Genomic DNA, 72,089 nt, shown 5'->3' on the forward strand with positions numbered 1-72,089 from the left:
GCTTGAAAATAGTGGAAATATTGTTTGCTCACAACTTGTTCCAGCAAAGTGATGACTTGGGCTTCATTTCTTACTGGTATGTGGTCATCCCAAAGATGCATTTGTTTTAAAAGTCAAGGGAAGATAATTGTTTTGTGTTCCCCCAACAGCCCACCATGCTTCAGTCTTATTATAAGCCAAGGTAAGTAGTGGTCATCGTGATGATAGAGTAGAAACAACTTCCAGTGTTTGCTGTTTCAGATTTGACTGAACCTCTGTGCTCGTGCACCCATCCTGATTTTTTTTTTTTACAGGGCAGGCAAACTCTTTGGAACTGTCATCTCTCTTATGGTGATTTGATCATGTCAGTTCCATTTTTTCTTAGCCATTGATCCTTGATTACTGCTACCAGGTCTAGTCTGAAAGGTTTCACTGACTTTGAATTTCAGAAATAGGTGATTGAAAACTTTCCTTCCCAGAAGATCTGAGATTCCTTATTCAAATAGATCTGCTCACCCCTCAGTGATCGTCCTCATGGCATGCCAAAATTCCTTAATAAAGACAAAGTATTTTTAAGTCATGGGTCACACCTCTTCAGACACTCTGCTTTATTTGTCGTGGTGATATTGATTTTTAAGAGTAAAAGTATTGGCATTTTTAAACTACGTGTTTTTGATGATACAATGAGGTTTTATTTATTTATTTATTTTTGTCAAGATTCTTTGATGCAACATTTGTGAAGGACAGATGGGAAATCTAACAAATTGCATATCACAATCAGTGGAGCAGTAGATAGCAGTAAAGACCTAAAATAGTGCCCATTTGTATTAGTTAAAATAGATTACAACCCACTTCTTTAATATTGATCAAACATATTTAATATACCATTAGCATTTCCAGAATGATGCACTAATGTATTAAAATACCATCGATTAAGAGTGTTAATTAGGTGTTGAAAAATTTAAGCAGATTGTTCTGTCAAAACCAAATAGTGATTTCACTGATGTTATAAGCTCTTAATTGTAGTGGTAACCTCCTTATGGATTCCTTTGTAGATAAATACACTGCTGGTAAGTTGAGTTCTTACTCACATTAGCCAACAATACCATTATTTTATGTGGATTTTTTACAAGGGTCAAGGAACCAGTTTACACCCAGATAAAGGATATTTTTGGCATCAAACTGTTGAGATCATGAGGTGAAGTGAGATGTACAACTCATCCCTTTTTGGTATCTGCTTTGAAAAGTCCGAAGTGAAAGCACAGAGCTTCCAGTTGTTTCCATTTACAGATCTTGCTGTAAAATACCTTTAAGTGTTGGTATTAGCTAATGGTAATAATAATAAATGCAAAAGTGTTTTGATTTTAGAATCTACTTTGTTGGGACGCCTGGGTGGCTCAGTGGTTGAGTGCCTGCCTTCGCCTCAGGGCGTGATCCCAGGATCTGGGATCGAGTCCCCCACAGGGCTCCTTGTGGGGAGCCTGCTTCTCCCTCTGCCTGGGTCTCTGCCTCTCTCTCTCTCTCTCTCTCTGTCTCTCATGAATAAATAAATAAAATCTTTTTTTTTTTCTTTTTTAAGAATCTGCCTTGCTGCTGTTACACAAAAGTAATTTGTTATATGCTCTCTGATCCTGATGAAAGGAGCATTCTTTAAAAAACAAATGACAAAAAATGCCTGGCTCAGAAGTCTATTGTCAAAAGTGAATATTTATTTTTGGTGTGTAGTGCAGTGGATAAATGAGTGAATGCTCTAAGATGAGTAATTTAATTGCTAGTGAAATTACTAACAAATTGAATCTCCAAATACGCTAAATGGTTTGAGTGGGATTGTGGTTTAGCTCCCTTTAATTTTCATGAGTACCTCTCCTCTTACTGGTCTATTTTAATTTTGATAATGTCAGTGCTGGATTGTAGTCTTGTACTTTTCCTGTTCAGCCACCGCACTACCTATTAATTAGGCACTTTATTCTTTATGAATAGTTTCCAGCATAGCCTTATTGAGAGACTGATTCCTAGTAGAATGGATTGTTAATATTATAAGTTATGAAATTATGTATGTATAATTAAAAATTCCTGATAGTTTTTGTCTTTCTTTTCTTTTCCAGATCTTTATAATTTCATAAATTCTGTGGGAAACTTCAGACAAGGTTTGTCAAATTTATTTTCAGGTCATAATAGGAATTTCAAACCATATATTTATGTATTTTAAGTATTACAGATGTAGATGGTAAAGTCAGACATTATTTTAATGATACAAAAAACAGACTTTGGGGAGAGGGAGATTTATCTAAATAAAGTTTTTCAAGAATAAGCCTTAAGCCTTTGGTTGTCAGTGGAGGTACTCATTTGGAGTCCTAAATCATCTGTTACTGTGAAATCATCTGTTATATGTCTTTACCTTTTTCAAGGAAAAGCTGGGAGAAAAATTTATTTGAATTAGTACAACTTGTAAAAAACAAAAAAACCCCAAACCAAAGTAACAACAAAAAAACTTTTTGGAGGCATGTTCTGTGTGGAGTGATTTGTCCTTAGGGAAGGAGTTAACTCTTGAATGTAGATGGCTGACTGGATGACCATCCCACACCAGTTTTAATAGATGACACACAGCAATTCCCTTAGGTCATGCAGTTTTATTGGATTTCTTCATCAATTACCCTTTATTGCGGTGACTTGCCATTTCCTATAGTAACTACATAGGAAAAAATAAGCAGTGGTCCAATCACATCTAAATTACTGTAGTCAGTTGCTGCTTCCTTCTGGATTTGAAAATGGACCTTATGACCAAAGCCATATGAATTAGACATAGAAAGCAATGTGTGACTCCCACTCTCCTAACAATGGGTGAATACAAAGAAATTTTTATGCTTTGAATTTGTATTATTCAGAATAATTTTATATATATTCTATCTAAAGGAAAAATCTGTTTCATTTTTAAGATACATTGAGTTTTTGCTATCATTGAGTTTTTGCTATTTATGTGATACCAGAATATCAAAGCAAAACTCTAAACATTAAGAAGAAATTCCAAACTTTTGCGTGTTTATGAATAATGATATTATCCTCTCATAAGTACAATATTTAAGTAGCTTGCTGATTATTTGTTATCTGGAGGCATTGATATTATATAGCAGTATAAAATTGTATGTACCCCAAAAATTATAGAAATAATCTTGTAATAAAGCATTCATGAGACTTATATCGTGGTAAATTACACTGACTTATAAACAAAGTTACAGAGATACATGAACTATTAGGTACATTATTCACCACACATCTCTTGAAGCTAAGTAGTTGTTAAAATTATTCCCTATATTTCACATACTTATTGGACATAAGGCTCTATAAATCAGTTAACTATGAGACTATTGTATTTAAAGAAAGGTAAACATGAATTATTTTAGAAAATAAACTTAGATATAGCCAGGTTTAATGGCACATTAAAAACCTTTGAAATTTATATCAGATTTCTTAAGTGAGAGAGAGCTTTTTTATTTAGAAATTGCTTACCTCAAATTAGGTTTATAAGTACAGTAAATCACAAAAATTGTGGTTTAGTAACTATATCCAATCACAATTCTTGGTCTACAGATAGTATTAAATATAGGATGATTTTGGATGGTAAGAAATTTTGCTGTGATATAATACAATAGTGTATAAATATTAGAAAATCTTAATAGCGGTAATGATTTAGTATTGCATAGCTTCTTTGTAGTGAGAAATTTTCAGCCAAACGTGTAGATGTATTAAAAATACATAAATATAATCAGTAGGGTCATATCCTATTCCAATGATACTTAAAAATATATTTTTTCAGATTATGGGACCTAAACTCCTTACATAGGATATTATACTTTTTACATAAACATTATTTTAAAAACACACACTTCTAAGACATGTGAACTTATCTTTATTTTTCCCTTGAGATGTAACTTTCAAAATTATACAGCTGCACCTAAAGTGTAAAGGTTATGCTTATCCTAGGGTTCTTCTGTTCATAAAACTCATAAAGTTTCAAGAGCACTAGATATTGGCAGGATCACATTACCATAGCAACCCATATCCATGGCCAACCTCTCTGAATATTTAACTTAAAAGACTTAATGATAAGGCCAGTGCAATGCAATGCAAAAATAAAGCATAAAAAATTTACACATAATTCTGCAAGCTAAGTCACATTTTTGGGTCCTCTTATTTAGAAATCAAATTGCTTTGATGTTCAATTAAACTCATTTTAACAAATGCAAAAAATTCATCTGCTTTGCATTCAGCTATGTATTAGGAATTGGGGGAGGAAACTAAGATTCTATATAAAAGTGTCCAATTCTGTTAAAGAACCAGCTACTGTAATCTGAGACAGAATGTGATGGCTGTCAGCTCTTAGTGATATAGAATCTGATGTGTTTTGAGGCAAGAGAAAGGCTCCACAGAGAAGGTGACAGGCAATTCTTAGGGAAAGGACAATACAAACACAGGCATATATTCGGAATGAAGAAGTACCAGGTTTATTGGGTGTGAGGGAGAGGAATGGGGAGGGTGGGAACAGGACGTTAGACTCAAACCATGGACTAATGCTCTGTGATACCATTTATTAAATACTGATGCAATAATTTGTCTAAATTTCAATTTTTGATTTTGCATAACCAGTGTTAGAAATTTAGAATAAGACAGTTTTGATAAATAGCTGGGTTGAATGATGGACTGATGAAGTATTTGGGGGTAGATAATGATAAGGGATCTAAGGTGTAGGCATCTTTTCCCTGGCTCCCTGAAGTCCTGTGCAGGAAAGCACAAGTTATAACAGATTCTAGGCTTGACAAGTAAGGCTTCTTCCAGGTATAAGAAGCTCCCTTTAGCGTTTTTGGTGTCTGTCCCTTTCCTTTGTCCCTACACTGTTCATATGAGTCTGACAATATGGCTGCCCACACACCAAATGCAAATAACTGAAATTAAGAAAAACCCGACGTGTTTCTCAGAGTCTGCTTGCAAGGTGAAGTGAGGGGAATTCAAATTCCAAGGAGTGTACATTAACAGGCCCAGGGTGCAAGGCCATCTGAGATGTCCTCCTGGGTCCATGAGCCTGCACATGTGAGCACACACTTTGCCCCAGAAGAAAACTGTCCACAGTGATTTTTAAATTTTTTCCTAAGATACACTTTCTTGATGATATAAGAAGGTATATTCATTGACAACCAAAGTGGTGAGGATGCTCACTCAGCTTAGGCATTAGAGGTGTCTGAGGCCTGCCGAGTTACAAATGTCTGCCACAAGGAAATTTTAGAGAGATAAGTGTTTTTTTATAGTATCCCTTGTCATAACCATAGCTATGTTAAATAGTATAGCAAATAGATATTTACATATATATAATAATATAACAAATCTAAGAATCCTACATTTTATTGCTTTTATAAATATTATTTCTCTGCACGTATATGGAAAATACTCCTAAAAATGTATTCACATTTTGTTTTTATTTCATTTTTTAAAAATGTTTATTTCAGAGAGAGAGAGAGAGAGAGAGCGAGAGCACAAGTGGGAGCCAGGAGAGTGGGTGGGGCAGAGGGAGAGAATTTGAAGCAGAACTCCCTGCTGAGCTGGGATCCTGAGAGCACCACATGAGCTTAAGCAAGTATGCGGCCCAGGCACCTCTATTTCCATTTTGTATCAGTAGAAAGTGGCAACATTTTTTAAGAAACTGTTTTTAAAGTAACCACAAGATGCAGGCTTAAGTGCAACTAAAACGGATGCCTGGGGACTCCTAACCTGTATAAAGATTGATTTCATGGGTGGTTCCATTCAGACCTTGTCCCTGGTCTTTCCCTAAAGTTTTTGTAGCATTACTAGTGCCTGTTACAAATATGACAAATGTGCAGAAGGCAGAAGGCACCTAAGCGTGGTTTATCCTGGATTTTTAACCAATTACATTTTTTACTGCATAGAGGGAGAAAGCTCTTTAGCATCTTACATGCAGGAATGCCAGTAATTCTTGCGAACTCCAGGTGACCTATTTTAGACTACTGCTTCCAAACTGAGTGATGAAGGGTAAATTCTGGGTAAGACTCTGGAGGTATTTTTTGAAGCTAGTCATCTCCTGCAATCTGTTCTTCATCAACTAAAGTTTAACAAATCCTGAGATGTATTTTCCACTCTAACCTGTGCCTACTAGTTGAAGGTTTGGAGTATATGATAATCAAAGTATGATTCAGGCACGAAACTACCCTCATAACTATTTTTATCCAAATAGAAAATGGCAAGATGTCATGGCTAATATCTTGTTGCCCTTTCTTTCTTTCTTTCTTTCTTTCTTTCTTTCTTTCTTTCTTTATTTTTGTTGCCCTTTCTTGATGTTGACTCAGGAGGGTAAAATATGTTGTCAATCAGGGGACTGACCCAGACTGCCAGTCCTTTCTTCTGCGTCATGTCCTGTTAGCCATCATTTGTAGCCATCACAAAGGGTCCTGATGCTAAAAACAGGTCACACTTTGAATTCTGCAAAGGAAAAACATAAATTTAGAATGCAGAGGCATAATTTAAAAATAGTCAACGTAAGCTGCCATGGAGAAGAAAGTTGCTTATCAAAATGGTTGAATACAGATATTATTGACAAGTCTGTGTCTGCATTTACAGGACAGAAAAAATGGCAAATAGCTATAGACAATAACTTACGTGAACAAAAGTAAAGTGCAGAAAAAGTGAAAATCTTTTACCTCTCTGTCCTTACCCTGTGTCTGATTAAAAAAAGAAAAATTCCTTTAGTGAATATTCAATGAATTCCATCAAAATGGCAAAAGTAACTTTGCTTATTTGGCATTTCTTTTGAAGCTCTTAGGTTGTCATTTGGCCAATCCACACTGTTTAGAAGCTGATGATTTTCCAAGTATGATGACCATTTGTTGCTATTTGTTTGTTCCTCTTCCTGCATTTTTTTTTTATTTTTAATTTTAAATTAAAAAAAAAATTAACCAGTTGCTCTCTGGGAAAGGTGTGAGGCAAGGGAAACAGATGCCATTATCTAGGAAACCTTCCCTCTACTAACACTTAGCAAATTTGCTGTTGCGTTAAGACAGCCTCTCATTGGCAGCTCAGTGGGGAAGAAGTTTTAAACTACTGGCAAAAATGAGATTCTTAAATATTTTTTTAAATGATCATTTTTCCTATCTTGTAGACCTGTGTTGTCCAATGCAGTAGCCAATAGCCACGAGCAGCTCTCTGTGTTAAAAGTTTTTGTTAAAGAAGAAATTCCTTCTTCAGCCTCATTACCCACATTTTGGGGGCTAAACAGTCGTATTACCACAGGACATTTTTGTCTTCATGGAAGGTTTTTTTTTTTTTTTTTTTTTTAGTACTCCACAATTAAAAAAATTATATACACATAGATATATAAATTTCTCTGAATTATGAACCTCTCTGGCATAAAATTTCATATACATGAAGCTTTATGTGTACAGATGATAAAAACCAACAAACTAGGGTGCCTGGGTGGCTCAGGTTAAGCATCTGCCTTTAGTTTGGGTCATGATCTCAGGGTCCTGGGTACAAGCCTGGAGTCAGGCTCCCTCTCCTTCTGTCCCTCTGCCCACCCCTGCTCATGCACTCTCTTTCCCTCTCTCCCAAATAAATAAATAAATCTTAAAAACAAAACTGACAAGCAAACACAAAACATGGCAAATTACGCAGTTTCACCGTTTGGTAAAAACTTCTGTTGTGTCATTTACCTTCTGTTGCACTTTGGGGCCAATCGAGACTGGCTGACCTTTGGGATTCCAGTAGTTAGGATAACAGGGGGTCACAACATGGTGACAAACCACTAAACATCAGTAAAGCTGCAGCAGGTAACTGCATGTCTGTGCTCGATTGTGGAGAGTTAGGTACACTTGGCATACTTGTTTGGAAAGGAACGGTGAGGAGCTCCCACAAAAATACCTTAGGCTGGGCAGTGACCCAAGCTACACTTCCTTCCTTCACCCCCGAAGGTGTAGGAAAGCCAGGATTCCGCAGCCTTGTGGCTGACAGATGCACGGAGTTGTTCTCAAGGAAGTTGAAGTGTATGCGCTGTTCACACCATGCTTCCTCACGGAACTGGAAATCTGTGTTGTTGTGATGGCATTTGTCACACAGTATGGTTGTGTGCCAGCTGTGCAGAGAGATGTCCCTGCTTTGTCCAAGTTGGTGGGAGGCACTGCCGGACCTTAAGTCAGAGTTGCAGAGAGTCCTGCAGCAGGGCTTCTCGAGAACTGGGGTGGCAGAGCCCAGAGTGAACTCAAGCTTTCTATCGTGCACATTCCTACCTTTTTGGCAGGTGCCTGGGGTAGGGCTGAGCCCCCCTTCAGTCGCAGTGTCTGGCCCAGGACCATCTTCCCCTGCCAGCCACTGGTGCTCTTGCTGGAGTTCTTGTGTATCAGACTCTCTCTTTCCTTAAATTCTTCCTCAAGATTCCCCAGGATCATCCTGAAATTCAAATTCTCTTTACCCTTCCACACCACGAAAGGCTGTTTAGATCTGTGTTCTGATCACAAACAGGCTTCATCCAAGTGTCTCTGCCTCTCACCCTCAAAGGTACAGGACCCTTGACAGAGTCAGATAACCACCCTGCCAGAAGGCACACGTGTCATCCAACACCTGTTCCAGCCAAGGTTTGTCATCACCGTTTGGTTTTGTTTTAAAATGCTATGGTATAACTTCTGCAAGGGCCTGAGAGAGGCAGGACCTCACTCAGTCCTTCTCACTGAATGTGCTCTCCTAGACCATGTGATTTTTTCCTGTATTTCCAGTTTTGGGAAAACTATTTATGTGAAAATCGCACCCTTTTATATCTCAATCTTTCATAATTAGCCATCTTTTGTTAACTGTTCCAATAGACAGCTAATCAATCTGAAAATAAGTGATTAAAATTGCATTTTGATTTCCTGCTTTTAAATAGGCACTGGAGATGTTTATTCAAATTAGAGAATTTCCTTTTACACTGGGAGCTAAATGTAAGTGAACCGACCCACTGGACTTAGGAAATGCACTAAACAAAGAGCTAAAGATGGATTATACAAATCAGAGGCATTAAAATTGGTCATCATTAGAATATCAGATAACAGGTCTCACAGAAAAATTCTGAGCAGTTTTTTTTTCTTTTTTAAGATTTTATTTATTTATTCATGAGAGAGACAGAGAGGCAGAGACACAGGCAGAGGGAGAAGCAGGCTTCCTGTGGGGACCCCGATGTGGGACTCGATCCCCCGACCCCGGGATCACACCCTGAGCCGAAGGCAGATGCTCAACCACACCCAGGCGTCCCTTCTGAGGAGTTCTAAGTTCTAAATGTTTTGAATGTTCAAACATCTCCATGTAAACCCGGAAACAGACATGTTTCTTCTTTTTATCTTTAACTTGAACATACAGCTGATGCTGGAAAAATTAAACATTTTAAATTTTTATTTTTATCTCACATCTAAATTAGTCATAAATTTATGACAGGCTAAAATGCTTCCAGGATTTTTCAGTTACCATAACCCCCAGAATTATGAACTTGCTTTTGAGAAGGACTCTCTTGCCCTCAGGGGCGGTCTTATTAGATCATTAGAAACAGACAAGTTCCATTTAAATGATCAAGTTTTTCTAAAAATAAATGCGAAGTTGGCAGAATTCTCACTTTTCCCTAATTTCTCAAGAAAAAGAAAAGTCTAAAGAAGTTATGAAAATGAGAATGAGATGATGAAAAAGATTTTTTAAAAATCATACAACTCTGTACTGAGCAATATATCTCGTTGGGAACAATGTCCTTCTGTTTGGTTAGCTAAAGTATAAAGACACAAACTATTAAAAAATATTCTCTATGGCTCCATTGCTCCACTGTAGCTGCCTTTTTTCACTATTTCATTTTAATCAATATGCCTACATATTTTATAATAGTTTAAGAGTGGTTTTACATTTTATAGAAAAATTGAAAAGATAGTACAGAGTGCCCCACACCACATTAAAAGATAGTCCCATGTGCCCCACACCACATTTCCCTGTTACTAACATCTTGCATTAGTATGGTACATTTATTATAATTAATGAATCATATTAATTAACCAAATTTCATACTTTAGGGGCACCTCGGTGGCTCAGTGGTTGAGCATCTGCCTTTGGCGCAGGGCATGATCCTGGGGTCCTGGGATCGAGTCCCACATCCTGTTCCCTGCGAGGAGCCTGCTTCTCCCTCTGCCTGTGTCTCTGCCTCTCTCTCTCTTTCTCTCTGTGTCTCTCATGAATAAATAAATAAAATCTTAAAAAAATAAATTTCATATTTTATTCTGATTGTCTTAGTTTTCACCTCCTTTTTTTTCTGTCACGGAATTCCATTTTGGACACATCATATTTAGTTGTCATGTCTTCTGTGGCCCCTCTGGGATGTTCCTTTTTTTTTTTTTTTTTTTTGACCCAACCTTGTTTCTGGTTGGTTGACAGTTTTGAGAAATTCTGCATAGGTGTTTTTGTGGGCTGCACCACTGTCAGAAATTATCTGCTGTCTTTTTTCATAAGACTGAGGTTATGGGTTTAGAGAAGAATACAGAAGTAGAGCACCATTTTTCATCACATTGTATCAGGGACACATACTATCTTTTTTTTTTTTTTTAAAGATTTTATTTATTTATTCATGAGAGATACACAGAAAAAGAGAGAGAGGCAGAGACACAGGCAGAGGGAGAAGCAGGCCCCATGCAGGGAGCCCGATGTGGGACTCAATCCCGGGACTCCAGGATCACGCTCTGGGTGGAAGGCAGGTGTTAAACCGCTGAGCCACCCAGGGATCCCCCTATGTTCAGGACACATACTATTAACACAAGTTATGGTTATTGATATTCATCTTGGTCATCTGGCCATGGAAGTGTTTGCCAGGTTTCTCCATCTTGTTTTCTTCATTTCTATACACTTTTTTTTTTTCCTCTAAAGACTTTAGTTTTAAGTAATCTCACCCAAAATGGGGCTTAAAGTCACAGCCCTAAGGTTAACAGTCCTTTGCTCCACTGACTGAGCCAGCCGGGTTCCCTCATACTGTGCTCTTTGGAGGGAAATCACTATGCACGGCCCACAAGTAAGGACTGGGAGTTATGCTCCCCCTCCTTGAAGGTATAGTATATCCATAACTTATTTGGACTTTTTTTGCATGGGATATTTGTCTTTTCCCTTATTAATGTATTTAAAAATCATCTCACTGTGGAGTCATGGATATTTTCTTTATACCTTAGGCTATAATCCAATACCACGCTTTTGTTACAGTGACTCTTGGGAAACCTTTCAGTTGGCTTCTGTGTTCCTTGGACACATACATCTCTATATGTATATGTGTGTAGGTATGTGTATATTAAGAACTTCCTTGTTTTCTGGCAGTACAAGTTGCCCCAGATTTGTCTTGTATATTCCCTGCCCCAGTCCTACAATCAAGCATTTCTCCAAGGAGAACTAGAAACCAAGATCTGGGCAATCAGTGTGATTGTCTCTCTTTGCTCCTACTGCTCCTTTTAGGCCCTCCCAACTGATAGGACTAGTAAATGTGTGTGTGGTAACCCATGTGTGTACACATACCTACAAATATGTCTATATGCAATCACTTGTATCTATATTAACCTAAGGTGAATTCATATTGTTCCCCACTCGAACTTGTTGTCACATGGTGGATTCTAGCTTCCTTTCTGCTTATTTGTGAATTTCCTACTCCAACAGCGAGAAACTTGGCTTTCATTATCTACCACTCATTTGTATTTGTTCAATTCTAGTACAGCTGTGCCATAATTGTTAACCTGTACCCCTAGTGCCTATTCATTTTTACATAATGACAGGCATAGAGTACAAATAGTTTTGCATCTTAGTTGTTCGATCATAGATTAGCCCTGAAGTTGAAATATGGTCCAGCAAATAAGTCTGAAAGATGTCTTTCTGGATAGTACTCACTCTGTTCCTTCAGTACTGAGTTTAGGAGGGTGTTTGGACAAAGCAGTGTCAATCTGGAGAAGCTGAGGACATTGAAAGAGAGGTTTCTTTGGTCTGAATGAATTTGGTCACAATGTGCCCTGTGTAAATCTGAGGGCCATGGGGTGCCTCTCACCCATGCAAGACAGTATCCAGAGATTACACAGATTTGGGCTGATGCTGGACTGCTCTGTCTGCACAGAAAGACTAGAGGTGAGAAGCAAAGCTGCAGAATTTTAGATTAATATTCTCTGTCTGGACACTGTCATCCATCTTTGTGAGCCCAACTGGTGACATTTGGGTGTCAGAAAGTTTGTGTTGCTCTAAAAGAATAGCTGATCTTTCTGCTGGATATCTTTAGAGGGCCTACACATTTCTTTATCATTTAGATAAATAAATTTAATTTACAAAATTTAAATTTAATTTTATTTAAAATTTAAATTTTAAATTTAATGTTGCCTGTCTGGTTTTCTGTTCCAGTTGACACCTGTCAATACTAGTATCTGTATATGTATTTTTATGTTGCTGCAGAATGGACATAGTGCCATTAAAAAAAATTAAAGCATGATATTCCATGGTATGAAAACATTACAATTCACTCAAAATTTTCTCTGCATTTGGCCACTTCATTTTTTTTCCAATATGGATGAAAAATCAGACCTTCCTATTGGCTCCTTATGAAATTCCATGTAGTAGTTTTCACATCAATAGCCTTACTGGGCCAAATATTAAAGAGAACATTCTCATAATTAAGATTTCTAGGAGGGAAACAATAGTTGTTCCTATTCCCAGGATTTTTGCCATGGATACAGTCAAATGGAGTGTTAAAGGTAATCAGAATGGTTTTGTTTTGTTTGTTATTTGAATAACCTCTAAAAGGCCCAGATCAGATTTTTCTCCTTTGAGAAGCTGTCCATGAATTCTCCAGGTCACATGGTGCTCTCTCTGTCCTACACTCACATTGTCAGCATTGTACACCTCAGGTACTGCCATGTTAGCTCACGGTTTGATGAGTGTTAGAAATTAGGCTTGCCAAGGGCATGGCCTCTGTCCTATTGTCTTTCCCCATTTGATATTCATAACACTCCAATATATGATTTTTTTTTGTATTGAAGTATAATTAACATATACAGGGTTGATTTTGTTTCATGCACACAATATAATGATTCAACAGTTCTATACATTAATCATTGCTTTTTTTTTTTTAAGTGGCAAGTTAATAGAACTTACAGGTTGATTATTAAGCTGGAATTCAGTTTTTTACTTAATCAAAATAAGCTTTTGTGTTGAACAAATAAAATATATCTAATGTGGGAGAAAAAAATCAAAGTATATTCAAGTTGGTTTTTGCTTATTATACTGGCTATTTTTAAGCCTTTGAGGAAAAAAATCTTTAATAGTTTCAACAAAATAAGTATTATTTTGTTTATTTTAAGAATAAACAAAGTAGAACTATTTTTTTTAATGAAGGAAAATACCATATGGTTTGACACAAAGTTTTTTGAATCCACAAAGTACTAGAAAAAATATATTGGATGCCTTCAGCTACAGCAGGCAACGATTTCTAAGTGCCATTTCTTTCATATATTTGACAGACTGTCTCAAGAGACAGTTCTTCAAATGGTACATAGGGTTGTTAATAGTATGGCCAGCATTCTGCTTGCTTTAAATTTATTTTTTACAGACTGAAATACATTATTGTATGTTTCACTAGTTAAGGAAATTATTTTTAATGAATGACTTTTTGGTCATCTCTGACTTAATCATTTGTAAAGAGGATTAAAATTAAATAATTGCAAAACTAGTTTTAGAGGCCTAGCCAAATGGCAGCATTTGTGCTCTAATTTTGCCAAGGGATACAAAGAGTTTTTGAGAGGACTAGAAAAGTATGTGTTATGTCTGAAGCCAAGTTGTTTATTAAGGTTCTTTCTTAAACGAGCATGAACTCAATCAAGCTAGTTCATTTAAAGGGGATTTAATGAAAGGTCAGAGGCAAAGCATAGCTAGGCATTCTAGGATCCAGAATTGGGAACAAAGTGGTATTAGGGATTTTTAGCTGCTTCCAGTAACATTTTGTCTTTCAGTTCAAACTTGTTTGGTTGCAAGAAACAGAAACCTCTTGAAGTCAGTGTAAAAAAGAAAGGCTTAAATTTTTTTTTTTAAAGCTATACATGCTCCTTGGGTTATCTTATTGAGTTTCTTGATTTTAAATACCTCTGCTAATGATTTCGTAATTCCACACTTTAATGATGAGTCTTTCTCTGATCATTCTTCATAAAAAACTGCAGTCAAGTCCAATTATTAGCTCTTTGTATTCTCCTAGCCACTTACCTTCATATGTATTAATATATGTTCTTGTTCATTTGCTTACTGTTGGCCATTCTCCCTTCTTTATGCAAAGATAAGCCTTGAGAGCACAGATTTTGTTTTATTCATTGCTATATTTCTAGTATATAGAATAGTGCAGAACATAAAGTAGAAGCTCATATTTATTTGTATTTGCTCATATTTATTTAAGATGAATAAATAAATTGAAATCACAAAATGATGTGTCCTAATATGTTAAAATAGTTAAACAAGGTGATCATTAGACTTATGTGGCCCTAATGCCCAGGACGTAGTCTATATAAGTCAACCAGGATCTAAGCCTGTAAATGCTTCAAGGTTCTGGAATTGAAACTTAAAGACAAACACAAACAGCCAAATGAGACTTAGGCTACAGCCAATCAAATAATTGACTTCCTCTGCTTCTACACTTTCTGTATATGTCTTTCCCTTGGTTCCTGTCTGCTTTGGCACTGCTCTATTTGAATTGAATTTTGCTCAGATAAACTCTTAATGGATAAACCGAGATTTATTAAACTTTTAAAAAGTAGCAAAGTTCAGAAATTCCCTTGGGTTGCACTAGAAATGGAAACTAGGAAAAAAATTATTTCCCTTCATTTTCTCCCCCTAGGCTACATGGTATCTTTGCTCTGCCACTTTCTTCTGAGAAGGTGTATTCCTGCTTGTGTCTGTATGGCCACTCATTGTTGCTGAATCATGGGCTACTCATGAAAGCTCCAGCCCTGAAGATAAACTCGTATCTTCCCCACCCCTATCTACCTAAAGGTTCTTATTTATTTTTTAAGTAATCTTTATACCCACTATGGGTCTTAAACTCACAACCCCGAGATCAAGAGTTGCACACTCCACCTGCTGAGCCAGCCAGGTGTCCCAGATGAACTTCTAAGAGTAAGCTCCTCACTCTCTACCATTTACCTGTAGACTTCTGGGTCTTCCAGGCCAACTAGCCTAGACACAAACTAGCAGATGACTCTTACACAATGGAATGGCTCCTTCTCAGGAGTCCAGATCTCACCTAATCAGTTTTATCCAGAGCCTCTGGCAGCCCAGGTTCTTCCCTTGGGCAGATGGAGATTTCGGACAATGGCTAAAGAAGACACCTTGGGCTGAGCTGTTTTTCTCAACTGTTTCAAAGTTGACATTATCTGCCTATCTGTGGCATAGAGAATTTCATCATTCATTCATTTAAAAATGTTGCACAATCATTTACGGTGTGCAGCTGCCACTCTGCATGCTGGTGGTATAGCAGAAAGCAGGAAGAACATTTCTGTCTCCATGACATCTTTACAGAGAATATTCCCTTGTACCTTACACCCTTAAAACCTTTCAAAACACATTCTGTGCCTCTGTTTTGTAGACATCTTTTTTTTTTGTATCTGTTTTTATTGGAGTTTGATTTGCCAACATATAGTATAACACTCAGTGCTCATCCCATCAAGTGCCCTCCTCAGTGCCCGTCACCCAGTAACCCCATCCCCCCGCCCCGCCCCCGCCTATCTCCCCTTCCACTGCCCCTTGTTCGTTTCCCAGAGTTAGGAGTCTCTCATGTTCTGTCTCCCTCACTGATAATTCTGACTCATTTTCTCTCCTTTCCCCTCTAATCTCTTTCACTATTTTTTATATTCCCCGAATGAATGAGACCATATAATGTTTGTTCTTCTCCGATTGACTTACTTCACTCAGCATAATACCCACCAATTCCATCCACGTTGAAGCAAACGGTGGGTATTTGTCATTTCTAATGGCTGAGTAATGTTCCATTGTATACATAGACCACATCTTCTTTATCCATTCATCTTTCGATGGACACCGAGGCTCCTTCCACAGTTTGGCTATTGTGGACATTGCTGCTATAAACTTCGGGGTGCAGGTGTCCCGACGTTTCATTGCATCTGTATCTTTGGGGTAAATCCCCAACAGTGCAATTTCTGGGTCGTAGGGCAGATCTATTTTTAACTCTTTGAGGAACCTCCACACAGTTTTCTGGGGTGCCTGTTCCGGTTCACATTCCCACCAACAGTACAAGAGGGTTCCCCGTACTCCACATCCTTTCCAACATTTGTTGTTTCCTATCTTGTTAATTTTCCCCATTCTCACTGGTGTGAGGTGTTATCTCATTGTGGTTTTGATTTGTATTTCCCTGATGGCACGTGATGCGGAGCATTTTCTCATGTGCTTGTTGGCCATGTCTATGTCTTCTTTGGTGAAATTTCTGTTCATGTCTTTTGCCCATTTCATGATTGGATTGTTTGTTTCTTTGCTGTTGAGTTTAATAAGTTCTTTATAGATCTTGGGTACTAGCCCTTTATCTGATAGGTCATTTGCAGATATCTTCTCCCATTCCATAGGGTGTCTTTTAGTTTGGTTGATTCTTTCTTTGCTGTGCAGAAGCTTTTTATCTTGATGAAGTCCCAATAGTTCATTTTTGCTTGTGTTTCTCTTTATACATGTATCTTACAAGAGATAAGTTCAAAAAAGGTGCTGCCTGTGTTCTCCTCTAGGATTCTGATGGATTCTTGTCTCCCAATTAGATCTGTCATCCATTTTGAGTTTATCTTTGTGTCTCGTGTAAGAGAATGGTCTAGTTTCATTCTTCTGCATGTGGCTGTCCAATTTTCCTAGCACCATTTATTGAAGAGACAGTCCTTGTTCCAGTGGATAGTCTTTCCTGCTTTGTTGAATATTAGTTAACCATAGTTGAGGGCCCATTTCTGGGTTTTCTTAATATTCTGTTCCATTGATCTATGTGTCTGTTTTTGTGCCAGTACCACACTGTCTTGATGATCACAGCTTTGTAGGACAACTTGAAATCTGGCATTGTGATGCCCCTGGCTCTGGTTCTCTTTTTCAATATTCTCCTAGCTATTAGGGGTCTTTTCTGATTCCCCACAAATCTTAAAATGATTTGTCCCAACTCTCTGAAGAAAGTCCATGGCATTTTGATAGGGATTGCATTGAACGTGTAAATTGCCCTGGGTACCATAGACATTTTCACAATGTTAATTCTTCCAATCCATGAGCATGGAATATTTTTCCATCTCTTTGTGTCTTCCTCTATTTCTTTCAGAAGTGTTCTGTAGTTTTTAGGGTATAGATCCTTCACCTCTTTGGTTAGGTTTATTCCTAAGTGTCTTATGCTTTTGGGTGCAATTGTAAATGGGATTGACTCCTTAATTTCTCTTTCTTCAGTTTCATTGTTAGTGTATAGAAATGCCACTGATTTTTGGGCATTGATTTTTTTTAAGATTTTATTTATTTATTCATGAGAGACACACACAGAGAGGGGCAGAGACACAGGCAAAGGGAGAAGCAGGCTCCATGCAGGAAGCCCAACATGGGACTCGATCCCGGGTCTCCAGGATCACGACCAGACTGAAGGTGGTGCTAAACCGCTGAGCTATCCAGGCTGCCCTGGGCATTAATTTTGTATCCTGCCACACTGCCAAATTGCTGTATGAGTTCTAGCAATCTTGGGGTGGAGGCTTTTGGGTTTTCTATGTACAGTATCATGTCATCTGCAAAGAGGAAGAGTTTGACTTTCTCTTTGCCAATTTGAATGCCTTTTATTTCTTTTTGTTGTCTGATTGCTGAGGCGAGGACTTCCAGAACTATGTTGAACAGCAGTGGTGAGAGTGGACATCCCTGTCGTGTTCCTGATCTTAGGGGAAAGGCTCCCAGTGCTTCCCCATTGAGAATGATATTTGCTGTGGGCTTTTTGTAGATGGCTTTAAAGATGATGAGGAGGTTCCCTCTATCCCTACACTCTGGAGAGTTTTGATCAGGAATGGAAGCTGTATTTTGTCAAATGCTTTCTCTGCATCTATTGAGAGGATCATATGGTTCTTGTTTTTTCTCTTGTTGATATGATCTATCGCATTGATTGTCTTATGAGTGTTGAACCAGCCTTGCATTCCAGGGATAAATCCCACTTGGTCATGGTGAATAATCTTCTTAATGTACTACTGGATCCTATTGGCTAGTATCTTGTTGAGAATTTGTGCATCTGTGTTCATCAGGGATATTGGCCTATAATTCTCCTTTTTGGTGGGGTCTTTGTCTGGTTTTGGAATTAAGGTGATGCTGGCCTCATAAAATGAGTTTGAAGTATTCCATCTCTTTCTTTCAGAACAGCTTTAGTAGAATAGGTATTGTTTCTTCTTAAATGTTTGATAGAATTTCCCTGGGAAGCCATCTGGCCCTGGACTTTTGTGTTTTGAGAGGTTTGTGATGACTGCTTCAATTTCCTCCCTGGTTATTGGCCTATTTAGGTTTACTGTTTCTTTCTGTTCCAGTTTTGGTAGTTTGTGGTTTTCCAGAAATGTGTCCATTTCTTCTAGATTGCCTAATTTACTGGCGTATAGCTGCTCATAATATGTTTCTAAAATCATTTGTATTTCCTTAGTATTGGTTGTGATCTCTCCTCTTTCATTCATGATTTTATTAGTTTGAGTCTTTTCTCTTTTGTTTTTAATAAGGCAGGCTAATGGTTTATCTATCTTATTAATTCTTCCAAAGAACCAACTCCTGGTTTTGTTGTTCTGTTCTACATTTCTTCTGATCTCTATTTCATTGAGTTCTGCTTGAATCTTTATCAACTCTCTTCTTCTGGTTGGTGTAGGTTGTATTTGCTGTTCTTTGTCCAGTTCCTTTAGGTGTGAGATTAGCTTGTGTATTTGAGTTTTTTTCCAATTTTTTGAGGGACGCTTGTATTGCAATGTATTTCCCTCTTAGGACTACTTTTGCTGTATCCCAAAGCTTTTGAATGGTTGTATCTTTATTTTCATTAGTTTCCATGAATCTTTTTAATTCTTCTCTAATTTCCTGGTTGACCTTTTCATCTTTTAGCAGGACGCTCTTTAACCTCCATGTGTTTGCATTTCTTCCAAATTTCTTCCTGTGATTGAGTTCCAGTTTCAAAGCACTAGGGTCTGAAAATATGCAGGGGACAATTCCAGTCTTTTGGTATGGGTTGAGACCTGATTTGTGACCCAGTATGTGGTCTATTCTGGAGAAAGTTCCAAATGCACTTGAGAAGAATGTATATTCAGTTGCATTCAGATAAAAAATTCTGTATATATCTGTGAAATCCATCTGGTCCAGTGTATCATTTAAAGCTCTTGTTTCTTTGGTGATGTTGTGCTTTGAAGATTGTCATATGCAGAAAGTGCTATGTTAAAGTTTCCTACTATTAATGTATTATTACCTATGTCTTTACTTTGGTTATTAATTGATATACTTGGCAGCTCCCACATTAGGGGCATAATCATTCATGATTGTTAGGTCTTCTTGTTGGATAGACACTTTAGGTATGATAGAGTATCCCTCTTTATCTCTTACTACAGTTTTTGGCATAAACTTTAATTTATCTGATATGAGGATTGCTACCCCAGCTTTCTTTTGAGGACCATTTGAATGGTAAATGGTTCTCCAATCTTTCATTTTCAGGCTGTAGGTGTCCTTAGGTCTAAAATGAGTCTCTTGTAGACAGCAAGTAGAAGGGTCTTGCTTGTTTATCCAGTCCTCAGCCCTGTGTCTTTTGATGGGATCATTTAGCCCATTCACATTCAGAGTTACTATTGAAGGATATGAATTTAGTGTCATCATAATACCTATTCAGTCCTTGCTTTTGTGGATTATTTCTTTGGGGTTCCTCTTTTGTCTACAGGGTCCCCCTTAATCTTCTTGCAGAGGTTTTGGAGGTCACATATTCTTTCAGTTCCTGCCTATCTTGGAAGCTCTTTATCTCTCCTTCTATTCTGAATGAGAGCCTTACTGGATAAAGTATTCTTGGCTGCATGTTCTTCTCATTTAGTATCCTGAATATATCCTGCCAGCCCTTTCTGGCCTGCCAGGTGTCTGTGAAGAGGTCTGCTGTTAATCTTTCTCCCCATATAAGTTAGGGATCTCTTGTATCTTGCTGCTTTAAGGATTTTGTCTTTATCTTTGGAATTTGCAAGTTTCACTATTAAATGTTGAGGTGTTGAACGTTTTTTATTGATTTGGGGGTGGGGGAACCTCTCTATCTCCTGGATCTGAATGCCTGTTTCTCTCCCCAAATTAGGGAAGTTCTCAGCTATGATTTGTTCAAATATGCTTTCTCTCCCTCTGTCCCTCTCGGTGCTCTCTGGAACCCCAATTAAACATAGATTTTTCCTTCTTAGGCTATTATTTGTTTCCCTTAACCTTTCCTCATAGTCTTTTAATTGTTTTTCTATTTTTTCCTCGGCTCCCTTCCTTACCATCAACTTGTCTTCTATGTCGCTCACTCTTTCTTCTACCTCATCAACCCTTGTGGTTAGGACCTCCAGTTTGGATTGCATCTCATTCAATTGACTTTTAATTTCAGCCTGATTAGATCTAAATTCTGCAGTCATGAACTCTCTTGATTCCTTTATGTTTTCCAGAGCCACCAGTAGTTTTATAATTGTGCTTCTGAATTGGCTTTCTGTCATCGAATTGTAATCCAAATTCTGTAACTCTGTGGCAGAGAGTACTGTTTCTGATTCTTTCTTTTGTGGTGAGTTCTTTTTTGTCATTTTGCTTATTGCAGAGTGGCTGTATGAGTGGGCTGAGTCAAGAATATCAACCACAACATAAGTAAATTTCACCCTAGATGATTCTGCTGAAGTCAGAGACCAGAAATTGAAAACAAATATCAGAAGAAAATAAAACAAAAGGACCAGTAAAGTGAAAAATAAATTTTAAAACAAAATAGTAAAACATAAAAATCCAAGAATCCCAAAGAAGAAAAGAAAAAAAAAAAAAAAAGGATAAGAGAAAAAAGCAAAAGTAAAGAAAAAAAGAAGAAAAAAAAGGGGGGCGGAACTGGGAGATGGTGGTGGTGATGAAGGTTATATTTGGGGGAGAATGTAGTCTACCCTGAGGGGTCCTAGAGGGTGATCCTCTTGGTTCTGAGTATATTAAGTTCTATATGTTAGAAGATGCTCAGTCCCAAATTTTTATACACCAGAAATACTGGTAGAAGGCTCCAACATTGACCACCAAAACATAAATGAGATAAAAGAGGGGGGCAGAATGGGAATGAGGAATCTCACAGAATGAACCAGCATGGTATAACACTTGGTTCTGGGTACTTGCTGGTCATGTTTTAGAAGTTATTAACTTTCACCATTGTGGAAAAAATGAGGCAGAGAAAACAAAGAACACAAAACAAAAAGAACATATCTTGTACATCTCCCAAAATTGAGTATGTTGAAGGGAATCTAGAAGTGGAAAATATGTGTAGGACCTGTAATTGTAGAAATATGATAGTCAAAGAGGAAGAAACTTAAAAATGAAGATGTGGTAAAATAATGTAGTTAAGGTAGGAAAAGAAAAAAATTGGAAATTTACAGTCTGATATAAAAACGAGTTGTACTGGATAAAAGAAGAAAAAAAATAGGAGGGGTCCCCTCTGGTTCTGTATACTGTAAATCCCTCGACTTCCTCTGGAGCTTTCCAGCACTGCTTGGTTAAGAACTTGCTCTTCCCCTGTCCCTGGTCTTCTGGGGCAGGGGCTGCTGTGCTGACTATCAGGTATGTGCACCTGGGGAAGCTGCCCTGCCCCCTGCAAGGCTCAGTGGGAGCTGTTTCTCCTGTGAGGCCCCTGTCCCCTGGGGCCCCGCCCCTCCCAAGCATAGGGTGACACCAGGAGGAACAACCACACTGGCTGCGGCCAGCTCTGCCTGTGGCTCTCTCCCGGGTGCCCCTCCTCTCCTGGTGACCCCGGGAGCCTGGAGGCCCCCCCGCCCCTCCTGCTGTTCTCCCGGTTTCCCTGCTGAGCGCCTTCCAGTCCAGGAGGAATCGGTGAGGGTTTTATGTTCCTGCTTCTCCAGGGCTGGGCTCTCCTGTTCTGGAGGCTCTCGCTGCGGCCTTAGCCCGGCTCCTCGTGGGGCCCTTCCCCCACTGGATTCTCTTTTTTTCTGCCTCCCTGCCTTGTTAGAAGCAAAAACCCCTCTCTCTGTAGTGCGCCAGATGTTCTCTCTTTAAATCTCATGTCAAATTTGTAGGTTTTCAGGATGGTTTGAAAATTATCCAGGTGAGTTGGTGGGGCCAGGTGAGGTGAGGACCCTACTTCTCCGCCATCTGGCCGACATCTTTACACTGCTTGATTTTATTTTGTGTTTTCTCATCAGAAGGGATAAAGTTGCTTTTCATCTGACCAGTTTTCTGAGATGAATCAAATCTGTCCTAGTGTATGGGGGTGAAATTTAAGCAAGATAAATAAATGGGTTGCTCCCAGGTATTAAAAAATATAATAAATTCCATTTGATACCTGACTACTCAGTGTTTAATCAGAGACTCTTCCATCATATACAAACTACACATGAAGCATTGCTCAAGTCCCCAGACATGAATGACCACACATCATGCTTTTACAAGATGCATATATTAGGTATTCAAATTCAAATCAGTGTCTGACTCTCTTGTTGACAATCTTTACTTGTTCCATTTTTGTGCTGCTTACTGCTCCTGGTATCTAATGATCACTCATTATTCTAAGATCACTTTTATTTTACTTTTAAAAATTCATCTGTGGCTGCTATTAATTAATACCAGGAGACTGTGAACTACAGTTGCTAGAGGAAAGGTATTTTCCTTAACACTCACACTCTGTTAGTTTTCTAAATAAAATCTTGGTTATTGTAGGTATTAATTTTAGATATTTGGGGGTACAAACATCTTGGTGAATATACTGGCACCAGCCACAAAGAAGTACTCAGATGAAATCATGATGACCTGTAGTGGACAAAGAAATTAAAGGTAGAGCTGAAGTACTAGAAAGTTTTTCCAGGTTAAGAAATCCTAGAGCTTTACTATATCTTGCAGTTGCTTATTTTTTTAATATGTAAATTATTTCAAAGGTGTTTAAAGACAAACTGAGGCATATTAATGCTTTGAGTTTATTTTGAACAATAATTGATTAGAATCAGGTGGCACCAAACCAGAAGTGGTGAGGAGCACTCTGGCTACAGGAGCTTGGGGAGAAGCTTCCTAGAGTAAAGGTAAAAGCTGAGGTGAGTAGCTGAGTATTATTGATTGGCTATAGCTTAGAGCCTACTTGGTTGGCTGTGGTTGGTTGTCCTTTGCATCTGTATTTTATAACCTTGAGGCATTTATGGGCTTGGGTTTTGGTTTGCTTATATGTAGACTGTGACAGTTTTAGGGCCACAACAGTCTAATAGCCTTCTTGTTTAATTAAACAGTTTCTCTCTTTGGGTCATCTTTTCATACATGAGAGGTTGGCCAAAAAGTTGGTGTTGGTGCCACTATGTCACCCTCAGAGTTAAGTGATTCTTGACTCATCACAAGATCACCCTAGATTATGATGTCAGATCCATGGAAGAAGTGCTTTTGCCTTTTTTTTGGTCATCTTGTTCCTGTTTCTGCTTCTGCAAGTGCAATGAGCCAATCTGATGAACTGCTGATGGTTGTAGATGTGCCTTTATGGCTTTGGAGAGAACATAGTGCACCAGGAAGACCATGATAGCTACTAGAATTACAAGACACTGAAGTATACTCCTTAGCCAGGGTCCCAAACCAGTCCAGTTGGTATCAAATATATCAAAGAACGTACCTGAAGGGGCATTGACCTGTTTAGCTATGTGACTTGTTTATTAATTTCTTGTATTTCCTATAATATCAGAGGTGTTGATTGAGGCATAGTAGGAGGTATTTTGTGTGACAGATGACTCCTTATTCAGCAAGGAAGTAATCTAAAGCAACTTCTATTGTTTAAAACCACCTTAGTAAGAAACTCTAGGGACTCGTGTCATACAGCTTATGCCAGAGTTAAGGAGCATTGCCTTTCTGTGCTTTAACAGGAAAAAGCAAGTAGCAAAAAGAATTAGAGGTTCCATATCAGAGATGAAGATCTTGATCCTTGGGAGAGCTACTCTCTTTAAGATGCTATCTGCTTCCAAGGAGGAACCTCCTTAGTCTATTTTAATTTTAGATATCCAGCTAATGTGCAGTTCCAAGAGTCTGGAGGAACCCGTTTTAATTGTTGTATATGGACCCGTGGTTCAAGGCCCTGAATTTGGCTGCTGTGCAGGTAGTGAAGAGAATCTGGTGTGGCCCCTTCCAAGGAGACTTAAAGGCAATTTTTGTTCTTAGTTATTTCAAATCAGAAAGGTGGGAGAAAATTGGAAATATTAGTTCTGAGAATTATAGCTGGCTATTTGAGGAAACTAGAAGAATTCAGGATCCTGTTTAGTTTGCAGATAGAGAAAAAAAACACCCCAATTCAGAATTTTCTACTGAAACATTTTTTTCTTTTACAATTACCCTCCTTTCTATCAAAGGTAATCACAGACTGATTTGTTTGCAGAATAAATGTAGTCTCATTAAAATTGGCCTGATTGCTTACATAAGTGAAGCAGAAATAGTGATTGACCATATAAGGTTCTTCTAAAATCTGCTTTGCTAGAGCTTTTCATAAGGAATCTCAGGTTGGACTTTTAAAAGTTTTTCAAGGTTAAGACGCCAAGCCAATAACTCATCATTGGACTTTGCCTGCAATCTTCTTGGGGTTTCCAAAATATCTTGAGGTTTCTAAGTCTTCCAAGAATGACTGATCTTATTCAGGTCAAATAAGCTGCTGGAAATCCTATAAACAAAGTACTAAGCTGGTTTTTCCAAAGGGTTTTTATTGGTTCCTTAAAGTCAACCTTAGTTTCTTAAAACTGCCTAATCATACCTGAATTGATCTATTTTCTCAAATAGGATATCCCAACCAAAGCCTTGGTAATATAACTAATGTTTCCAATTGTATCCTGATATAATGAAAACAGATTCTTATTGAACTTATGCAAATTACTACACTACTATGATAATAATATTTATATAAATTCAATAAACTTCTGAATTCTGGGGGATCAGGTAGAGAAAGTAAGTTTTTCATTCTATTTGCAGAGGTGGGCTTTACAAAATAAGTCGACTTAAGAGAAAAGATTTTCTTAAATCTGGAAAATTAAAACATTAAGAAACCAGTAACATTTCTAAGGAAAATAATCATCCTCATCAGTTCCTTCAGTTCCATATGGTTCTTCTTGAGTACAATTTTTCCATTAGCTCTGGAAATTCTTACCGAGCTGTTTCATGATCTTAACAGAAACCTTTATTCTAGAGTACTTGCCAAGGTCCTTTATGTGAATCTCTCTGAAGATGAAGCACCTTTGCAAAAGCCTCAGAGTAAAACCATGTCTGTAAATGACAAAAAGACTTAAAAGATGGTCATGGTTAAAGATTGGGGGACAGCTCATTTGATAAGTAAATAGTTATTTCTGTGGCATATAATAATTAAAGATAATAATCAGACATGACAGTACTGACAAATATCTAGAAACTTTTAACATTTTTTTTGGAAATACCATATGTGTATGGATATACATATAACTTGAGGAAGTTTATTTTCACTTCTTATCTGACAATGGTTCCCAGTCATTTAACATACCAAATTAGCCCAATCAGTTTAATGTCTCTTGTTTACAAGAGGAGAAACCAATCCTTTAAGATTTTCAGGGACTCTCTTTGAGGTCAAAAAGACTCTGTTTAGAATTTGATTTTGAGAGGTTGTCAAAATATCAAGATGTTTGAATATTTGGCTAAATAGAATCTCAGATCATTATGAAATGATAGTTTAAAGTGATACAATAATAATAATGCTATAATAATGCATTAAGTGATACATTATGAAGTGATAGTTTAAAGTGATACAAATACAGAAGATTAAATAGTTGTAAAATAAACAAAACTTAGGTCCTTTAACTTTGAGAAGACTGAGTTTTCTTAAGTTATGAAGACCTGATAAAGACAGTGGGAAGCACAGTAAATTATTTAGATAAGACACTAAATCTTTGCTCTTTAGATAGATTACCCAAAAGATAAAACGCCATTCACAATTTCGTTTTCTTTTTTTTTACTTACAAATTTATTTTTTTATTGGTGTCCATTCACAATTTCTTACCAACAGCGTATATAAATATCAAGAGCAAATAGAAAAAAAAAAAACAAAACTTTTTTTTTATGTTTTATTTTTTTGTGAGACAGTGCACATACAGGGAGAAGCAGACTCCCCACTGAATAGGAAACCAGATGTGGGTCTCAATCCAAGGAACCTGAGATCATGACCTGAGCCTTAGGCAGACCCCCAACCAACTGAGCCACCCGGGTGCCCCAAACTTTGTCCTTCTAACAAAAAAACAAATTCTAATTTTGCACCAGTGTAGTTTTGTTATTAAAACTCATTCTTGGAACACCTGGGTGGCTGAGCCATTGAGTGCCTCCCTTCGGCTCAGGGCATGATCCTGGAGTCCCAGGATCGAGTCCCACGTCGGGCTCCCTGCATGGAGCCTGCTTCTCCCTCTGCCTGTGTCTCTGCCTCTCTCTCTCAGTGTCTCTCATGAATAAATAAATAAAATCTTAAAAATAAAAACAATTTATTCTTTAAAAAGTTAAATGAATCAATCCCATTTTTAGTCAACTTTACCATATACAATTCTGCGAAGATTTCCACAATTTTTAACATCCATTCATGTTTTGTCCTGTTTTTTCTTTTTCCAGTCATTGTGCATTCCTGCTTTTCTTAAACAGTTTTCTTTCACCATTATTGTTTCTAAGTAGTTTTAATTGCATATATTGATTAGAATTCTTAACCCTTAGTTTTCATGAGGAATAAAGTCTTTGGAGAAGTAAGCAGATGTGGACTCTGTTACACTAGCATTGAGTGAACTGGAAAATTCATAAATAATTTTATAATTTCTAGAAATATGTTATTCTGTTATTCCTTGTAAGTTTTTTAAAAACATATTTACTATTAGTCCCAAATATTGTCAGTTCTCTTAAAGGCAAGCCAGGAGTAGATAAACCTAAGCTCTGTAATTGTTTCAATATTTTATCTTATTTGGAAATGATTTAGATATTCAACAAATATCCATTTAATTTAACATAACTTGAAGATTTCAAGCACCAAAGAGATTTTGGAAACTATTTTTATGTAGATGTACCATATAGTATAATACTGTTGAAAAGTTGATTTGAAACCTTAATCTTACATCTGTTGAATGTATTTATTCCAACAGTTTGGATTACTCCTGAAAATTTCATGAGACATTAAAACATTAACCATCATATGTTATTTTTTTTTTTTGCAGACAGATTCTGTAACAGTCATGACATATGTTTACTTAACATTCAGTAAACCTAGGTAGAATAAAAGTATTATATTTACTGCTGCTAACTTTAAAAGCATGCCTGGTTTAATTAAACCAACCAAATTAGGGATACCTGGGTGGCTCAGTGGGTTAAGCATCTGATTTTGGCTCAGGTCATGATATCAGGGTTATGAGATTAAGCCTTGCATTGGGTGCGGAGCCTGTTTAAGATTCTGTACCCCTTCCCTCCCTCTTGAAAAAACAAAACAAAACAAAACAAAACAAAAACCCTGAACTTAAATGAGGTTTTATTTACTGAAGATTAGATCACATGGACTGAAAAACATTTGGATTAGTATTTATATTTCTGAGAGTATACATGATCTATATAGTGCTTATTTGTCTTTGAGTCTATTAAATAGAATTCCTTATAAATTAATTTTGGCAAAATCATTTGGATGTAGAAAGTATCACATATATGTAATGTACATGCACAGACATAAACCAGCATCCAGGCTGCTTTTAAGAATTTAGCCATGAGATAGCTATAATAATGCAAAGCTCCATAGTTTGTAAAAGAGCAGTTGAGTTTGTGTTTCTGGCAGATAGAAATTTGTTTACCTATTAGGTTGGCTAAAGCTCTACTGTTAGTTGTAGGAAAACTTTTTTATGTTTTTTTTTTTTTTTTTTTTTTTTTTAGTCAGCTAATTTACAAATACTAGTTTCTCTCTCTCTCTTATGTTGTTCCAATAAGAATTACCTCTCTGATGCTTGCATTTCAAGAGATTCCTCTGGGTTCCTGGAGGAGACCAGGTAGGACATTGACATCTCAGAGACAAAAAGAATGTTTCTCCAGGAAGGTCTTTTGTTCTCTCAAACCAGATCTTTTCTAATATGTGCAAGATGAATAGGGGAAGTTTGGAGATTGGTAAAAAGGATAAATAGGCTTGGATTATTTCTAGAGCCACATTTCTGTTCTTGTGAAGACTGCATTTGTAAAATACAGCTGTTAATTTCTCAGAAAATTAGGTTGCAACCTGAATGATAACTAGACCCTGTCCTAGGCATCCAATTGCATTATTCTCTGTTAGTTCTTTATATCAGGGAGAAAATCTTCAACTAAGGTGGAAATCAAAGATTCCTGTGTCCTCAATTTAGAGCTCTGTCTCTTGGAATATTTTAGCAAGTCTTTCTGCAATGGCTCTGCAGAATGTTTTTATTTATCTCTGAGTACACAGTTTCATTTTAGCTTATGGGAGGAGGATTAAAATAAAGTTTCTCCCAGGCTCTCAACAGCAGCTTCCAATTTGGCCAACTTCACCTTAGAGCTCTTGCCAGGTAGGCTGGGGAGATCCCTGGACCTCTGCCCAGCCTGTCCCTGGGATGTTCCTGGAGGCTCTTGGTCTTGTCACAAGAAACAATTCAAGGACTGGCGGATACAATGGTTTAGCAGTGCAAGTAGAAAAGTTTATTAAATTGAGTCCTCTTGAGATGTGAGAGCAGGGGAGCTCAAGGGAGAGCTGTTCTCCAGAGTTTGGGTCTCTTTCATTGATAGTTGTTAACTAGGGGGTGGAATACTTATTACTTGGGGAGGGCACTTCTTGGGAGCAGGGTTTCGAGGCTTTCCTTTCTTGGTCAGAGTTTCCAGCCTTGTTTTGGACCTGTCTGGTTTGAATTGGCTTCTTGTGGCTTTGTTTTGGAGGGCTGCCAGGACAGGTCTCTAATTTTCCCCATAGTTGGCCATGAGCCACTCCTTTGCTGGTCTTGAGGCATTGTGTTAAAGCCTAAGTAACTGCATACTCTAAAAGAGCAACTTAAAAAAAAATCCTTTCAAAATCTTGTTTCAGCTGGGACAAATAGTAAATATTTCTTGGCAGTATTGAGCAACCCCCTTGACATAAGAGTTGTCTCTGCAGAGAGTGCATAAGTTACTGCCGGGATCCAAAGCCACTTCCAAAGATAACCAAAAGAAAAAGAGATGGCATAGTAGGACCCTACTAAATTGAACAGAATACAGCCTATGTATCTGGCTGGCCATATATTTGGAGCCCCCAACCTCATGGTTGCCCAGCTGAGTCCCAGACACAAAACAAGAAAGCAATAACTATCCCTGAGAGAGAAAGGGTTGGTAACCAGGGTTTTTTTTCCCCCGGCCAATTTTCAGTTGGAAAGGAAGGTATGAATGAAATTTTACCTTCCTCTCTTGACTGGGCACCATAGATAGAGATCTGGGAGAGCTGACTTGGAGAATTTTCACCCTTTGCTGGCTACTGGTGGTTTTCCCAGGATCCTGTCTGCGGGCTCTGGAGTGAAGTGAGGGTGTCCAAGCAGGTCCTATCCAGGTCACCAGAAACTGTAGAGGATGACAGATAATTTTCTCTCCATCCTTTATGGTGAGCTTGGCTGTGAGGCTACTTTGTCTCTAGGACACCTCATCAATGGGTAACTTTTTCTAGGTTAAAAGTTCTCCACTGCGGCCACTATGATTCAAGGTGATCTTTGGTCCGTTAAGCTGCTTGTTCAGGCTTAAAATTTCATTCACCAGAGGGCTCATGCTAGACCCAGTCCAGCTTAGGTTGGACCCAGTCTAACCCCTGACCTGCTCAGTTTCTGTACACAGTAGGGGATGGGGGGTGGTTCTTAAGGTCATAATGGAAACAGTCCAGAGCTAGGATCCCAGGAGGATTTACCCACCACCTCCAGAAGTAGTGAGAAACAACAGCAAGCTCAAGGGGCTTAACACGTTCTTAGGCCTGGTTGCTTCGTTTCTCCTGGGGGTTGTTGGGGACAGCTCTGGTTTCCTTCCGATACCAGAATGGTTAGAAGATAAACTGAGGCATATTAAAAATTTAAGAGTTTATTTTCAGGAAAAAATCTATTTGAATTGGGAGATGCGCGGAGATCTTGGCCAGGGGTACGAGCATCGGGAAGCTTGGGGGTCCTTCATCCTGACGTCATCACCAGATTTGAGCTGACCATGCCCTGCTCCTCCCTGGAAATCAATATTGAGCCCTTTCTGTGAAGATGGGTCTCTGCTGTGTGACCCTCCCCGAGTGTCCCCTCCTCCTGCCCTGCTGTCCTGTAGTCCTCCATGCAGGGACCATCCGTTTGTGCTTTAATGTTTAATAAAGGAGAAAGCCAAAAAACAAAGCAAAACAAAACAAAAAATGAAACTAGAGTTGTTAGGAGTGCTCTGGGGAAAGACTTGTGCAAATAAAGGGCAGAAGCCAAAAAGAAAGAAGAAAGAAAGAAAGAAAGAAAGGAAGAAAGAAAAAGAAAAGAAAGAAAGAAAGAAAGAAAGAAAGAAAGAAAGAAAGAAAGAAAGAAAGAAAGAAAAAAAGAAAGAAAGAAAGAAAGAAAGATAGATTGGCTGTAGCTTAAAGCATACTTGGCTGTTAGTGGTCAGCTGTTCCTAGCATTTTGATTTCATAACCTTGAGGTATTTACAGGCTTAGATTTTGGTTTGCTTATGTAGGTTACCCTGACATTAGGCCCTCAGGAGACTAACGGCCTCCAAGTTTAACACATAGAGGACTACCATATGCCAATATAATCAGATGTAATAAATGTTAACATTGTATATTATTAACAGACTTTTATTTTAGATTACTTAAAAGTCCCTTGTGAAAGGGATTTTCTCATTCTGTTTTCAATTTTAAGTTCTTTTTTTCAAGTTTTTATTTAAATTCCAGTCAGCATACAGCATAATATTAGCTTCAGGTGTATAATGTAGTGATTCAATGCTTCCATATATCACCTGGTACTCACCATAAATCCTTCATCCCCATCACCTCTTTCACCCATCCTCTCCCTCCCCTCAGATAACCCTCAGTTTATTCTCTTGATTTGTTTCTCGTTTAATTTTTGCATTAAAATTTACTCACTGTGCTAGTATTAAATGATTTTTTTTTTTTGGTATTTGTATTATTTCTACCCTTTTCTCTTGAACTTTCTGGACCATTATCTTTTAGATGCATTTCTAAGTAAGAATATAGAGCTGACTTTATAATTTGATCTAATCTGAGAATCTTTTGTTTTTTTTTAATCTTTTTTTTTAAGATTTTATTTATTCATGAGACACACAGAGAGAGAGAGAGTGAGTGTGCACAAGCGAGAGAGGCAGAGACACAGGCAGAGGGAGAAGCAGGCTCCATGCAGGGAGCCCGATGTGGGATTTGATCCCGGGACTCCAGGATCATGCCCTAGGCCAAAGGCAGGCGCCAAACCATTGAGCTATCCAGGGATTCCCTAATCTGAGAATCTTTTAAATGATCAGGTTAAGTATGTGTTTTGGGGATGAAAGGTATATTTAAACTTACATCTGTTACCTGAATTTGTTTCTTGTCAGCTGTTCTTTTTTTGTTGTAATTGTTCCTATTTGATATCGAGCTGTAAGTCACAGTAAAATTTACCTTTTCTGGTGCATAATTCTGAGTTTTGATATAAAAACCTTTAATACCAATGTTCTTGACATAAACCAATGTATTTTACATACACATTTGACAAATACCAACATATTTGACATAAAGACCTGTCATACTCACAAAATAAAATACAGAATCTCCTTGTCTTGCTTTGTTGCCATTCCTTATGCATTCCCTACTTCTACGGTGACTGTTTTATCTATAATTCTATCTCCCCTCAAGTATCCTACAAATGGAATCAGACAGCATATAGCATTTTGAACTCTTTCAGTTAGCTTAATATGAGACTTATTCATGTTGTGTAAATCTACACTAATTCATTCCTTCTTTATTGTTAACTAGCATTCCATTGCTCTGGTGGTTGGTGGTGTGTTTATCCATTCACCAGTTAAAGGATATTTGGGTGGTTTCCGGTTTTCCTGATTATTTATAAGAATATTGTAAACATTCATGTACATGTCTTTACATGAACTTAGATTTTCATTTGACTTGAGTAAATCCTTAGTGTGGTTGTTGAGTTTTAGGATACATGAATGATTAACATTATTAGAAACTGCCCAACTCTTTTCCAAAGTGGCTGTACCATTTTGTATTTGCACCATTGATGTAGGAGTTACAATTGCTCTGCATCTTTTAGAGAGCCCATTACTGTTGGGGTGTGTGTGCGTGCACGCATGTAGATGTGTGTATATGCAGGTGCGTGTGTATCTATGTATGTATTTACATATTTAGCTGTTATAAAAGTTATGTAGAAGCATATCATGGTGGTTTTAATTTGCTATTTCCCTAGTGCCTAAAGATGTTCGACATTTCACGTGCTTAATTGTCATCCACATTTCTGCTTTGTTGAAGTGTCTTGCCCATTTTCTAAGAAATTTTTAAATTATTATCTTGAAATAATTAAAGATTCACAGGAAGTTGAAGATGTTACAGAGAGGTTCTATGTATGCTTTGCCCAATTTCCTTTATTGGTTAAAGTAATTGTTATAAAATTAAACCAGGATGTTGACATGGGTATAAAGTGTGTGTGTAGTTCTGTGTCATTTTATTACATCTGTAGATCTGTGTAACCACCACTGTATTCAGGCTTTTCCTTACATTGGTTTTCTCAATATTTCTGCCTTGCAAATTTATTGATTTCTGAGTTTTATAAATATTTTCTTCTATTTGTTTTGGATTTTTCTTTTCCTGGTTTCTTGTGGAAAATTGGATTATTTGATTTGATACATTTATTCCTTTCTAATATAAGTGTTTAGTGCTATTAAGTTTGCTCTTAGCACTGCTTTAGCTGTTACCTACCATATCAACTAAAATATCAACATTTTAATGTTTTCATTTTCATTTAGTGACCATATTTTTTCTTAATTTTCAAAGAATTGAGATTTATTCAAAGGATTAATTTATTCTTTGTCCCATGGATTATTTAGAACTGTGTGTCTTAGTTTCCAAGTGTTGAGATTTTCTTTTTGTTATCGATTTCTAATCTGATTCCAGTGCGGTCAGAGAACACAATCTATATTATTTCAACTATTTTAAGTATGGTTAGGTTTATTTTGTGACTCAGAATTGTTTTCTGTTGGTAAATGTTTCATGGGTACTTGACGAAAAAGTGTGTTCTCATGTTGGGTAGTGTTCTACAAATGTCAATCGGCTGATGGTCTTGTTGAGTACTTTTACATCCTTCATGATTTTCTCATTGAGATAGGGGAGTTGGTGTCTCCAAAATTATTTGTGGGTTTATCTTTTTTTCTGTTTTTGCTTCATAGTTTTGTATTTGTTTGTACACATATTTGATTCCTGTATATTCTTTGTAGATTGACCTTTTGATCATTTTAAGTATTGTTCTACATGTCTCTGTTAATAATCAATTAATACTTAAGGTTTTACATCTCTATTTCAGAGAGAGAGATGGCCTGTAAATCATCTGCTAATGTCTGTGTATTCTTTTAGTAGCAGGGTAATACTTTCTTCATGAGATAGCCCTTCATCTTCTATTTTGTTGAATAAGTTTGAGTATAATTGGTATTATCTTGTCCCTAATTGTTTATTCAACAGATATGTCATCTAAGCCTGGATTTTTTTCTTTTGTAGAATGTGTATGCATGCAATATCTTGAATAGACATAGAGCTTGAAGGTTTATATATTTTTCTTTGAGAAAGCTTTGATCCTTTCTATCATTCAGTTATTTTTCTCTACTTCAGCTAAATTGTCTAATTTATAGGCATAAGCTTAATGATATTCCCTTATCTTTTTAATATGAATATGGTCTCTAATGATCTTCTATTCCTGATGAGGATAATTTGTCTTTTTTTTCCCCCCTCTTGGTAGCTAAAGATTTATCAGTAGTATTAATCATTTCAAGTAACTTCCCTTTGGTTTCATTGATAACATTCATTGTTCTTTTATTTCATTTTTTTAAAGAGTATTTATTTATTTATTTATTCATAGAGACAGAGAGAGAGAGAGAGAGAGAGAGAGAGAGAGAGGCAGAGACACAGGCAGAGGGAGAAGCAGACACCATGCAGGGAGCCTGACGTGGGACTTGATCCAGGGTCTCCAGGATCACGCCCTAGGCCGCAGGTGGCACTAAACCACTGCACCACTGGGGCTGCCCTGTTTTTTTTTTTTTTAATAATAAATTTATTTTTTATTGGAGTTCAATTTGCCAACATACAGAATAACACCCAGTGCTCATCCTGTCAAGTGCCCCCCTCGGTGCCCATCACCCATTCACCCCCACCCCCCGCCCTCATCCCCTTCCACCACCCCTAGTTCATTTCCCAGAGTTAGGAGTCTTTATGTTCTGTCTTCCTTTCTGATATTTCCTATCCATTTCTTCTGCCCTGTTTTTTTATTTCAATCACATTATATTTCCATCTTATTTTTACCATGTAATTTGGCTTGATGTGAATTTTTTTTATGTCTGAGGTCATAAAAGATTATTATCTTGAACCTTCTTCTTGATAATATAAGCATATAATGCTATACATTTCCCTCTAAGAGCTGCTTTATGTGCATACTACAAAGTTTGAATTTTATTCAATTCAAAATATCCTCTAAATTCCTTTTGAGGGTAGTCTGGTGGCTCAGTCAGTTAAGCATCTGCCTTTGGCTCAGGTCATGATCCCAGAGTCTTAGGACCCAGTCCTGCATCAGGCTCCCTGCTCAGTGGAGAGTCTATTCTTCCTTCTGCCCCTTACCCCACTTGTGCTCTCTCTTGTGCATGTGCACACACACTCTCTCTCTCTCTCTCTCTCTCAGATAAAGAAAATCTTAAAAAAAAATCCTTTTTGAATTATGTGTTATTTAGAAGTATGTTGTTTAAATTCAAAGCTTGTCCCTGACTTAACATCAGTGATCAGTGATGCTGTTTAAGCCCTGGAAAGAATTTCAGGTCAGTTAAAAGTTCACTCTTCACAGTTGTCAGGGATGATAGAATTGCCCTTGACTTTACTATTGTAAGCAAAGATGAAATCTGTATAATAACTAATACATCTTTCTGTGCTTTAAATATTGCTCTGTCAAGGCAAAGGGTCAATACAGAAAGTTAAGAAATTTACTTGATTTTTTAAAGGAGACCATCATAGTTAAAGCACTTTATTTAACTGTTTTGTCCTGGATAGTTGGAGTAAAAATTGTAAATTGGCATTACTGAAGATTGGGAAACTGCTTAGGATCTTTTTACAGCAGTTTAGGCAAAAGATAGTAATAGCTTAGACTTTTGTAGTAACTATGAGGTCTCTTACAAAACTATTTTGAGAGCAAAATTGACAGGATTTGTTCATGTATTTGATAAGCACATGAAGGACGTAGTGCTTTTATGTGCAGTCCAAAGAATTCTGGTTCATGCTAAAAAATACTTTTTCCCTAGGTGGAGGTGTCACTATGACAATTAGGCAACCCGTGGATGACAACAGGAGATCATTATTTTGGTTTTGAACATGGTTAGAGTTGCTTTTGTGACATTGAAAAGCATGAGACCAAAGTTTCCTGGAAAGCTCAATATCAGAAGGATTGGGAATGTATTTTTCAGTAGTGCTTGGAGTTAATATAATTAGTGATTTAATCTGGTTACATACAACTAAATTTTATATGCAGACAAATATATTGGTTTGGACTTAGAGAAAAAACAATTTGTAAATTTTTTGTAAATCACTAAGAATAATTATATTTTCTAAAGTGAGTACAGTAGAGTGGGGGCAGGGCAGGGAAGAAACCTGAGCAATCACAGCATTTTATGGTCAAGTAGAGAATGATGAGCATTAGGAGTGGATAGAACAATTGTCAACTGAGTTGTTGGGCAAAATTAGGATGGTATGTCACAAAAGCAGAGGGGAGGGAGGGTTTCAGCCAAGGTTGGGGGATAATGTCAATAACCAATACTCTAAATATTACTGAGTATAAAATGTTTTAAAACATGACTAGAAGATTGTGTGACTGAGATGACATAATATGTACTAACAGTCAGTATTTCTTTTCTGTGGATAAAGTTTTTGGGCTTAGGGTATTTATTGCTTCCTTTGGATTTTTTTTAGATGATTTTGTGTATTTTTCATAAATGCAATGCTGCATGTTTGTTACTTTGTGTTTGATAGATATTGGAGGCAGAGTATTTAAATGGTCATGTAGAAATCAAGTCAAGGGATCCCTGGGTGGCGCAGCGGTTTGGCGCCTGCCTTTGGCCCAGGGCGCGATCCTGGAGACCCGGGATCGAATCCCACATCAGGCTTCCGGTGCATGGGGCCTGCTTCTCCCTCCGCCTGTGTCTCTGCCTCTCTCTCTCTCTCTCTCTGTGACTATCATAAAAAAAAAAAAAAAAAGAAATCAAGTCAAAAGTCTGTTCATCTAATCTGGAGAATATTCATAATGCTTACTGATGGGTGCAGTGTAAAGGGTCAAGAACCCATCGGATGAAAATAAAGAAATTTGGAATTGTTTTTATGGTGATAAAAAGAAGCTAAAATTTAATAGCATTGAAAATTGTATTGGAGTAAAGAATAAATATTATCTTTGAATACTGATGAATGAGATTCTTCATAAATGCTTAGATTGAAGTACTGTCATGTACTTACATGAACCTCATGTATTCCCTTGGATAGAAATTTTAGGATCCCGTGGTCTGAAAGGGTTAAATCTACTGTGATAGAACTTATTCCAGTCTAAGTCGGAATTTTTACATGGTTAGAAAGAAAATACTTGGCACCAATCTCAATGTTTCACCATTAAGATTCTCCAATTCTTATTAGTGACTCATCAATTACCTACTGTGAATATGCCAGAAATTGACTTTGTATAAAGAAGAGGGGTTTTAGGGATTTTTGGGTTCTTCCCTTACATTTCAATAGCTGAAAACTATGTAAGCTTTTAGATTAAATCCTACTACTAATCAGCTTGATCTTCTGTCAGTGAAATCATAACCCAAAAGACCAGTGTAAGAGCAGACTTTTACAAGAGAACATATATGCCCAAGAATTACTGCTGTGTAAGGATGTGGAATCTAGGACATCCGTGCAGAGTTTTGGAGCTGTGCCTGTGGAAGACCCCACATCTAAGTGAGGGTCATTTATATTGTACACATTACAGATTATCACATTTTTTTTCCCCTAGAATATGGCAATAAAGTGTCATAAAATCAGTACATTATGAAAGTTCTCCTATAGATGGAAGTAAATATCTGTAGGGTAGGGATGCTTTTCAGCAATTTTTAGGAATGTGTCAATGTGAGCAACTGGCAACCCATCCAGTTGACTTAGTCACCTTTAATGTTGAAACACTCCTGTATGTCCCAGTCATCAAACTCTCTTTGCCAAGAAAGCATTCTGGCTTCAGTGCCTACCTTGCAATTAAATTTTATCTAGAAGTCACTCTTCCTGTGTTGACATTGAAGAATACTATCCAATACTGATGGATAATAAGGAAGATTCTAAGAAAAAAATACCTCTGTTGCCATTACCTCAAACTTACAACACCTTAGCCTTCTTAGTTGCTAATAATCAGAAGAATGATTATAGCACGCATTTCGAATGGAAAACAGAAACTTGGGACAATCTAAATGGAAAACTTTCATTCTGCAAAAACTAAAGACCTAACAACCTAAGTCAAATGACTCAGTGGAGTGGCTGAGGAAGGCATGGAGGAGCAAAAACCCCCTTCCTGGCCTCTGATTTGCCTTTCTCGGATAAGCTCGAGTGGTCAGATACTTGATCAATATTTGCCATTCAGCCCTGTGAAAAGAAGTGTGCCTTGGGATATTGGTAGTCTGTAGAACTCAGTTCATGTTTGACCTTCACTTGTAATATAGTATCATTTTGTTTGACAGTGGTATAGCTTCAATTTAATTATAAGTGATAGGGATTATAGCCTAAAGATGAGGCATGGAAAAATATATCATGAAAATATCTTGGATACAGAAGTTCAGAGTAGGTAATTGATAATTGAAGACCTCTTGGAAAGCTAGAGAGCCCCTATGGCAAGTTGAATGGATGCTCTTAGCTCCTGTGCTACAAAATAGGTTAGGGTCATGTTGTAGTAGGGGCCTAGCCACAAAAGAGGCTCCATTTGAAACTTTCCATGGAAAATGGAACACTAAGATTTAGGATTGGATTATTTGAGTAAGTAAACCCAAAAATAATCCCTACTCTGCCAAATACCTTTGAGGTCTTCCAGATGGCAGAAGTAGCTCTTACTCCTTGTTTGGACACTGTGCAATGACCTCCCTTGAAGCTTTGTCTCGTGAGATGTGCTTGTTTCTCTCAAGCACCCTTCTCACCTCTCCTCCTTGCCTTCAGGTCTTGGTATAGCAACATGGAGAAGTTCAAGCCTTGGAGCAGGAATTCTGATCTGGCTGACATGTACTGATGGGAACCAGGAAATGCAAGGATGTCTAGGTGTTTGGGGAGTTAGGCCTCGAGGTAATTGGGCTAAGGGTGGGGGCGGGGAGAAGAAGGCTAAAGAGCCTTGTTGGTTCATTGTTGCTGCCCTAACAAATAGCACAGATACAGTGCTTTAAAATAAAATAAACTTTTCACCTTAGTAGGCCAGAGGTCTAAAATGGCTCCGCATGGCTGTGCTCCTCCTGGAGGATTCATTTACTTACCTGTCCAGCTTCTAGAGACTGCCTGCTTGCTCAGGCTCTCAGTTCTTTCCTAGTTCTGACCAATGTCTCCTAATCTGAATTTGACCCTCCCGCCTCTGTCTTGGAGGACCCTGTGATAACATTGGGACCACCTGGATAATTTCCCCCATCACAGACTTGGAAAAATTAATCACCAGGACAAAGACCTTTTTCCACATAAGGTAACATGTTCACAAGTTTCAAGGATTGGGCAAGCACATGTCTGGATAGCCATTCTGCTTATCACAATAGGAGAAGGCTAACAAAGGGAAACTGGTTGATGATTTAGGATTCAGGGTTTCCAAGGGCACTTGGGATTCACTCCCAGTGGTGTTAGGGGATGGCCCCTGAAATCTAGACATAACTGTGCCCATAGCAAACAAAGATGCCAGAACTTCTTTTACATAGTAGTAAAGGGCAAGGGGACTCAATCCGTTGTATAAATTACAATAAATATATTGAGAGAAACTATCACTTGACTATGCTCTGCAGGCGCAGTGAATTTGCAGCCCAGCTGAAGAACTCAGGGTGGGAGGATGTAATGTCCAGGAGACATTACCTTATCCCTTGACATTGCTCCCTGAAAACCCAGGCCTGACAAATGGCTCTGGTGAACAGTGGTCAGGAGCTTGCCCTCCTGGCACACCCAGCAGGGACAAGCAGGATGCTCAGGTATGATGACAGGCTGCCTCTCTCAACAGATCACAGATACTATGTAGGATGTAGTATTTTTAACAGACTCCATCAACACAGCTTCTGGTGCTTGGTGTGTGGCCTTTTATCTGGCACTTGCTTTCTTTAGAACCATCATCAGGGAGGATTAAGAGTCATTTGCCTCTAAATGGCGAGGTCAGCAGCACACACTCATCATCTTGCCCCAGGATTATGTTATTTCTCCCATTGTCTTTCATCACAGGACACAGGGATCTCAGTAATCTTGACATTCTGAAGAATAGCATCTTGGTTTACTTGGTAAAATTGTGCTAATTAGACCTGGTAATCGGGAAGTTACAAATATCTTTTCTATCAAAACACATATATCCTGGAAGTGGGAGATAAACTCGGTGGACACTTAGAATACTTCTGTGATGATAAAATTTACAGTGAAAATTACAGGACTGGGTCATGCTTGGACACTCCCCTCTAGGGGAAAGGAAAGTTGCTGCACCTTGCAACCCCTACCAGTAAGAGTAACTGGCTGGTTGACATCTGGATTTTGAAGGCCACTTCTATGAATGTCATCTATGAATATTTCTGTGAGAGAGACTTTTCCAGATGTGGGTCTCTCAGTCACCCCTTCCTCAGAGTCCCAGCCTTCCTCTCCTTTCACTTTGCAGCTCTTCCCCTCTTTTTTCCCTGAGCCTCAATCTCTTCTCCATTTCATAACAGTTGCAAGGGGTCTGTATTCATTTCCTTAGCTTAAATTGGTGTTACACAGGGGACACACTTTCTTATAGATTTTCATGCCATCTTATGGAATGTGAAGTTCACCTTGCAATGTGTACCATGCACAAAAGAATAATTATTGGAATGACATTGTTCCTTCTGTTAGCTGGGATAAATATTTTGCTTACTAGTTACATATTAGTATCTACCAAAGTAGAACTCTAAGACATAGAGTGCTTCTCTGTTGATACTGGCTCTACTAACATTTGACTTTTTAACTTTTTGGTGTTTGGTTTCTTTATTTTTTACTCATATTTAAATCTTAGGATGGGAAAGGTTTTGGTCTTAACACTTAAAAATGATGAATAGCTCAGTATCATACTGATATGCTTAAGAAATTAAAAATAGTAAAATCTTAAAAGCATCCTGAAAGATGACAGTAGGAAATTCTTAAATTGAACTTTAAAAACCAAGACATTCCCACATAGGGAATCAATGGACAGTTAAAACATTTGAGCATTACAGAGCTTAACTGGGCATATCCTTTGAAAATTTTTGATGCTCTACCACTTAAGTGGATACTTTTTTAAAAGTATAAAAATAAGGGCTTTGGGGGGGAAAGTGATTTTCCATTCATCACCTGGATTTCAGAGTTATCCTACTTATGTACCACAGTAGATTTCACTTCACTAATTTATCCACGTATAGCTTAGGTTGGGTTATACACCCAAAGGGTGAGTTCATTGCTAATATAAGTATCTTTTTTTGCTAAAAATATATTTCTGTAATATTTGTGTTGGAATAAGAGATGCCTTCATGTTTTAGTGGGAGCTACAGCAAGAGAGAGTACTAAGCCAGGTGTTCTGAGAAAAGATTGTGTGATCTGAGAGATCTGATGTTGAGATATGCTACTGATATCTCCAGGACCATGTGAGTCATGGCACACAGCTCTGGAGTTCTAAAGCAAAGTTGTATCCTCCGTAAGTCAGAATAACTTTGGAAAAGCTCTCTTAGTGCACTGCTGGTCACTGGTAGAGCCAGAGAATTTGGCAATAGTCCCAGGAGAGGAGAGATGGAAGTTTATTCTGTGTGGAGAAAAAAGTCTGGTAGAAAGTGCAGAGCATGTGAGGGACCTCTTGAGATAATAGGAAGAAATATACTTTAGCCTAAAGTGAAATATTCATGTTGATAAATAACAGGAAATGTTTAAAAGTTTGGATCCTTTGGTAGGAGATACTTCATGACTGAATGAGATGTTGGGACTTCATTCAGCAATCAGTGGACAGTCACTAAATGTTTTCAGTAGCAGAAGAGGATAATTAGAATCCAATCTGAGTGTGCTCATGGCCTAGACTATCAACACAAATATCAATCCCTCAGGTCTTTCAGAGGGATGGTTTTCATCACATTCTATACAGATTTTAGGAAAAAATGACTTCATTCTTTAAAACTTGCTTCAGAATAAGAAAGTAGCAGGACACCTGGGTGGCTCAGCCATTGAGCGTCTGCCTTTGGCCCAGAGCGTGATACTGGAGTCCTGGGATCGAGTCCCACATCGGGCTCCCTGCATGGAGTCTGCTTCTCCCTCTGCCTGTGTCTCTGCCTCTGTGTGTGTTTCTCATGAATAAATAAATAAAATCTTAAAAAAAAAAATAGCTCTTCCTTCAGAATTCAGTGATTTAATTCTTTTTCAGTGCAGATATTTGTTTCATTTAATTAAGTATGTAGGTTTTAAAAAGTAAATATATAATTTAGGAAATGGAAATCACATTTAATTTATAAACTCAGCAGAAGATATTATCAGAGATGCAAAATTCTAATTGATTAATTTTATTTTCATTAGATTGATATCACATTATTTTGTTTCAAGTTTTTGTTTAAATTCTCGTTAGCTAACATTTAGGGTAACATTGATATTTTCTGTATTTGCTTTCTGGCTTAGTTCAACATTCCTTATTCCAATATCACTGTTACCAATCCTATTTCTAGAGAGATACTCAAGGCCACTGTTGGAAACCTAGACTGAACATGGATTCTTACTATTGCATTAACTCCTGTCTTATTTTATTCTTGTTATCTGTTTTATTGCTCCAAATAGATTAAACCTCTCTTTTACCCTATACATCTGATACAGAGAACATTATAGAATTGAGGTTCCTTTCAGCCTGCTTTTCAAGGCTTATCTTCTGTGCTCTGTGGTTTAATAATCCCAGTCTTGTCCCTTCACTCTCCAGCCCTAAGGATGGAAGCCCTTCCCCACAGCTGCTCCCTCTGTACTGACTTAGCGTTCCAACCTCACCGTTTCCATTTATCTGGTTCACAAATCTTTATACTGAGTTCATATTTTTTAATTAACTATTCTCTTGAAAACATGATGTGAGTTTTTGCTCTTGGATAGCATGACTGTATGGCAGACAGCAGAGGTTTCATTGGGTAAAGACTTGAAGAAGTGAAGAGAGTGAGTCCCACAGATATAGAGGGAAAGCACTGTGGGCAAAGAAAACTGCGAGTGCAAAGGTCCTGAGGTGGATCCTGCCTGGTATTTGTGAGGAATAACAAGAAAGCCTCTGCTTCTGAAGAATGAGCAAGGACTGAGAACTAGAAGCTGAGATCGGAGAGAGTACAGGAGCCAGATTACAGAATGCCCTGTACACAGGATGACTATTACTTTCTGTTGAACAGGACATTTGGGAAAATCAAAGCGATACTATTAATCAGCATGCTGATAACAGACATTCATTGGAATGTTCTGGCATATTGATTTAAATGCCCTTCCTATGTGCGAGTCATTGTCAGGACCTTGGTTTTTATTTAAAGTGAAGTATGAAGCTGTTTGATGATGGAGCTGGAACTTGCTCCAACTTATAGTTTAACTGCTCCCAAGAGGAGAATAGGTATGTATTTTCTAAAATACACGGGTTTTCTTAACTCCATATGAATTATTTAACTATAATCTATAATAAATATGGCCAAACACACACAGGTTTTTGAGTAAATCTAATAGAAATATAACACAGGTCTACCCCCATATATACCATGAAATCCAACTTACTGATAATTAGGTAAGTTGACATTACCTTTGTTTTTTTCTAGTTTAAGGAAAAATCAAGATTTTTTTCAAACTTTAAGCATGTTAAAAGTCCTTAGGCCTTTGTCTGTTCCTGATTTTTCCTTCTGTTCTTTAAATACTATAAAGGAAGAATTAGCCTACCTCTATTTCCAGCTAATATCGATCACAGGAAAAAGTAAAGGTTGGAAGGAAAGTTATAGCTAAGAATTAATGGGGCTGGGATGTGAACCTGTGTCAGTCTTCAAAGCCAGTACTTCATGTGTCTGACCAAGCCCCATGTATTAAATATCCTTTCTCAATTTTTTACCTCTTAATTTCATGTTGAAGCATTAAACATAAAGTGCATGCTGTTTTGTTTTATTGTCATTGTGTGGAAAATTGAAACTTCTTTTTGAGGAAAAGAATTCCTCAAAGTCAAATTTCAATATCTTAATTATTTTCTTGTATCAAAGGTGGCCTATTTGTACTCAATTCCATTCTTCTTCTCTAACCTTCCCATAAATTCTACTATAGAGCTGCATGTAAATGGTTCTTACATAACAAATATCAGTTCTGTGAACTACAGAGGAGCTATATTCACTCATTGTCTGGGGCATTCCAATGTCTGTTATCTCAGCATGCTGATTAGTATTGCTTTGATTTTCCCAAATGTCCTGTTCAAACAGTAAGTAATAGTCACCCTGTGTACAGGGCATTCTGTAATCTGGCTCCTGTACTCTCTCCGATCTCAGCTTCTAGTTCTCAGTCCTTGCTCATTCTTCAGAAGCAGAGGCTTTCTTGTTATTCCTCACACATACCAGGCAGGACCCACCTCAGGACCTTTGCACTCGCAGTTTTCTTTGCCCACAGTGCTTTCCCTCTATATCTGTGGGACTCACTCTCTTCACTTCTTCAAGTCTTTACCCAATGAAACCTCTGCTGTCTGCCATACAGTCATGCTATCCAAGAGCAAAAACTCACATCATGTTTTCAAGAGAATAGTTAATTAAAAAATATGAACTCAGTATAAAGATTTGTGAACCAGATAAATGGAAACGGTGAGGTTGGAACGCTAAGTCAGTACAGAGGGAGCAGCTGTGGGGAAGGGCTTCCATCCTTAGGGCTGGAGAGTGAAGGGACAAGACTGGGATTATTAAACCACAGAGCACAGAAGATAAACCTTGAAAAGCTTAGTCCAGATTGTTAGGTAGGTGCTGCTTAATTGAGTGGTGTCTCGGAGCATGGAGGAAGGGATCCACGGAGCTAGGGTTAGAGCCTCTCTGAGGAGGAGCCACCAGGCAGCCTGTGTAAGTGCTTTTCTGGGAACATGGCTATATGATAAGACTGGTTCTGCAAGTGTTGGGGTGGGGGTGGAATAAAAACGGGCTCTAAGTGTTTCAACTGGGATACCCTGCTGTGGGAGCAAAGCATGGCTGGCAGGACACTCACAGCAAGGAAACAAGCAGGAAATGAACAGGAAATAGTTCATTCTTCCTTCTCTTACCTGCTTTTTCTTCTAAGGAAACTTTGTGGGCCCTGCAAGGAGCCTGCTAGCTAAGTGGGGATGTGGTTTGCAAAGTTGTAACTTCAGCCTTATCAAGTACTAAAGAGAAGGGTGAGTTTGAAACTCAGTGACAGATGTTAAATATTTAACATCACCAGCCGTTCTAAAATTTCAGTACTTTCCATTTCCTATTTCCTATCCTTTTTTTTTTCTCCCTAGTGCTTCTTATTTAAGTACCATATAGTTTTATGTTTATTGTCTATCAAAATATGAAGCTTCACAACAACAGTGGTTTGGGTATATTCTGTTTCATGTTTTATCCAACCCCAAAAAATTCCTGCCACAAAGGAGGTCATCTATTCTGAATATTTATATGAATAATAATATGAAGCAACACTTTAACACACAGCTAGCCTCAAAACAGTATTATGTACTAATCTGTTATCACCTTGGTAAAGAAATCAGTATATGAATACATTAAACAACTTAGGTCACATAGCTGGTAAGTTGGAGAGTCAAATTTTGAATCAAGGCAGTTAACTCTTCTAAAGCCTGCATCTTACCCACCATGCGAAATTGCAATTGCAAACAAAAATACTAAATGCAGGGATCCCTGGGTGGCGCAGCGGTTTAGCGCCTGTCTTTGGCCCAGGGCGCGATCCTGGAGACCCGGGATCGAATCCCACGTCCGGCTCCCGGTGCATGGAGCCTGCTTCTCCCTCTGCCTGTGTCTCTGCCTCTCTCTTTCTCTCTGTGACTATCATAAATAATAAATAAAATTTAAAAAAAAATACTAAATGCATTCTTCCAATTATCTGCATTTCACAAAGTCAAACTTGAATATCCAAAAGCATTACTTTATGTCAACTCCGCACAGTCCTAATGATTTGGAAGAAATAATGTTATTGGATTTATCTTTAAAATTCTAGCCTTAAAATGAAGGGTAAATATAATTGGCAATAGCGTGCCCTTTGAAAGATGTCACCAATGTTAATAGAAAGAAATTTCTCAGGGCTTAAATAAGCTTGCCAGAGTCAAAATTTCTTTGGAATGAAGTCCTCACTTAGTTCCACAAAAACAAGAATTAAGCTCACAATAGTGGTGCCTTCATTAATGTGATGTCAGAGTGTTTACATTACTAGTTCAGTCTGCTCGGTATGGTGCACAAAAAAACTTCTTCCGACCGAAACCTCTATTTCTCTTGTGATTAATATTTTATTAAGCATTAATAAATACAAAAAAGAGTGCCTAGGAGGAATACGATCACCTTCCTCTCCATGGTCACAGAGGGAGATAATCTTTCTTGATACACAGCATATACACACTGCTGTCTTGTTTATCTTAGTTTTGCCCTCACATTTTCAAACTTAGAACGAAGAGTTTATTTAAAAAGACAGTACATCTTATTAACCAAATGGAGAAAATAATTCCATTTCAAATGCTTGAAATGCTTTGTACAATCTGTTAGAATGTTTCTTCCTCTTTAAGACGAGGACTTGGGCTGTCCCTGTGGCGTGTCTACAACACGCCCGTGGAATAAAGCAGGGCTCAGAGTCACTGTGGAAGAGAGGAGACTAACGGTGGTCCCCACGGCAGCTTCTGATGTCTGCCATGGGACTCATCACTGTATACGCTTCCAGTGTCTTTATTTACATTGGCACATCTTTGTAGAATTTTTCCAGGCTATGGAATTTTGTGTAATTGAATCAAGTGTACAAATCACAGATTTGCAGATCATTCCAGCCTTTTTAGTAATACTGGCTCTTCTTTATTGAGAAAAGGGTGTGTAGCTCAGCGTGCCTATTTTACAAATACCTGAAGCTTGCCAGCAAATCTATGAGGTAAGTATTCTAAGGACTGAGGATAATGAGGTGCAGGTTTACAAGGTTGAAATAAAGGACCAAGGCCCCCCAGATGGTAGATGAGGGGGCAGAGAGAGAACATGGCCAATCCCAGGGCCTTCCTTGCTCTAAAGGTCTGTTTAAGACACAGACCTGAGGGCATTGAGCAGGGTGGCAGAGGGCAGTGGGACCAAGGTGTCTCCTTTAGAATTCTATGTTGCTAATAACACATAACCTCTTTATACAATATTTAGATTCACTAATGTAACAACTCTGTAGATTGGGATTATTCTCTATCCTAGATTAGGGATGAGCAAACGATAGGGTGGGGGAGGTAGATGGGATCATGTTTATGGCTACGTCTGCGCTGTTGCTCAGCCAGCCAGTACACTCAAACATGCACTCACTTCTCTTGCAATCCCCGCTGGCATTCCCAAATTGTGGGATGAATCTTACCCGCATTTTCAAGAAGTTGACACCCCCCGCCAGAATGAACACACTGTGGCTTTAATAACAGGACTCCTAATGACCCGATGTAACTTGTAGCAGTGCAGGCCTGTGGATGTCACGTCCAGAAGAAGATATATGTCGTGGGGTGTGAGAACCTTTTATTTACTTTGCACATTCTAGGCCATAAAACCTAGGCTGAATTAACTGGTATATAGTAATGGATCTCCTGGGAAGGAAGGGGTGTGAAAGAGAGGAAGAGGAGGGAAAAAAATGTTTTAACTTGTTGTAAGGATAAAATGATTTACTCTATAGACTTGAGCTCATTGAAATGAATACTCTTTTAAAACTTTACAGTTGCTAAAGACTTAAATAGTATCAGCCATTCACTTTCTATGTATATTTCTGGTTTCTTCTCACCAGAAGGTCGGGGCTAACACTTTTTCAGTGAGCGGAGTCTCTGTTTTAGTTTAAATCAGACGGCTTCTGCTTTCAGAGTTATCCCAGGTCTGTCGATCCTCTTGTATTGTCCCGTGACTTTCTATGCTCAGATGGGATGGTTTTTCACTGGAATCCAACTGTTATCGAGTTCTCCATCTTTAAATCTGAAACTGCGCAAAGCTCACTTTACATTGGGCTCTGCTTGTCTCTGAAATGCTGAAGACAGGCTGCAGGCTTGTTTTACTTCTTCCATATGGGAATGATACACCTGTTGCTTTACCTTCAGCTCACTCAGGATTTTTGTGTCCTGTGGGTGGGTGTACATGTGTGTATGCATGTGCATCTTTTACCCATCTGAAAGCTCTCTCCACTGGACCTAAAATAATAATGTATTTTGTTTTCCTCCATTAGGATGATTTGTAATATCAAATGTAAACTGGAAAAAGACATGCTGTTGTTGTAGAAAGTCATGAGTCATTCTATAAACTTCATCATAATCCTTTGAATTCTGGAGATAACATTAGATGATTGAATTTTTCTTAGCTTTTTAAAAATTTTAGGAGTACCCTCCTTTAGTTTTTAAAATTTCTATATAGTGCATTTAAAACAATTTCTTGGGGGCACCTGGTTAGCATCTGACTCTTGGTTTCGACTCAGGCCCTGATCTCATGGTCATGAGATTAATGTGTCTGGTTGAATTTCTCTCTATGCTTGTACTATCTCATGCTTGCTGTCTCTCTAATAAATAAATATTAAAAAAATTCTTTCCAAGATAAAGTAAATTTTCATAAATTTTATTCTGGTTGGACTTTTGCAAGAAAGAGTCAATAAAAATTTCTGATTATTTCATCCAGTTTATGTAGAGTAAGTAATGGTTTATATATATATATATATATATATATATATATATAACCATTATATATATATATAACATATATATATAGTCTATGAATATATATGTTGTGTATGTATATATATGTAGAGTAATGGCTTATATATATATATACTGTATGTATATACACAACACATATATAAACCATATAAACACAACACAATATATAAACAATAATATATATGTTGTCTATGTATATAAATATATATATATATGTTGTGTATGTACACAAAATTTCTGATTATTTCACCCAGTTTATGTAGAGTGAGTAATGGCTCATATATATATATAGTCTATATGAATATATATATGTTGTGTATGTATAAAAAATAATTGTAAGTCCTTTGAACTCTTTTGTAGATGGAAAATTTTATGTTCAAGAACTAAACTGCACTCAGTTGAAGACTGTCTCTGGAAAAGCATGGACTGTTGGCATCTGATCTCTACCTTGAACAACAAGGGGTAAGGTGGATGATTATGATTTATTTTATGTCATACACTTTTTCTTTAACAAAGGAATCTGTGGAGGACTTTTGTGTAGTGCTTATAATGGCTTACTTTTAATCACAACAAATTTCTTCTGAAGTATTTTTTTTTTAAATCTTGCTGTGTTGGATATGAAGGAAGAAGAGTAAGTAAATATTAGTCGTGGTTTCTGATCTTCATGTGTGACTGCCTGGCATCATCTATCAAGTCTAGCAGTGAATCTCGTGACTAGTAATCTAGTCTGTTGTGATCTTGAAATTGGGAGGATTTAAACTCCCCATAAAATGCTGGGTACATTTCCATTACCAGGGTGTATGTTTAAGTAATGAGAAAAAATCCTGAGAATTTATGTGTGTAACTTTTCATAGAAAGGAGAACCTTGGCTGTGAAGGACGATCAGAGCCAGCTATGTTTGCAGATCAGATTAGCAATGTAGTACACGTTTAAAACAGTAACTGAAGGGTATGTATTTCTGATAGTGTTCATTAACATTTCTAATATAATGCACTTTATTAGAGCCTCAAATACAATCCATTGCTAAAACAAATTTGGCAAGCTCCTTGGCATTCTCCTCCCACAGGAGGCTGCCTTTATAAGACTTTTGTATGTGTTACAGAACAGATATCAGTTCCATATTAAAAATCCAAAGCTAAATCTGGGATCCCTGGGTGGCTCAGCAGTTTAGCGCCTGCCTTCTGCTCAGGGCGTGATCCTGGAGACCTGGGGTCGAGTCCTATATCAGGGTCCCTGCATGGAGCCTGCTTCTCCCTCTGCCTGTATCTCTCTCTCTCTCTTTCTCTGTGTCTCTCATGAATAAATAAATAAAATCTTTTTAAAAAAAATCCAAAGCTAAAGAGTATATTTATCCATAATTGATGCCCCCTATAGCAGAACATTTTGTTGACATTCAAGAAGTCTAATGAGCTTGAACGTTATTAATACTTTAGTGAATTTCAATCTATTCTCTAAAATTCTGCTTTCAAAAATAATAAAATAAAAATAAAATTCTGCTGTGTACATTTTATATTTATCGAGACCAACATTGCATCTCTGCTATGTGTATGCCAGGAGCTGCAAAAAAATTGGTAGGAAAAACCCACATCCCAATTATTTTAAAGATATCTCCTCATGAATTTGGAATTTTTGATAGATTAAATGTCATACTTTCAAACATGATATATCTTATTTATTTCCATAATAGTTGGAATAATTTATACATGCAAATAGGTATTTGGACAATTCAACAGGAGGGGGAAAAATAAACATCTGTCAACACCGTTAATATTGTGTAACCCTTGTAAACATTTCAGCAAGTCTTTGAACTGTTCTGGGAATAATTGTGCCCATGTAAGTTTATGATCAAGGGTTTCAGTGCAAATGTTTGTCATGATGAAATGTAGCCTATTCTTCAAGAGATTATTGTCTCTTTTATGTTGCCATGGCTGATTCTCTACCTTCTTTCCAATGCTATTTGGATAGACGGTTTCTTCAATGAACCAGGAAATATAAATTGGAAATATATTGAGCAAATTGTTCAAGGTGTCTTGTTCCAAAGAAGGAATAATTTCTCTGTTAATATTTTATGGCTTCATGCTAATAAGGAGATTCTTTAGCTAGCAAGAGAGCAATTTAGGCCATGAAGCAAAAGTAACTTTGTAACTAGGAGAAGAAATGCGCACTGAAATCTTTGCTGGAATGTTGTGGGCTTTTTCAATGTTTTCAGCCTCTGCTAATAAGGCATCCTGCTTAGTTATCAATCTACTTGGCCCTCACTAGCTCAAGGCTTGATTTTAAAACCTGAAAATCTTCCATAGTTAGAGGAGAGATGGGATGAGGCCGAGGTACATTAAAGGAAACAGTACAAATGAGCTCTGTTAGCAATGATCAAAAGCAAAATGTGAAGAAATTTTAGCAGGAAGAGGAGGGTTATCCTTTTCTAACTTGGACTAATGATTTTTTTTTTCCTTTGGATTCAACTAAGGGTCTCACCTCAAAGCCCCTGAGTGGGAGGTTTTTATTCTTGTTTTGGTTTTAAATTTTATCCTCAAAATGAAGTTTCTAAAATATATGAACAATGTGGAAAGAATAGTGAATTGGAAATCTAAGAGCTGACCGTCTTTTTCAGGTTGTGCCCCTGACTAGCTGTGTGACTTTGGGAAATGACCCGACATGTTCTGCATAAATAGTTTCATCCCTAGAATGAGAACACGGCAACTAGATTTCCTCCTACAACATGAATTCACATTTCTTTAGATTTCCTTCCTATAACCTGAATTCACATTTCTTTGGAATTATATCACCCTATTAACTGTGTTAAAATGGGTATTTTCTGTGTTGAGGGCCTATTTACTTATGCTTGCCTGGTTTAGTAACATGATATGGGATTACTATACATTCCATTTCAGTAAATATTTCTTTCTTTATCAAATGGGTAGTAACTCTTCAGCAGTCCTTACTGACCTTATGAGCCATGTAATAGATGAGCCTATTATTGATCCCACTTTCATATGAAATGCAAATGTTTCCATTTTTCCACAGATTTTAATGTTCTAATCATGACCTTGAAAAGAACTAATATGCTATCATTTTGAAATGCTGGATTTTTACCTTATAAGAATACACACACAAGGTATTTATTACATTGCTCCAAGCTGCCTTTGAGTATTTCCCCCCAACTCATTTTAGGAGATCTTTTAGTAATTGTTTTGCATAAGAATTCATACAAACATAACTGAACCTTTGGATAAGAGATGCTAATATTGCCGGCTTATGGCTTGTAAGGATATAGGAACTGCTAGAAGAGTGTAGTATATGAAATAGAATATTGATACTATATTAAGTCATTGAATTTGTCTATACTTGGGGATTCTATGTATATTGGATATTACTTTAGAATACTGGCAGATTTTATAAAAGTGATATTTAAAAATTTTTTAGAGATTTTATTTATTTATAAGACACACACACACACACACACAGAGGCAGAGACATAGGCAGGCTCCTCACAGGGAACCAGATGCAAGACTCAGTCTCCGAACCCTGGGATCACGCCCTGAGCCAAAGACAGACTCTCAACTGCTGAGCCACCTAGGCGTCCCTAAAAGTGGTTTTTAAAACTGATGTATATATAGCTCTGAGAATGGATTGAGGGTACATGAACAAGTATAATTTTACAAAATTGCATTATCAGATCAAGTTCATAGTTGATGTCAAACATAGATACACACACTCCAGTACAATTTCATATAATTATTAAGTGTTTTATTCTAATATATCCAAGGACAGAGGGTAATGAATGTTGTTTTAGTTTGTTATTACTAAGAAGTCATTAAGTGCAGTGCACATTAAAATAGGCACAGGTGTAAAACAGCCAGTGACTGTGTTAATTTATTAGTATTTATAATTATTATTTAACACACAGTACAGATTATGGAGAACATTTTGTAAGGCATGTAGCTATTCCTGGGAGACTGGAGACATCTTAATGGCAATAGATAACTTTAAGAAAAGATAGTCTTCAAGGGACTTGCTAGTTTATTATGTGAATAGGATCAACTTTGACTAAGTTACTTAAAAGCTAATTATCTTTTGCTTTCCTCTCTCCTTATGGCTATCATCCTGAATGAAAGACATACCAGGCAAATGGAAATTTTAATATTGCCTTGAGTTATTGCTTCAGTGCAGAAATAGTCTTTTTTTTTTTTTTTTTTTTAGAAGTAGTCTTAAGAGTGATCATTAGGGCATTAGGGGACCCTGGGTCCTGGCTCAGTCAGTTAAATATCTGACTCGGTTTTGGCTCAGGTCACGATTTTAGGGTCATAGGTTCAAGCTCTGTGTTGGGCTCTGCACTCATCATGGAGTCTGCTGGAAATTCTCTCCCTTTCCCTCTGACTCTCTCCCTGTTCATGCACACACACTCACACACACACACACACACACACACACACTCCCTCCCTCTCTCTCTCTCTAAAATAAATACAATCTTAAGAAAAGTGATCATTAGCCAGTCCCTTTCTTGGTGGGGGAGACCTGGTATGTATGTCCTGTGGATCAGCATAAGTGAAAGGTGACCATATTCGTGGTTGGGATCAGTGGCATGTGTTAAAGTGTGTCTAAAAGACAGGGTCAGGTATTTGTCAGAATCAAGTTGTTGTGTGCAGGTTACATATGAGGACTTCTATATCATGAACCCTGGATCATTGGGATTTTTTTTTTTTTTAGAAGCTGCCAACCTCATGTGTGTTTTTAAAATATAACTTAAGATCTTCTTTTTATCATTGATTTTTAAGCAATTTGATTATTGTGTGATTACCTGCAGTTTCACTCATCTTGTATTTGGGTTTATTGAGATTCATGGGTCTGTAGGTTTATAGTTGATCATATATGGAAAGTTTTTAGCCGTTTTCTCCAGCATGTTCTTGTCTCCCACTGCTCCCTTTTGGGGGTTTCCAGTTGCTTATATGGTGGACCATTTAAAGTTGTGCCACTGATCAAAGATGCTTTGTTCTTTTAAAAAAATTTATTTTCTGTTTCATTTGGGTAGTTCATATTGTTGTATCTTCAAGTTCAACTATCTTTTATTTTACATGTCTAATTTGTAATTAATCTCATCCAGTATGTTTATCATCTCCTATATTATAGTTTTTATCTCTTGAAGTCTATTTCAGGTCTTTTTATTTCCTTCATGTCTCCGCTTAATTTGTTAACCATGTGAAATACGGTTACTATTTTAATGGCCTTACTTGCTAATTCTAACATCTGTGTCAGTCACTCTCAATATAGATCATTTATTGTTTCTTTGTATTCCTGATAATATTTGACTACTCCCAAACATTGTAAGTTTTATGTTATTGGATGCTGGAAACGTTGTGTTCATGTAAATACCTTGAGATTTGTTCTGGGACACCATTAAATTTCTTGGAAACAATTTGAGTCATTAGGGTCTGGTGTTTAAGATGTCCTAGGTAGAAATTGTCTAGGACCAGTTAACCCTCAAACTTGGAGCAAAACTGTTCTTGCTTCTGAACTCAGTACCTTGTGAATTCACAATTCTTAACATAGTGGGTGGGAACAGGTGTTATTCCAGCTCAGTGTAAGCCCTAAGCATTGCAGCCCCTAATCTCATTGGGTTCTTTTTTTGACCTCATGTGTTTTCTTCCTTTACATGCATTCTTCATTAGTTTGCTGAATACTTAAAGAAAATTCTCAGTAGATCTTTAGAATTCTTCCTGTTGCAGATCTTGGCTAGACTGTTCTATAATCTTTGGCTATCTTGGTCTCTCTGGACTCACAGTTCCATTGCCTCAACTTTTCAAAACATTGATGAGAAACATTACCATCAGTGCTAAACTGCTCAGTTATCAAGTCCAGATATGGGAAATGCTGTGTAATATCCTTTAGGTGACCCCAGACCAGGAAGTCATAAACAGCTATTGCTGAATGTTATATGGTTGTGATCATGTTTTTGTTTTGTTTTGTTTGATAGCATTGTGTGTCTATTAGTTAATAGTAACCTGTGCAAGAGGAAAAATGATATTTAATTGATGTGAAATGTTATGGTCAAAGTAATTGTTGAAGTAGGATCCAGCTCACACCATACCTTTGGCCAAATTTGAGATGATACAAAGTAATCAGATTTGAGGTAAAATGTTAGGTATTATAACTATTATGTAAATAAGCGTAGATCTAACCTTTATCATTTGGGAATATATTGACCTATGGTAACCTAGCATTACTGATTTTTAAAGAAATAGAAGTAATTTGGTGTTTCTGTGGGATGATAATATCATTAACTCTGGTAGAATTGCTACTCTTCACCTTGTTAAGTTCAATTAAAGACTCTTCTGTCATGGGAAAATATATAACACATTGCCCGTGTACTTATGATGGGACCATGGGATTATGACCGTTAAGGAACCTGATTATCAAATTGATTTCGTTACTTGCTCTAGGTTCATGTAGAGCTTGGTGATAAAGTCATTACAACTAAGTTTTTCTTTTAAAATATTTGCTGTATTATGCTTTCCCATTTCCCATTCTTTATCATTCTATCATTTCTTATGTGTCCCTTTGGCTATAGCATTTAGGAGCAGTACCTTTATTAAATAATATTCTTTAGCTTTGGGTTATGATTTATTTTTCATATATTCTTCAGAAACTCTTTGAAGTTTTCTTTATTTGCATAGAATCCTATTACCTTACTCCCACATCCAACTACATCAAAATTATTTTTCTTCATGTATTCACTTAATTGCCAAGAATATCAGTAATTTTTACACTTGTTTTCAGTATCTGTTAACAAATTTAAGTATTGAAAATACAGCAAATCACAACTGAAATGTTTTATTTATTTATTTTTAAGACTTTATTTATTTATTCATGAGAGACACACACAGAGAGAAAGAGAGAGAGAGAGAGAGAGAGAGAGAGAGCAGAGACACAGGCAGAGGGAGAAGCAGGCTCCATGCAGAGAGCCCGATGTGGAATTCAATCCCAGGACCGCAGGATCACACCCTGAGCCAAAGGCAGATGCTCAACCACTGAGCCACCCAGGCATCCCCCGAAAGGGTTTTAAAGACTACTACATGCTATGTTTGTTCAAAAGCAATTTAAACAAAATTAATATATGATGCTATAAAAACTGAATAGGGCTTTTTAATGACTATTTGATACTTATATATTCAATTACATTTCATAGTAGAAAGACTTATAATGCTAACATAGAGAAGCAGGCTATAAAACTTATTGAAAATGATAGATAATATAAAATGAATATTATTTTAAAGATATAGATCAACTAGAAAATAAGTTCATGCTGAAAAGGATAAAAATCATGCCTAAGAACTGGAACTGGTAACAATAGACCTGCTTTCAATTTAATGTTCAAATATGCAGTTTCTGTGTTTTGCAGGAAACTTGAAGCTAAAAAATTAATGAATGGTATTAGGTTTAAAATAACCTAGGAGACCTGGCAAAACAAAAATAAAATACTGTAGAGGAACATACACTCAGATGCTTTCACAGTCTAATTCAAATCACATGAGAAGAACAATTTCCAGGAGCAGGGGTCAACAAAAGAACCAACAGCAGAAACAACCACCTATTTGCAGTCACTGAATTAGCACCTGTGGACTCTAATTAGTATATTTACAATGCCAAAGAAAGAAAAAGGGAAACAAGCACATAAGGAATATACGAGATCAAAAACAGACTAGGCAGATTTAAACAAAGGGAAATGAGAAATTTACATTTAAAAAGTAAAAAAAAAAAACCCAAAATTACATATAGATTCTTTCAAAGGCAGTGACTGGATTAAACAGGAGTTTAGATGGTGCACACAGCTGAAAAATGAATTGGTAAACTGGATGTTAGAGACATAGTAAATTGAAATGTGTGAGTAAAAGATGACAAATTTAATAGATTTTAGTAGATTTGCAGAATGGGAAGTGTGATTCAAAGAGATAATATATGAAGCTTTTCTAGAGTAGATGAAAGATATGAATATTCAATTTCTCCACAAAAATTCAGACATGCACAAAAATTATGTACAAGATGCCAAAATGCTCATAGCTATGATTACATATGTAAAATGCATATATAAATATATTCATATATGTGTACATATGTATGTATATGTATTAAATGACCTTCAAAAGAGAATGTTGAGTTACTTGTGTGATCTTCATGCAGTGAATATAGCAGAGAGAAATTGGATTTACACTGAATTTGTAGAAGCTGTTTGATTGCACATGTCAATGTGGATAAATTTCAAAACATAACATTGAAATAAAAGCAAATTGAGGAATGGTCCATTCAGCAAGACACTATATAAAATTTCCAAAATGTAAAAATCCTGTTGTTTTGTTTTGGGATCTACACGTGAGATAGCAATAGAAATATATGCAGAAAAATGACACATGCCAGACTAGGTACAATTTGTAACTGTGTGTGTGTGGAGGTGTGTGTCTAGCGAAATGATCAAAGGAATAAATGGGACTTTTTCAGGGTTTTTATAATTTTCTTTTCCTGGAAAATTGGGGATAGAGTTATCTTTTTTTCCCACATTATCCTGTGTGCCCTTTAGATGTGAAATAGTTGATCACTCTAAACAGAGAAAATGATATATAGTGCTGGAGATAGTAGCTATGACAGTAAGAAATTTTACTCAAAAAAGGGGAGGGATAAAATGAGATAGTAAGTACAAAGAAACAGGATTAGGTTGGTTTGTTTTTCAGGCTTTCTTGTTTTTTTGGAGGGGGGAAGAGAGCATGTTTGTATGCCTAAAGGTGTGACCCGTTGTAAAAGTGAATTCTTCAATATGTGGAAAAGAGAAGTCCAGAGAATAAGGAGACATCCTACTGAAGATAGGAACATGGGCCCTTTTCCCTTCCATTATAACCATCCATTCTGTACTAATTATTCATCACAGCTGCCATTTTGCAAACACAAGGTCTTCAGTGACACTAAAGGACATTATCCTTCTACTATTTTGTGCAGCCTTGGTGGATTGGTCAATATTTTAAATTTTAATTCCAGTATAATTAACACACAGTGTTTTATTTGTTTCAGGTATACAATAAACTAATCCAACTATTCTGTATATTACTCAGTGTTCATGACAAGTATGCTCTTAATCCCGTTTGTCTATTTCACCCATCCTCCCCGCCCCCTTTGGTAACTGTCAATTTTCTACAGGTCAAGAGTCTGTGTTTTGGTTTGTCTCCTTTTTGCTTGTTCACTTGTTTTATTTTGTTTCTTAAATCATGCATATGAGAGAAATGATATGGTATTTGTCTTACTCTGACTTATTTCACTTAGCATTAAATTCTTTAGATCCATCCATGTTGTTTGCAAATGGCAAGGTTTCATTCTTTATTCCTGAGTAATTCTCCCCATCATCTATATATATATATATATATATATATATATATATACATTTTATTCATCTACTTATCTATTGATGGACACTTTGGTTGTTTCCATAATTTGGCTGTTGTAAATAATGCTGCAATAAATACAGGAACACATATATCTTTTCAAATTAGTGTTTTTGTTTTCTTTGGGTAAATACCCAATGATGGAATTACTGCATCATATGGTAATTCTTTTTTATTTTTTGAGGAACCTCCATACTGTTTTCCACAGTGACTGCACCAATTTGCATTCTTACCAATAGTGAACAAGGGTTCCTTTGTTCTCCACATCCTGGCCAATGGTGGGTATTTTAGTCAAAGGTCTTTTATTTTTTATATTCCCAGCTGTAGCATATAACCCAAGCTAGATAGTGGTGGTGTTGGGCTAAAGCTAGACCTACAATAATTCAGTTGTTGAAAGGAGATATTTCGCAGAGTGGCTGAGTTAAGGATCTGCCTTAGGCTCAGGTCATGGTCTCAGGGTCCTGGGATTGAGCCTCATGTTGGGCTCCCTGCTCAGTGGTGAGGCTCCTTCTCCATCTTCCTCTTCTCATGTTCTCTCTCTCTCTCTTTCTCTCTCAAATAAACAAATAAAATCTTTAAAAATAAGGTATTTCTCTCCCACAGAATAACTTATGCCAGTTCTGGTTTATAAGGTCATTCAAAGATCTAGGGTATTCCCCTCTCATTTACCCACTGTTCGCTAGGGTCTTGTCCTTGTGTACTTGAACACGCTAGGCTTAAAGTGCTCCTGTGTTCTAGCTAAAGACAGGATGGGGGAGCAGGTACTGAAGCACTAAGACTAGGCTGGAGATTGGCCCACATCACTCACGCAAGAAGAATCCAGTTACATGGTCATGTGAACTGGGAAGGGGAAGCTGAGAAATGTAGTCATGAGATTGGTAAAGAAAGTAGAGGACTTGATCAGACCATTTGTTTTTCATTTCACCAAGTCACTTTGCTTTCTTCATGGGTTATGAATCTTGACCTGAAGACACAGAGAAAAGGGAGTTTATAAGTGCCAAAGGCAAGCTTAAACCCTCCTTTCTGCCTCCTACATCAGTGCAGCACATGACTTTGGTCTTTTCTGATGTGAGGTTTCTCAGTTTCCCTTCAATTCTTCTAGCACCTTTATGTAAATCTAATACATACTTTCTTTGCTCAGATTAACCAGATTTGAGTTATGTGGCTTGCATACAAAGACTCCTAACAATTACAAAATAGAGTATGAAAGAAAGGAAATTCCTCTATTATATACAATTTATTGGGCCCTAGGCAAAGCATTCGAATTTATACACTCAGTGCTTCCAACATCAAAAATGTGTAGTTAACAGTAGTGCATTATTATTTGTTAATATATATGTTTTTTCCACCCAGTTTATTTGTACAGTTTTATCACATCTTACTCTGTTCATCTGTAACTTACCCTTCTCTTCTAACTAGGGGCCACTGGCTGGCTCAGTTAGTAGAGCATGTGACTCAATCTCAGGGTTGTGAGTTTGATCCCCATGTTGAGTAGAGACATTACTAAAAGAAATAATAGTAGTTAAATAATATTTAATAGTTAAATTATCATATGATTTATACATAAAAATATGAAATAATAGTTTAAAAATAAAATTTAAAGCTTCTTCTCTAACTTAAATGTGTATATGTACATATGCATTAAATGCATGCATGTTTTTAAAATATAAGTTTATGTCAAATTCCATTTGACAAATTCCAATTTATTAGATTAAACCTTACTGAATTTCAGGTGATTGTATTTCACATGGTTTGATAAAGAATCTTTATAAAAAACTTATTTACATATTCTTAAAAGTGGGCATTTAAACTGGTTGTTATAATGAAATAAATATCTACTTAACTACCCAAAGCATAATGATTTATAATTAAGGGTGCCTGTGTGAATCAGTTGGTTGAACCTCTGACTCTTGATTTCAGCTCAGGTCATGATCTTGGGGTCATGGGATAGAGCCTTGTGTTGGGCCCTTCATGCAGCATGGAGTCTGCTTGAGATTGTCTCTTTTCATCTGTTCCTTTCCTCTCTCCCTCTCTAAATAAATAAATAAATAAATAATCTCAGAACTAAAAAATACTGGTCCCTTGGAATGTTTATGTCATACATTTTTGAAACACACACACATTTCACGTATCTTTTCTAAAAATAATCACATTGTGATTAGGGGGTTATATACTTTTTATTTATCTATAATTTTATTTATTAGTTGTTAAATTATGCTGTCTCACTGGAATTAATCTAAACTGATACAGATTTGGATGTTAAGTATATGTTAATGATTTGCAAGTGATTTTTACCACAAAGGATAGTGATAGAGATTTTGAGTTTTATAATTTTATAATTTATGATCTACAGGTTTTGTTGGGGTATCTGCCATGGCATTGATGGATAAAATGCTCAAGATTAGGGAAATGCTATAAAAAGTAAGGATTTAGATGTGTAGTTAGGGTCACATTTTTGTTTCCCTAAAACACCCTTTTATTCAATCATGAAACCTCTTTTTAAAAAGAACTTATTTATTCATGAGAGACACAGAGAGAGGCAGAGACATAGGCAGAGAGAGAAGCAGGCTCCCTGCAAGGAGCCTGATGTGGGACTCGATCCCAGACCCCAGGATTATGCCTTGAACTGAAGGCAGACACTCAACTGCTGAGCCACCCAGGGGTTCCCATGAAAGGTCTTATTAAGGAAGACAAAACTGTTTAATTCTTTGTCCATTTCTACTTTTTCCTTAGAAAAAAATAATAATTTCTGAATTCTAAGCTAAAGGGGTAGTAAGTAAAGGCACCAATGGAAAGAGCTTTAAAATTAATTAGTAATAATTTTTCTCCTCTCCTCAAATTACTATAGTGAACTAAATTATGGAACTATTATAGATGTCTACAAAGGAAGTTTTTAATTAAATCCTAAAAGTCATTTAGGCAGTGACACACAAAAGATTACAATTATAAATTCTTTTGTTATTTTCAATATAAATTGTTATCATTTGATTGGATAGCCTTGTGTTTTGGTATGTGAAACCACTTTAAATGCAAATTCAAATAATGACTATATGCAATTATTTGTATGTATTCATTGCAATTCAGAACATAAATCTGTGGAAGCTTAGAAATAAATATTAAGTCCTGTTTTTTAAAAATACTTTCTCACTTTCTGATATGTAATAAAATAAAAACATATGACCCATCAGTTTAACTGTTATAACCTGAGTTTTTAAGGGGGGAAAAGTGACCATATTGAATTTGCCCAAGTTTGGAAATAGCATTGAAAAAAATTTCCTACTTCTACAAACGTAGTTTGAATAGAAATACTAGTTATTCCAAGGCCATTTGGTTTAGCGACATTGACAAAATAATGAACTTGTTAGATGCTCTGCTAACAATGACCTTGACATTCCCTTGAATAAAAAGCTCTTCTAGGAGTTTTTTGGGGGATGGATGGGTTTACCCATCATTTTTATATTTTAATTTTCATTCAGTAGAATTTCAATATTAAAAGCTTTTAAGTGATGAACCATGAGCATCGTAGGGAACCTTTTTATCTTTCAAATTTTGACATGTATTTAACGCAAATTCTAGATACTCCCAATTTCTGACTCTTAATATATTAACAAATCATATTATATTCATATTTAGTGCCCTTTTCCCTGAAGTTACTAACTTCCTTGACACCACACTTTTATATGCCTCCCTTCCTCTTCTGGGGAGCATGCATGAAAAAATGTCAGGAATATGAGAAGCTTGTTGAAAGTTCAATAGCATCTTAAACTCACTGTTCCAAAACTTATCATTGATAGAGAACAAGATATTGCTACAATTACTATCATGAATGTGGCATAAAATTCAGTTTCTATTAATAATGAAAAAATGTCTTCATTGGACCAAATGCCATTAAGTAGAGTGTGATTTATATGCCTGCTGTTTAAAGAATAGTTTAGTGAGTACAGTATATATTGTAATAGAGGAGAATAGCATTTGCTTATTAATATTTTTTCAAGATGATACAAAGCAAGTATTCTTGTTCAGAAATTTCTCATGGGAGTTTTGACTCGGGCCTCCTACATCAGAGCTCAAGACCAGTGAAATTGAGGAAGGGTAGTTGGTCCTTGATAGGTCTTTGCCTATGATCCTGATGACCCCCAACTGTTCTTTGCTGCTTCAGATTTGCTCTTAACAGGTGATACCAAGAGAGGTGAGGCAGGATGGAACAGATTTGATTGGAAACACCCTCTCTCATGGCTTTGGACGTCTGAGTAGAAAACAAAAGATTTATAAGTAGATGGTCCTTTCTTACCACAATCTACAAGGAGGTTAAAGAGTAGAAAAGGAAGTAAAAAGTTGTCTTTGCTAAAGTTTTTAGGTAATAGTATTAGGTTTTCCAGGACAAGCTTATTTTAAGCAATGAGAGAGGAAAGTGTCTAATGATAGAAATCAAATACTATGAAGTTAAAGGGCTGATATGAACCGAAGGGGCCCCAAGACACCAGCAGTTCTCAGAAGACTGGAATAGGAAAAACTAGAAGGACTCAGTGTGTTATCTCTAAACCTTTACTCATAGATACATATAAGTGGCATTACGCTTTATCAAGAAATGGCACATAATATTGCTAGCTTTATATTAAATGCAGTGTAAAGAGTGGTTGTTTTTGAAGGAAGAGGTGTAATAAAATAATAATTCAAGAACTATCTACGAATGCATTTGAGTCCACTTAACTGAACATATGCATGAACAGCCTGCTGGTGTCAATTTGATGTGAGAAGATCCTCAATTTAAAGGTGAAAGGTGATCCTGGTAGCTCAGTAGAAATAACTGAAAGATAATCTTGCCTACACTCTGAATGTCCACAGTTTGCTACAATTTTAGCCACTTATTCTTTTTTTAACTTAAAAATATTTTAAAGATTTTATTTGAGAGAGAGAGAGAGAGAGAGCATAAGAGCAAGTGTGGGGGCAGGGGTGGGTAAGGAGAGGGACAAGCAAACTCCATATTGAGTGCAGAACCCAATGTGGGGCTCAGTCCTAGGATCCTGAGATCATGATCTGAGCTGAAATCAAGAGTCAGATGCTTAACCAACTGAGCTACCCGGGCGCTTCAGCCATTTATTCTTTAGGCTGTATTAAAGATTTATTTATTTATTTATTCATGATAGTCACACAGAGACAGAGAGGAAGAGACACAGGCAGAGGGAGAAGCAGGTTCCATGCAGGGAGCCTGACGTGGGATTCGATCCCGGGTCTCCAGGATCGCGCCCCAGGCCAAAGGCAGGGGCCAAACCACTGCGCCACCCAGGGATCCCTCTTTACGCTGTATTAATATCATTGCAGTGAGAAGAGAGTTCTTACAGAGTATTTTTACTTTTGTTTGTTTCTGAATGATCTGGCTTGTGACAGTGTACTTATGTCTGAATGTCTTACTACAGCTCTCATCATTTGGACCAACTTCCATTAGAACAGATGACCTTTAGTTCTTCCTTTGAGTCAGCAGGAAATGCTGGCATGTCCATAAGATTGCACATGGTGATTTTCACTAAGAGTTGAGAGAAGATTCAGGGTTGTATTGGATTTAAGATCTCCCATGTTCTTCTTTTGAATATTTGCTCACACTGTGATTTTCTTCTTGAGCCTCAATGCATAGTATGTTAGAACTTCAAATATCTACAAGGCCTGAAATCTAATCATCTAATCTCTACTTTTTACTAGACTGTTCTAAGTCAATTTTTATGAAACTTAGTGGCTCCATTTGTAAAATACACAACTATTTTGCACAATATGGGTCCATGTGAATTGAGATGACATATATACTATGTGGTATCTGCTACATGATATGTTGCACAATGGAAGATGGTTAAATCTGAGTTTGTCAGCTGGAAATTGTATTTTGTGTGTGTGTGTGTGTGTGTGCGCATGCACAACAAATCATTGCTCAACTGGAAACTTTCAGTGAAAATGCTCAGAAGTAGGCTTCTCCATAGCAGTGGTCTTTAAACTGGGGGAGCACTTTCCAGGTTCTAAACTTCTATTTCCCTTCTGGATGGGTCAAACTGAATGGGCCCAAAGTCAGCTTCATCCCAGATTGCCAGTCTTCATTCCTGTCTCTGCTTTCACATCATCATTTTCCTGTTATATACCAAAGACAGACATTATAAGCACCCTGGTTTTTAATCCACAGCAACTCCAACCCCCAAAGTGTAAAATCTCAAAGGCGAGCAAGAGGCACACAATCAAAGTGTATGTCTCTAAATAATCTGATAATGATCTAATAACAAAACTTCTTGTAAGACAGGTGATTTCCAATTTGCTTTCAGTGAAATGGAAGAGTAATCAAGCTTCCAGCTGATAGGACAATTGCTACAAGACTATCACCATAACAACATGATTATTTTAGAGAATTAAGCATCATAAAAGCTTAATTCCCTTCCCATCAACTTATTTAGCTGAAAAAGCTTCCTCACCTTTTACTTCCATAAAATAAAAGTATAGGGATGGAACTGATGAAGAACCCTAGCCTAGCAAAAATAATCTTCCCATCTGGATATATGAACTAATTTAAACCTGCTCCATCCAAGTCATTAACAGAAGAATTTTCAATAAAACTATAATGATGGTGTATCTAAAACACATATTTGTTATGAAAGAACTCATTCCAGAGCATGTTTTAATATAGCCTTATGTAGCACCAATGAAAACTTGATTCTCTGTATCCTTGTTGCAGGTGTCAGGGTTAGTGAGGCCTAGGCAGTAGACTGTGCAAGAGAATGCAGGCTCTCACGTCTGTAACAGGAACTGCTTAGTGTGGTGTCTGCTTGTTCTCACTGTGAAATCCCCATATCCCCCACCCCAAGTCCCTCTTTCACCCAGGAGCAGCTTCAGCCTAGCTTCTGGTCTTGATCTGTTTGTTTCAAGCAGAGTTTAGATTAGTGAGTGTCAAGTCAGAGGACTGAGAGCATGTGGAAGTTAAAAAGAAAGTCAAAACTGGTTTCATGGTCCCCAAAGTTTAGAGAATTGTTACTAATATTAGTATTCACCTAAGGCAACAACTTTATATAGTCCTAGTTGTTCTTAGCTGTAACTGTTCTTTAATGGAGAAGACTAGGGACTAACTATATATATATATATATATATATATATATATTTTTTTTTTTTTTTTTTTCAAAACACACAGGACCATAACTCCTCTCTGCACCCTGGCAGATATCCAGGTGTTGTCATTATTCTGTCCCATTTTATCCCTCAATTGAAATAGCAGCAAAGCCATGTCAGGCTGCATTTTTTTCAGTGTGGAGAAAAAGGTGAAAATATAAATTCTTTTCTCAGTGTTTACCAGTAATCACATGAAACATAATGGTTATACTTAAGCCTGAAAAAAATAGATAAGAGGTGATGCTTAATTGCCATAGAGTATATGTGTCCTATATTTGTAGTTACACAGATTTTTCCTATATGTTAGAACTTTAAAAATTATTTGACATTAAAAAAGTAAGACAATTGTATTTTATCATTTCAGAATAAGAATACTAGATATGTAGTAGCACCATTTAGGGCATTTTATCTTTCTTTGCAGCTATACTTTGCTTTTCTTCACTTTCCACTACTAATAAGTTTTTCCACTTTAAAAATTATAGAGAAGTAGACAAAATTTGACATATTTTGCCCAATTATTTCTAATATTTCAGATTATAGTTTCAAGATAAACAGTTACATGTTCACACAAAGAATAAATTCTCCTTTCAAATAATTCTTCGATGAGCTTCTCTGGTACAAAAAAAATACCTAATTATTTGCTTCCATCCAGACTGATCCCTTGAGCTAATAAAGATGAACTTGTGGCCTTGTACATATAATTCCTCACATAAATTTCACTTATTTAACCTCAAAAACTGTATTTTCACTTTCTCTTTAAAAGCGTTTTTCATATTTGAAAATTTACAACTTTAAGGATATCAAACATAGGCAAGCTGGAGAAACCTCAGTGGGACTTGGAGATATAATAGCACAGCTTCGCCGCACAAGATTCTGCACAAACATGTAAAAAGTAGTGGCAATGAAACTGTAAAAGAGCCTCTCAATAATAACCTCTTTAAAGACCCTACTATTTCTAGTAGGGAAGTGTCTCCAGTTATTTTAATACTAATACAGTTCAGTTGACTCACACCTACTTCACCTTGGATTCTTTCTTCATGTTCAAAAACACACATTGTGTCGGACATACCCTGGGATGGATCTTTGTAATGCTCAGCCCATAGGGTCCATGCCTTGTCTACCCTTTCTCTTGAGCATGAGCAGGACCAGTACCTTGCTTTTAGACGATGTAATATAGTAAAGATGATGGAATGTCATTTATGGCAAAAGTGAAGGGACTTGACAGATGTAGCTAAGATCCCAAATTAATAGATTTTTAATATTCTAGGTGAGCCTGATTTAATCAGTGAAAACCTAAAAAGTTGGACCAAGTTTTCCTGAATTGAAAGGTTCCAAGTAGCAGAGAATTTTATTGTCTTGATGTGGGGGGCGGGGTACATGTCCATGTGTTAAGGAGCTGTGAGTGGCTTGGAGGAGCTACAGGGAGCCTGTGATCACTAAGAACAGTAAGAATCCATAGCCCTCAGTTCCATAGCTGCAAGGCAGTGAATTCTGTCAACAGCTTAAGTGTAGAAGTAGACCCCTCCCCAGTTTAGCCTCTAGATGAGAATGCAACCCAATTAATACCTTGATTGTAACCTTGTGAGACTTGCTAAGTGTTGCCTGCACTCTCAGCCCATAGAGATTGTGACTAAGTGGTTATTTTAAGCTGTTAAATTTGTAGTCATTTGTTATTGAGAATAAGTAAACTACTACACCTATGTTTCAGAGAAGAGATTGACTGCAAAAATCTTGCTATTATCCAAGAGGTAGTCCAAGTCAATTGATATTAGAGTTACTATTTAATATTAACCTTAGTTATTATTAGAGTTATTGTTTATTAATCTTGCCTTAGTTAACCAGTTTGATAATTTTACCTTCATAGTTTCTTCTGTAATCAGTTTTAAACTGTAAGCTCAGTGTAAATATGCTTATTAATGTTTCTTTAAAATATATGTGGTTTTCTTGCAAAATATTTGTTGTATTTGAATACATTGCTCATCTGTGATAGCCTTTGGTTAAGGTGAACCATACTCTGGCTTCCACAGAAGAGAATTGGTGTTTTTCTGCTCCATCTGTCTATATCCCACCTTGATGAAAGACTGTATATTGTAGAAGAGTGGTAGAGAAGGACATTTAAATCCTAGTTGGTGGCTGTAGCCAGTAGATTAATTTGTAACAGTAGAGGTCAGTTAGCACACAAGAACTGTTTCCCTATCTCCATTTCCCCTTCTCTCTCAGGATATTGTTTTCCATAATACATATGAAACTCCTTGAAAAGCATAGCAGTCTATGTATAAAGGATTATGAACCCATAAAATTATGTTTTTGATACCTTATGTGATGCAAACGACAAAATGAGGGAGCTAAGTGTAATGACATCGGTCTTAGGATTTGTGCAGCAGGGACACTGATCCTTTGGAGACTATAAAGTGGGTAATTTAGAGCCCCGGTTCAGTACGTAGGAATCTGTCTGCTGCAGCCCTCTTGTTGTCAGATGCAACTTGTTTTGTGCTCTGTCACTGACACGTTGTTTTGCATGTTTATGGCTGGCACCATCTGGATTGTCTGGTTTACCTCACATCCTCACATACTTCAGTTTCCTATCTCATCTCCTATATGCTCCATTCTACACCAGATGATTCTGCTTCCCTGACACCATTTCTCAGGCAAAAGACTACAGGGCACAAACTAACTCCACACAGCCACTATTTGTTTCTATCAGCTCATCTAGTGGCTTGATGGCAGCAAGGAGTTCCCTTGCAGCGGCCACAATTTGGTTATTTTGAATAGAGCTCTCTGCTTACCTATTTAGCAAAGCCAAAACCAGATTAGATATCTATGTTTCATAAAATCATATGAACATTCATTTATTCTTCCATCAATTCATTTGTTAACAACCAGCCAGGCTTTGTACTAAGTGCTAAAAACACAAAATTATATGTCCTTGCCTTCAAAGGATTTTATACTATGTTGAGGGTGAGGAAGGGATATCAAATATATCTCAGCTCCTATATGCCCTGTTACTCACAATCTCATTAACCCTGGAATCTGTATTACTAGCATACTTTTTCAAGAGAAAGATTACCAAGGAAATGGTTCACTTAGCTTTGCATGGGGTACCTCCAACTTTCCTACAAACTTACTCCATGTAACCAGGGTGGGAACAAGTCCAATATATAAATAATATGAAGAAGGTGTTCATTGGGACACCAGGAGAGGTTACCTGATGCAGACGGAGTGATTTTCAGGAAGGTCTACCTGAGGATTGTTTGGATGAAGGTACCACTGTATAAAGTCCTAGGAGTAATGAGGCACTGATGCCGTCCTTAGTTTTAAATGCAAATGGGCAAATAGGCAAAAAAAAAAATGTTGATTATGCTGAACTTGAGGTGGTTGCACCAGGTCTTCTGCAAAACTGTACTCCCTGTTTGCCATCCCCCCTTTTGATTCATATGTTGAAAGTTTTCTCAGATGTCTTAATTTCTAATTATATAATCCACATGTCAGTTCAGACTCCTTGCTCTGTGAAGCTCTTGTCATCTACTGATGGTACATTCTCCTGTGACTAAAAGCTTTGCCCACATACCCCACCCCTACCCCCAATTTCTATGAATTCCGGAGTCTTATGTTATCATGGCACTTTCTTCGTCTGGATAGATGACCCTCCATGTGTTTTCTTGCATCTATTTCAAGGTCCTCAAAATGGTTCACTGATACAAAGATGAATGTAGACTTTGTTGAGTGCATCAAAGAGGAGATGAATAAAGGTGAATGGAAGAGGGAGAGGAAAAAAAGCACAGCAGATATATTCAAAGTCCTGTGTTTTCTCCCAGATATTCCTTTGAGCTGCCCCAGTGCTGTGGTCCTGTACCTGTGGCCCTTTTCCTGCAATGAGTTCAGACTCATGGCTTTTCTTCCCTCTAGTGTTAAATGGCTCTTCATATGTCTTTGCAGAATTAGAGCTCTCTCTCTTTGGAAGCCTGTGTGCTAGCTTGAAGCCAGGGACACATTTCATTGCAAACTCAGATTAAGAAATTATCTCAAAGACAGTGTTTTTCTCCAAAGTCTACCCATGAACTTGCTGGTCTTTAAAAAATTATGGGACTGACTTTTTGAGAAGTATATCACATATGAAGTTCATGGGTTAGACATTGGGGAAAAGCTAAGAAAATATTCAAAGCTGAAAAATACCTCTAAATTTGCCTTATTTATCAGAACTCACTGTCGCTACCACCCTGCCTCCCCCCAAGCTCAAAGCCTGTGTTCCATAGATGTTGAAACAGTCACAAGTACCTTATGCTGGGGAAACAGCATAGGCATTACAGAGAAGTGAATTTGCATTATTTAACAGTATTGTATTTTTTTTAACAGTATTGTATTTACTTAAATCTTATAGATATTAAAGCACAAATTTAATGATCAAGTCATTTAAAAGGACTATTGCTTTTGTGACTGTACATAGTCTTGTTTAGTATATAGCAGTTTATATATACTTCATTAGAGTCTGAGCTCAGATTCTGGGATGAGAATTGACTGAGATGTGTCCTTAGAAATAATTTGTCCTGTCCTCAGTTCCCTAAAAATTCCAAAGCATTTAGAATTTGCAATTCACTGCTTGTTTCACAGGACATTCTGGGTAGTTTCATAACCTAATTTATGTCAAATTCTTCATCAAGAAGGAAATAATACCAAAGCACACATGCAGAATGCTCAAGTATATATCTTTAGGATGGGAGATGTGTCACAACTTTTGTAAATGCCTTCCTGCCCACAGTGTGTGCCCCCACTTCTGCGTGGCACCCTTGCTGGTGTATCTCATCTGTGAAGGGAGCTAGCAGTAGATTGGAAATAGATGCATGTGTTTTGAACTATTTATCAGCACATAAGCCCTTCAGATGTAATTACCATTGCTTAATGATAGGCTTTCTGGGCAACTTCTAATGTACAGAATTATTTGTTTCATTAGATGGCATTTTTCCTTCCTCTTTTTTCCTCATCTTAAATAAATCCTATTAAGATGCACAGGAAGGTTTTGTGGACTTCCCTGTTGATCCTGAGGGTGTCAGAGGATTAAATATAAAATAAAATTGCTATTTTTCCCTTTTCACACAAGAGCCATCCATTCAACCAAGAGAGAGGCAGACATCTCTCCCAGAGCACCTTGGCGTGCAGTGAAATATTGGTATTCGAATTAGAGTCTAATCAGGAGAAGCAGACAAAGTGACGTGTTTCAGCCTTGTCTTTTTTGTAGCCAATTACCCCAGACTCCTAGTGTTCATGTCTTCCATGCACTTTCTTTAATTAGCACTTTAATAGCTCGGCTTCAGAGAGTTGGTTCTGGAGAGAACTTTCCCAAAGCTGCCAAATGGTCACAAGCAGGAGGTGATTAAATTTAGTCTCAAGCACGAGGCATCTGCATGCCTTCTTTGTATCACAGTGTGCTTTTTGAGATGTGTTCTCAATAACTCCTGACCAGAGGGATGGGATGCTGTCAGTAAATGCATTTGAAAAAGCTGCCTAGCGTCATCAACCACTGTCTGTATACTATTGATTTAGATCAATTTTCATAATAAGGTTATTGACTCTCCATTAAGCACTGGTTTATGTTAGACGGAAAAGAAAAAAAATATTTGTGCAGAGATTATTGTTTTATTAGCCTTGAACTTAGAAGGGGAGAGAAAAAAACAACAACCCTGGGCTTCAACTTTTTATTAGCCCTTCATGTTTTAATTATGAATGGGGCTCACTAAAATGTTCTTTGCTTTAGAGGCTTAACCCTTTTCATTATATACACTGATTGAATTCTATGCAAATTGTGTTGATAGCCAATAATTAAACCAAGAAGAAAACCTCATTTTAATGCATCTCACAGGATTTGATGCTGTAATTTCCATAATACAATGTTAAGAAACACAGCCTCTATGGAAATTTGATGATTCATTCTTCTAAAACTGGGTTTTATTTTTTTCATATTTAACATCTCTGAAGTTAGGGTGCATATGATGATAAACATGACAAGAAATAGCTTGTTTTGGAGGATATAAAATAATGGTGTGCCTTGCTATCAATGCCATCTCATATAAAGTATAGTATATAGTTTTCTGCTTAATACTTGTCTTACCATAAAACACAACTTGCATTAAAAAAGTATTACTTTTTTGACTTAAACAGTTTATTACATCTAATTTATTTGAATCAAGATGATTTCCCTGCTGGTATGTACACAGTTCAAATTTAAACAATCTTCAAGTATTATGAATATACTAAAATCTTCATGCAAAAAGGCCAAATAGTAGAATGGGGATTTTTAAAGATCAACTTAAAATTCAATACCTGCTTAAAAAAAAACAAAAAACAAAAAAATAAAAACAACACAATTATTTGGCCAGAAGTGAGGAAAGCCTGTAAGGGGATGTTGAAGAATGCTCTCAAGTGCCATATCATCACTCAGATTGCTTGTGCTAGATGTATATGCCTCTCTGTTTCTCTGGGCCAAAAAAGTAAAATGAGATTAACGTGAAGAGAAGGCAGGAAGTATTAGGGATAGTAATTTTTTAATGTAAGTAACTCTTTTATTTTTTTCCCTCAGTTAGAAAATTACATGTTCACTCATGAAAAAAAAAAAGATTTAAAGAAAAATAGGAATATTATGCATTGGGCAGCCCCGGTGGCGCAGCGGTTTAGTGCCGCCTGCAGCCTGGGGTGTGCTTCTGGAGACCTGGGATCAAGTTCCACATCGGGCTTCCTGCATGGAGTCTGCTTCTCCCTCCTCCTGTGTCTCTGCCTCTCTCTTTGCTCTCTCTGAATGAATAAATAAAATTAAAAAAAAAAAAGGAATATTATGCATTAACATTTAGATTGTAGTCCAGAAGATATTTCTGTGGAGATACACAGAGAGAATTATACCAAAATGCTATTTGAAACCTATTTTTTCATTTCAACATTGTATTTATATATTAAATTAATGCACCTATAGTATGTGGGTAGACACCATGGAGTTTAATAGTTGCAGAGTATTTCTTGGTGTGAC

General features: G+C 37.1%; 1 long non-coding RNA gene across 1 annotated transcript; it reads left to right on the top strand.

Annotated features, from left to right (window-relative positions):
* The first annotated feature begins 2,083 nt into the window (after positions 1 to 2,083).
* LOC140599007 (uncharacterized) lies at positions 2,084 to 50,009 on the top strand. The gene is made up of 2 exons (XR_012001576.1): positions 2,084 to 2,126; positions 48,879 to 50,009. It is a non-coding gene; the product is annotated as an uncharacterized lncRNA (long non-coding RNA).
* The last annotated feature ends 22,080 nt before the right edge of the window (positions 50,010 to 72,089 follow it).

Source organism: Vulpes vulpes, chromosome 5 (genome assembly GCF_048418805.1).
Source record: "Vulpes vulpes isolate BD-2025 chromosome 5, VulVul3, whole genome shotgun sequence".
NCBI lineage: Eukaryota > Metazoa > Chordata > Mammalia > Carnivora > Canidae > Vulpes > Vulpes vulpes.